The sequence below is a fragment of the Erpetoichthys calabaricus genome, chromosome 10 (genome assembly GCF_900747795.2).
Source record: "Erpetoichthys calabaricus chromosome 10, fErpCal1.3, whole genome shotgun sequence".
NCBI classification, from domain to species: domain Eukaryota; kingdom Metazoa; phylum Chordata; class Cladistia; order Polypteriformes; family Polypteridae; genus Erpetoichthys; species Erpetoichthys calabaricus.
In genome coordinates, this window is record NC_041403.2 from 1484669 (window position 1) to 1556757 (window position 72089).

The 72089-nt window shown below is 41.3% G+C and overlaps 2 protein-coding genes across 2 annotated transcripts in view; both read right to left on the bottom strand.

The window, feature by feature from the left end:
- Positions 1–4054: 4054 nt before the first annotated feature.
- LOC114658713 (interferon-induced protein 44-like) lies at positions 4055–53983 on the bottom strand. Its single transcript, XM_028810753.2, has 8 exons — positions 53881–53983; positions 44747–44803; positions 42509–42536; positions 38469–38664; positions 28355–28507; positions 22580–22748; positions 17654–17754; positions 4055–7391 (listed from the first exon to the last, which is right to left on the bottom strand). Exons 2-8 carry the CDS (start codon positions 44766–44768, stop codon positions 7155–7157), a joined length of 906 nt encoding a protein of 301 aa, XP_028666586.1. The 5' UTR covers positions 44769–44803; positions 53881–53983; the 3' UTR covers positions 4055–7154.
- Positions 53984–63769: 9786 nt separating this feature from the next.
- Positions 63770–72089, bottom strand: part of LOC114658639 (interferon-induced protein 44-like) — a 636217-nt gene continuing 627897 nt past the window's right edge. Inside the window, exon 6 of the mRNA XM_051932770.1 lies at positions 63770–64451. Within this exon, the coding sequence (XP_051788730.1) occupies positions 64257–64451 (195 nt within the window). The 3' untranslated portion in view covers positions 63770–64256. The remainder of the gene's footprint in view (positions 64452–72089) is intronic.

Here is a 72089-nt window from a genome sequence, read left to right on the forward strand (position 1 = left end):
ATGCCAAGATAAAAGAAGTGTCTTTGTTGGCCCCACAGATCCAAGAGGTGATGAAGGAGATTCACTCTGACGGCCTTCTGCAGGGTAAGTTTCTGGCCAACTACAAGGCACCAAACATATGTTGAACAGGTTGAAAGTCTGCTCCAGGCATACATGTCGATAAACTGCAGCATGTCACTGAAGATTTTCTTCATTCCCAGTTGGACTTCTGTCCGAACCAAACTTGGCACCATCAAGTGATGAACATAGTGAAAAGTTTCACCAAGAAATTGCCAATATGGAGAATCGCTACTAGGGGAGGGTGGAGTCCGTCTATGCTGGGAGGCTATTGTTGGACATTAATACGCAAAGCACTGGATAGTGCTTTCAAACAAAAATCGTGTGGCAAAACATTTTTAGTTTCTTTCTCTTGTGTTGCTTACATTGCAATACTGTAGCGTAGGCCTATGCCGCTGGAGACGTTACAATCTTAAATATGTAATTGAAGTTTTCTTGAAAACCCTGCTGGATACAGAAATTACAAATTTTATATTTGTATTCAACCATTTAAACATATTTTGGTTTCATCAAAAATTGCACAGGAAACAAAACTGAATAAAAATATAATTAACTAGCAAAATACCCGCTCTTTGCAGCGGAGAAGTAGTGTGGTTAAAGAGGTTATGAAAAAGAAAAGGAAACATTTTAAAAATACGTAACATGATTGTGACACTGTAATCTGTGTTGTCATTGTTATGAGTGTTGCTGTCATATACTGTATATATATACACACACACACCACATATACACATATATATATACATATATATATACATATCTACATATATACATATCTACATATACACATATCTACATATACACATCCACATATATATACATATATATATATACACATATCAACATATATATACACATACATATACACACATACATACATACACACACACATATACATATATACTGTACATATACACATACATACATATATATATATACACACATACATACATACATACACACACAGACACATATATCTACATATATATATTTACATATGTACATATATATATATACTGTACATATCTACATATATATACACATATATATATATATATACATATCTACATATATATATAATATATATATATATATATATATAGACATACATACATACATATATATATACCAGCTGAAATACCCAGCGTTGCCTGGGAGGAAAATAAAGTTTTTTTTTTTTAATTGTTTGAGAAAAATATAATTAGAAAAAACACAAGTTTAAAAATAAAAATAAATATGAGTCGGTTGTTGAAACCCAAAAAAGCGATCATAATATCAGACCCCAACTTATACGCCCGTTCAAAAATGCAACACTTACATTTTTTGCCTCCTCTAATCTTGCATCAATTTCTCAGATGCATTGAATTGTGTGGCAGCAGCGCAGTTACCAATTTCTTTTGCCACTTCAAAGACATTTAATTTAAAATCAGCTTCATATTTTCTTCTGATCGAATGCTCCATTGTAGATAAGGGATGGTCTTACGAAAAAAGTGTATGAGGGTGTGAGATACAAAAAACACAAAACAGTGCAAATGTTGCTTCGGAATAGTTCGGGTATTAGCATGTGGTCACGTAGGCATAATAGAGAAAGAGAGAGAGAGGTTAGGAGTACGCGCTGATACAGCGCATTGCCTCACCTACAAAAAAAGGCAGTGTGTTCTACAGTTACTCTCTCAGGTGGGCATTAGCATATCATAATCTGTTAGATCAATAGCGAGAGTTTTCCGCTTTCGACTTGGACAACAGACAGTATAAAATACCATAAATTATACAGTAAAATCCAGTCCTGACGGTATATACGGTAATAAAAACAAAAACACAACTTTAAAAATAAAAATAAATTAACAAACAATGAAGACTAACTAATGTGTTTGTCTTGCGGTCTTGTATGTATGAAACAGGACAATAGATGTTGGCACTGTATCTGATCGTGTTCAGTTCTTACGGGAAAGCGTTTCCCAGGTGGGGAGAAAAGCACATGCCCGTGATATCTGTGGCAATCAGCAGCTACCCTCTAAAACACACGTAGCTCTGATCTCTCTCTCAAAAACGTTAAACGTTACTCCTTAACAATCTGTAGATGATAATGTCTGTTGAACACACAGGTATCGCTAGCTAAGCGGAGGAAAGGTGCACTGCAACACGTGGCGAGACGTGGAGTAACTGGAACAGAGGCTGGCGAGTGAATGAGGAAGGCCCTGCCCCCATGCTCTGAGCCCACAGCCACTCTGTTGGATTTGTATAAATACATCGATACCGCCAGTGAACTATGGTACTTAGTGTGACTATTTGAGACTTACTTTTCTGTTCAGGTATCCATTTCCTTTATGTAATCCGCGGATTCTCCGGTAATTTTTTGTTCGTTTATTACGATTATAGTTATTTATTGATTCCCTTCTTTAGCTGACTGCCTGCTCATATAAGGCGCTCCGCTTTTTTTTTTTTTTTTGAACAGGTTTGATTCATCCAAGTGAATCATTCACTCGGGCTCCGTTCATTCACTTCACGTGAGCCGCTCTCTCGCTTCTTATTCTTTCGCTGCCTCCTCAATTGTGTAATGAATGTTTTCTTCAGCGCTCTTTCGCACTCTTCCTTGTTTTCTACGTACTGCCTTCACAGTCAGTTCACGTGATTACGTGGGAGGCGTGATGACGCGACATGCAACTCCGTCTCCTACGGCCATCTTGCTGCCTTCCATTACAGTATATGGACAAAAAAGAGGTTCCAGTTATGACCATTACGCGTAGAATTTCGAAATGAAACCTGCCTAACTTTTGTAAGTAAGCTGTAAGGAATGAGCCTGCCAAATTTCAGCCTTCTACCTACACGGGAAGTTGGAGAATTAGTGATGAGTGAGTGAGTGAGTGAGTGAGTGAGTGAGTGAGTGAGTGAGTGAGTGAGTGAGTCAGTCAGTCAGTCAGTCAGTCAGTCAGTCAGTGAGGGCTTTGCCTTTTATTAGTATAGATTACTCTTCCTGCCTCCTGCTTGTGCCATCTTATGTTTAAAGCTATCCTGGTCTGCTCTCTGAGGCCCTGTGGTTTATAGCAAACTTGAAATTAATAAATAAATATTAACATATGTATGTGTTCTTTGTTTTTCAGGGAAACATTCCTGTTGCTAGTGTAGTTGACTAAGTCTTCTTTAAGCTGTTTTACATTATTTCTTATCTAACTTGTCCATTGCTCATCACATGAACACCATCAACTCCAAAGGGCATCATTAGGACCAGCATTTGCAAGGGAGAGCTGAATACGGGCAGCTGGAACTTCATATAAGTAATGGAGGAAGTAATGTGTTTTGTTATAATGGCGACAGTACGCCAGCCATTTACAACGACAGCATGTTGCCTTCTAGTTCTAGTGATAGTAAAGAATATGAAGGGGATGATTTTGCATCACAAGAGCTTTGGGCAACTTTCAAAGCTGCCACTCACTGATCTCCAGGGTGCGAGATTGATGTATCAGATTGAGATGTTCCCTCACAGAATTATACTCTGTTTATACATAATCGCATGTTAGTTGTAATTGTGACTGAGCCCAACATACATACGCAGCAACTGATACAGAAACACTCGCTGAAGCCAAATTCCAAGTTGCACATGTGGTCTGATGTCAGTAATGACGAGCTGATGGCTTCCTTTGCACCTCTTGTATGGGTTAATCATGGCGTAATTCAAAGGCTTCAAGTTAAAATGTGCTTGAAACACCTTATGGGCAGCAGATTATGAGTGAAAAACACTTCAGCTATCAGCTGTTTTGATACACTGATAGAGACATTCACTTGATTCTTCATATCTGAACAGAATATTTTTTCTTATGAATCATTTATGCATTGGAAATTGTTTGATAATGAAGTGATACAAAGTGCACCTCTTTGTACAATGACACAGTCTACTGTATCTCAACTGAACTATTAAAAAAGTGCCATGTCTGGTGACTGGGGAGAAACTAAGGAAATCAAGAAATGTGATCAAATAGTTCATATTCAGTATCTGGTTTATTTTTAATGTGACATCCCGTTGTCTTTTACCAATATTAAACAAATATGATATCCTAACCAACTATGTCTACAGTTCTGTCTGTTTGAGCCACAAAATAACTATCTTAATATCTCTTTAACCGTACATAATTACTAAAACTGAAATCTTTCTGAAACAAAACACTAAAAGGAAAAATACATCATGAAGATTAACTAAAACTAAACAGAATTTCAAAATGATATCATAAATATTAAAACAAAAACTTTCTTTTTAAACATAAGAAATATGTTTCTTTCCTACTTTTCCCATAATTGTTCCAAATTTACAATCACCTCAATCATTATAGTTAATATGTACAATAGCTACAATCAGATGTCCTTGGTTTACATAAGAGATTTAAGAGTTAACATCTGAGCTAGAATGTTAAAGGTCTGAATCACGAATTAAAGAGAAAGAAAGTATTCTCTCACCTAGAATCAGTTTTGGCTACACAGAGACTGGACTGCCAAATATTCCATTCCAGGTTTCTAAAGAAAACTTTAGGTGTGGGAATTCTTATACATTAAACAGTCTCATTTGCAGTACCAGATGTAATATCTTATCCTGAAGGGAGATATGTGATTGTCATGGGTAATTTATTTAACTGTAAAGTGATTTTGATAAATGTTTTTGCCCGCAATGTGGACTTCATCCGAAATGTATTTTCATCCATTGCCAATATGAACACTCACAAAATTATAATGGCTGGGGACTTTACTTGTGTTTTAAATCCAGACCTAGATAGGCCTTCTGCCACAGGGGTGATGACATCTAACACTGCAAAGACAATTACACAGTTTGTAACTGATCACAACTTATCAGAGCCCTGGAGATTTCTAAACCCAAACTCAAAAACATATTCCTTCTACTCACCAGTGCATTATTGCTACTCAAGATTTGATTATTTCTTTGTAGATAAAAATTTCTTACCTACGATTAAATATTGTAAGTATGACGCTATTGTTATCTCTGACCACGCCCCTTTGATAATAGAGCTAAAATCATCACGCACCACATAGTCTTCTCACAGATGGCGTCTTAACCCACTTTTAATAGCACACGAGAACTGTGCAGAATTTACTTCCAAACAAATCGATTTTGTTTTAGAGACAAATACATCCGCAGAGGTCTCTGCAGGAATACTCTGGGAAACCCTGAAGGCTTTCTTAAGAGGACAGATTATCTCATATCTTTCCCACAGAAATAAATTGGAAACCAAGAAGGTATCCGAGCTAAGCAGTGAAATTACTAGAATAGATCAAGAACATGCCAGGTGTCCAAGTGTGGCGCTTCATAGGAAAAGGCTGGCTCTGCATTTACAACTCAACCTCTTAACATTACAATTACCAAAGCTTACGAAAAAACTCATAAACCCAGCCCACCTTAAATCCGTTTGCACCTCTCTGACAGCCTCTTTTGTCTTGTAAATGTGTTGATAAGCACAAGCAGGAATCAGCCTGCAATCCCATCTTCCCACCGCTGCTGAAACGGCAAAAAGGGGTGAGTGTGAAGACCACTGAGAGAATAAAACTGAATAAAAAAAAAAAACGCTAACCTTTACAAGAACCATAAATTTACACCGGCTGTTACAGACTCAAATCAAATGTATGTTTTTATTGTATACTAGTAACAATAAGAGCAGCTCACTACTCAAAACATTTATTTTGGGACATGGGAAGGCTCCAACTCACAACCTTTTGAATAGGAGTCAGCAGTTCTTACCGCTGTACTGTCAAAGAAGTCTCTACAACATGCCACACTAACCTGATTTCTTTTTCTTCGGTTGTAGTCTTGAATAAAAGCGCACTTGTTCTATTATATTTGTACCTTTTATGAAAGTGCTTATTTGATATTTGGACTTCAGTCTTCACACATTATACACTTCATGTCAAAATTTTGTCGTTAGTACTAAAAACATGAAAAAAGTTTGTCTTTTAGGTATGTGTTCAACATTTCTTGCATTTCCTGTCATCCTACGCTTACATAGATCTTTGTAGACATGGAACACACATGAAATGCATGTGTTCCAAATAATGATATATTTTTAGCCTATGAAGCTCTAGGTACTACTTCACTCCCTGATAAACAAGGCTTGAGCTGGGAGAGCTTTTTGCCGTTTCTGCAGTGGTGAGGGTGATGGGATTGTAGGCTGCTTGCTGCTTGTGCTTATCGACACTTTTACAACACAAAAGACGCTGAATGGAGAGGTGTGAATGGATTTAAGGTGGACCAGGTTTATGAGTTTTTTCGTAGGCTTTGGTGATTCTACTGTTAACAACTAAGGAAACTGAACAACTCATTTTTAAATCAAGACATCATTACTATGGACATGGAGAGAAAGCTAATAAAATCTTAGCTCAACAAATCCACAAGCAGGAAGTTTGCAATGCAATCCCAGCAATTACCAACACAGACGGAGACAAAATCATTCACCATAAAAATATAATGCACACATTTAGAAAGTACTATAAGTCCTTATATTCTACTGAGTTTAAAGAAGACAAGACACAATCTAATGCATTTCTGGATTCATTACAGATACCACAAATAGATACTCTCAGTGCAAAGGAATTGGTAAACTTTTGGTACTATCAGAATTACTAGATGCTATTGCGAATGTTTCAATCAAGTTCTAGCTTCGCTGGGCCACATGTTTTGGGCGTGCACCAAGTTAACATCATTGCCTTTACTACTCTATTGGCAATTAGACTTATTCTGCTCAACTGGAAGAATCCTAACTCTCCAATTTTAAGTCAGTGGGTAACTGATGTTATATACTATTTGAAATTGGAAAAAATCTAATTCTCACTTAGAGGATCTATTGAAAACTTTTTGAGAACCTGGCCGGATTAATCAATAACATTTCAGAATAAGCATTTTAATTGAGGAAGCAGATTCTCTCCCCTCTTTTTTTACACCATATATATTTTTATTCACCTATTAATTTATCTATTTACTAGCTTAAAATTTTCCTCTGTAGGCCTAGCTCTCTTTCTCATGGGTGGGGGTTGACTTGTTTCAAACCTAGTTTTGTAAAACTTGACTTATTTGTATGGAATGTTATTTGATTTTAATAAAATCAATAAAATAAAAAAAAATAAACAAGCAAAGAAAAAACAAAAAACCAAAAAAAACCAAAAAAAGAGTTGACTGTTCTCATTCCTTCCAGGTATTCATCTGCCGCCCTCAGCATCTGTCGCAGAGCTGTCAGAATCAGGATGTCCTTGTCCAAAGTAAGCTCAAATTCTGAATTGTAATTCTGAACAAGTAAAAATCGAGATTTGTCAAAACCCAGAATCTGGGAGAGCTTATCCACCTGTAGAAAAGAAAATGGGAGAAAGATTGAGATAAAGAGAATAAAGAGAAAGTTAGAAAGGGATCTGCAAAAATGGCAATGTGTAAGGAATTGGCCAGTCAGGATAGTCAGCTAAACTGAAAGTGAAGTTCTTAACTAACGAGCTCACAGCAGATACCTCTGTGCAGGAGAGTTCATGACCCACAACAGGTACACTCTGCTATTTCTGATAACCTCAAAAGGATAAAATATGTAACTTGAAATGTACTACTTCCAAAACATGGGATCAATCAATAATGGTAGAATGAAATGAATATGCCTTACTTAATTAGAACATTATAACAGTCTAGACAGGAACAGGCCATACAGCCCAATAAAGTTCACTAGTCCTGTCCACTTAATTCTTCCAAAGCATCAAGTCAAGTTTTGAAATTTCCTAAAGTCCTGCTGTCTACCACACCCCTATCTATCTATCTATCTATCTATCTATCTATCTATCTATCTATCTATCTATCTATCTATCTATCTATCTATCTATCTATCTATCTATCTATCTATCTATCGACAGATAGAAGCTTTCTTAATCCCAAAGTAAATTGAAAGGTTACAGCAGCAGATAAAAAAGGCACAAATACACTGTCACACAAGTGCATCACAGGATTCCCTCACAGGCTCAGTCCAGGTATACAGAAACACACCAAGATGAGAGAGGGTGCTGACGCTAACCCTTTCTTCTCCTTCTTTCCCCACAGTGCTGAAAAGTTGCCTGGAGACAGTGATTAAGTCCTCCCCTTTTGGTCCAGCTTTCATAAAGTCCTGGGGCCTCATGTATAAACGGTGCATACGCACAAAAATGTTGCGTTTCCACCCTCATATCGCGATGTATAAAACTTGACGTCAAGCCACGCACATTTTCAAACCAGCTTGATCCCTTGCATACACAAGTTCTCTGCTCGGTTTGCAAACTGGCAGCACCCTGCGTCAAAGTAGTTCTTTTGTTCCAGTGTGGTTTTCCTTTATTTTTTAGATCCACATCCCTGAAATGCCTTTATCAAATACACTGGAATTAACCGCATATTGTTTATTAGTTTAAGGCATCTGATTGCAATTAACCTGTAACAATATAATGGTCCATGGAATGGCCAAACTATTCCAAATACCATAACTGTTTTAGCGTTTTTACTCTCACTACACCACTTGGAGTATTTATCCCACTGTATCTGAGTGTCAAATCACAGATCTACAGCAGCTGATCAGAAAGAGAATTATCGGTTTACAGCATCAAGCACACACTGCCTCAGCCATGCGCACAGTCTGTTTGAAATTCTTCTATACAGCTTCAGAGCCTTTCTTCTAGGGTGTAGTGAGTGGCCGGGACTCTTGCCCGGCTGGGACTCCTCCACTCTGAGTGGACCAGGGGAGCAAGTGTGGCCAGAGCGTTACCTCCCCCGGGATGCCAGATGGCCATTTTAGTCCACGGGGACTCCTGTCTAATTTCGTCTGTCAACTTGTCCATCACAATTGCAAATAACAAAGGGCCCTGATGTAATTCCACCTCCGTCACTCCTAACGTAAACCTAACCACTGTCACACTTCCCTCGTACATATTCTGTACAACTCTTACATACTTCTCTGCCACCCCCAACTTCCTCATACAATACCACAGCTCCTCTCGAGGCACCCTGTCATATTCTTTCTCCAGGTCCACAAAGACACAATGCATCTCCTTCTGGCCTTCTCTATACTTCTTCATCAACATCCTCTGAGCAAACATCACATCTGTGGTGCTCGTTCTTGGCATGAAACCATACTGCTGATCACTATCCATCACCTCACTTCTTAACATAGCTTCCACTACTCTTTCCCATAACTTCATGCTGTGGCTCATCAATTTTATCCCCCTGTAGTTACTACAGTCCTGCACATCCCCCTTATTCTTAAATATTGGCACCAGTACACTTCTCCACTCCTCAGGCATCCTTTCACTTTCCAAGATTCCATTAAACCAGTGGTCCCCAACCTTTTTGACAGCAAGGACCACTTTATTAGATGCAAATTTTTCCACGGACCGGTCTTGGGGTATGGGGGGGCAATTTTATACACAATTTACATAACATTTCTTTTATTATTAAGTTATTAAGCAGTTCGCATACGTTTGCAACCTGAGATTTTTCTTCTTTTTTTGCATATAACAAAGACATATGCTTTACATTTGCCATTCCAACAGATTGCACATCACAAACATTAACACTGTTATCATTTTTTTCGTGTCTGCCGTTTCTATAGGGGGGTGACAATGAGTTAAATTCCAATGGATGTTTTTCAAATGTTGACAAGCAATAAGCAAAAGGTATCACTGAAAACCACAGACAACAAAAACAGCAAAAAAAAAAAAAACAGTACGAGGAAAGTTCGAAGAAAGAATTTTTTTTACAATGTTTCTGTTTGGGGATCGTTGTGCAAACATGCACATCTGAGCTGTGACCACAGATCTAACTGCTCTGTGGATGATTCATTCAGGCATTTCAAGGTCACTTCGTTGTAATGAAAGCATCTGCTGAATGTACTTCGTAGTAACACGATTTCTATAGACTCGTGTCATATGGGGAAACTGTCGGGACCATAACAATACTTTGTTGTAATACTCTCTCACCTCGGTCTCTCTCCTCTCTCTGCACCGCTGCAAAGCCCCGCCCGCCAAGCGTTCTGAAAAGTCTGAGTGAGTCTCCGTTGCCGGCAGTTCTCTAGCGGCCCAGCTGTCAGACGGCTGCGGCCCGGTAGTGGGTCGCGGACCGGTGGTTGGGGACCCCTGCATTAAACAATCTGGTTAAAAACAGCATTGCCATCTCTCCTAAACGCCTCTATGTTTCCACAGGTATGTCATCTGCACCAACAGCCTTTCCATTTTTTATCCTCTTCGTAGCTTTTCTTACTTCCTCCTTGCTAATCCGTTGCTCTTCCTGATTCACTATCTCCAAATCATCCAACCTTCTCTCTCTCTCATTCTCTTCATTCATCAACCTCTCAAAGTACTCTTTCCATCTGCTCAACACACTCTCCTCGCTTGTGAGTACATTTCCATCTTTATCCTTTATCACCCTAACCTGCTGCACATCTTTCTCAGCTCAGCCCCTCTCTGTAGTCCACTGGTCCTTTTCTCCCTCCTTAGTGTCCAACCTCTCATACAACTCATCATACGCCTTTTCTTTAGCCTTCACCACTTCTCTCTTCACCTTGCACCTTATATCCTTGTACTCTTGTCTACTTTCTGCATCTCTCTTACTATACCACTTCTTCTTCACCATCCTCTTCCTCTGTATACTCTCCTGTATTTCCTCATTCCACCACCAGGTTTCCTTTTCCTGCTTTCTCTGTCCAGATGTCACGCCAAGCACCTTTCTTGCTGTCACCCTTACTACATCTGCTGTAGTTTCCCAGCTGTCTGGTAATTCTTCACTGCCACCCAGTGCCTGTCTCACCTCCTCCCTAAACTCAACCTTGCAGTCTTCCTTTTTCAACTTCCACCATTTGATCCTTGGCTCTGCCCTCACTCTCCTCCTCTTCTTCTTGATCTCCAGTGTCATCCTACAGACCACCATCCTATGCTGCTTAACTACACTTTCCCCTGCCACCACTTTGCAGTCTTCAGTCTCCTTCAGATTGACCTTCCTGCATAGGATGTAATCTACCTGTGTGCATCTTCCTCCACTCTTGTACGTCACCCTATGTTCCTCCCTCTTCTTTAAATACGTATTTACCACCTCCATGTCCATCATTTTGGCAAAATCCACTATCCTCTGACCTTCTTCATTCCTCTCCTTGACACCATACCTACCCATCACCTCCTCGTCTCCACTGTTCCCTTTCGCCAACATGTCCATTGAAATCCGCTCCAATCACCACTTTCTGTCCCTTTGGTACACTGTTCATCACTTCATCCAACTCACTCCAAAAATCTTCTTTCTCATCCATTGCACACCCAACTTGCGGCGCATATGCACTAACAACATTCATCATCACACCTCCAATTTCCAGCTTCATAATCATTACTCTCTCTGGCACTCTTTTCACCTCCAAAACATTCTTGACATGCTGTTCCTTCAGAATAACACCTACTCCATTTCTCCTCCTATCCACACCATGATAGAACAATTTGAATCCCCCTCCGATCCACCAGGCCTTACTCCCCTTCCATTTAGTCTCTTACATGTACAATATATCAACCTTCTTTCTCCCCATCATATCTGCTAACTCTCTCCCCCTTTCCAGTCATACGGCCAACATTCAAAGTTCCTACCCTCAGTTCCATTCTCTTTATCTTCCTCCTCTCCTCCTGCCTTCAGACATATCTCCCCCCTCTGCTTCTCTTTCTTTGGCCAACAGTCACCCAATTTCTGCCAGCACCCTGTTGGCTAACAGTACTGGTGGCAGTCGTTGTTAACCCAGGGCTCGACTGATCCGGTATGGAAATTTATATTGTTGTCCGTATATTGATTTGGTAAAATTTTACACCGGATGCCCTTTCTGATGTATCCCTCCCCATTTATCCGGGCTTGGGACCGGCACAAAGAAACATCCCCTGTGGCTGGGTTGTGTCTTAGTCTGTTACTGAAGGTGCTTTTCTGTTGAACAAAAATCTCATAGAGGGGTGAGAGTCATTATCCAGAATAGTAAGCAGCTTCCTTAGCAACTTCTCTCCTACCATTCCATCTGTGAGTCCAGCTTGACTCAGAAGATTCAGCCATCCTTTTGAATCAGTGTGTTTAGTCTGTTGGCATCACCTGCACTAATGCCATTTTCTAAGCAATCAACCACATAGAAAAATACACTGGTCACTTCAAGCTGGTAGAAAATTAAAGGGCTCTTACATTCCAGTCTCAGTAAACAGCCTCATTTCATCTTATTTTATCTCATCCCATTTTCTGAACTGTTTTTCCTTGTGAGGGTTGCAGTGAAAAAAGGGCCAAGCATGTCACCCCAGACTTTCGTTTCTCCAGCTTCAGATTTCGGCTCTTCCTCTAGAACCCCAGGCATACCCAAGCCAGACAAGAGACATAATCCCTCCAGTGCATCCTCGTGCATGCCATAGGGTCTCTGCCCAGTAGGATGTGCCAGGAACAGATCTAGTGGGAGTTGCCCAGGGATCATCCCTACGACATGCCCAAACCACCTCAACTGGCTCCTCTTGATCTGGAGAAGCAGATTCTACTCAAAGGCTCCCTTGAATTGCTGAGCTTCTCACCCTATCATTGAATGTGAGCCCATTGATTCTGTAATGAAACTTAATTTCTTTCACATTTACTCGCAATCTCATTCTTTAGGTCATTATCCACAGCTCATGACCATAAGTGAAGACAGGAAAGTAGATTGACCAGTAAACAGAGAGTTTTAGTCTTTAGACTTAGCTCCTGCTTCACCATCATGGCCCAGTACAGCACCCGCAGAATAGATGCTGGCACTCCAATCCACTTGTCAATCTCATGTGCATTGATAACCCTGTCCAAGCAAACCACATACAAGTGTGGCGACAAGACACCAACTTTATGGAGTCAGACACCCACATTGAACAAATTCAACTTAATTCCCAATATTCTGACACATGTCTCACTGCATTCATATAGGGAATAAATAACATGCAAGAGTGGCCCTGTTACACCTTATACTTGCAGCACCTCTTCATGTGCAACCATTCATGGATTGAATGAAAACATCAGGTACAGTCTACAGCAGAACTTCTGATGAAGGAATTGGTCTTATCATGCCTTGACTACTGCAACTCTTTATTGTATGGACACCTGGATGAGCTGTGTGATTCCAAATACGAGACATGTCATGTATTCAGCCAGCCCAGATGAAGACATGTCACTTCTCTTTACAGGTCACTATAGGTCACTACATGTCCCTACGTTGACTACATGTCACTTCGACTAAGAGTGCTGAGAGGATGTGTTGATGTGCTGACATCAACTTTGCGAATGAGAGAGGCAGCTGAGAGTTACTGAGAGTTTTTGTGCTTTCTGTTTTATGAGAGTTAATTAAAAATACATTTACCTCCTATAAACTTGTGTTGGGGTTGCTGCTAAGGAACTCAGCAGGAATTTTAAAGTTTTTTTTCCATGTAGAAGGGTTTTTTTGCTTTTTTGGCAGCAAAGGAGCAAAAGTAGCTGGGTGTTTGGGGGTGCACTTGGAAAAGTTACTTGTTACGTGTTACATGTCTTAATATTTGTATTGAACTAGCATCAAAGAAACAGATCAGAAAGCAGCAGTAACTCACAACGGCATCTATAAGTAAATAATCAGTGTGGTAGCAATAAATAGGTAATAAGTAACAGAAACAAGGACATGGTTGACTTTAAAGCAAGAAAGGGGAAGCCTCAGCAGTGTGTAGGTAAGCGCTAACGTTAAGACTACAGATCAGGCACAAGGATTACTTGCCTTTTATTGGTATAGACTAGCAAAATACCCGCGCTTCGCAGCGGAGAAGTAGTATGTTAAAGAGGTTATGAAAAAGAAAAGGAAACACTTTAAAAATAACATAACATGATTGTCAATGTAATTGTGTTGTCATTGTTATGAGTGTTGCTGTCATATATATATATATATATACACATATATATACATATGTACATACACAGACACATAAACATATATATACATATACATATACACACATACATACACACACATATACATATATACATATACACATACATACATGCACATACATATATATATACACACATACATACATACATACATACACACATATATATACACAGACACATATATATACATACATATATATTTACATATCTACATATATATATACATATCTACATATATATACACATATATATATATATATATACATATCTACACATATATATATATATAGCTGATTACCCAGTGGCTTCGCTCACTGAGTGCAAGAGAAAAAAATAAAATGTAGTATGTATAAAATAAGTTTGTTAATTGCCAAATTTATTTTTCCACAAATAAAGAGCACTTACAATAACATAGAAATCAATATAAACAACATTAACATCATTATCATATGACAATATGAAGTAATATATAACAAGCACATTGAATATAAATATAAATTATTAAACAGTAAAATCTTCTTGTATAATACGCTACCGTGGCTATTCGTTTGTCTGTCCAGGATTTTAAATCACCTGTAGCTCGCAAACCGTTTCACCTATTGACTTGAAATTTGGTACACATATACTATGTTACGTCTACTATTCGTTTTTGGGGTGATGATTTTATTACTCTTTTTATCTTTATTTTATTTTATTGTAGAATCAACTCACAGCTGTGCGCACCAGTGCGGCCGTGGCGGATGCGTACGGGTGCCGTTTTCATTCCCTACCACCTTCGCTAATCATTCTTGAGGCAGATTGAAGACTTAAGTGCCAGCTTAACTGAAAAATTAAAGAAAACATACTAAGTTATCGCAACACAAAAACTAACTTAATCAGTTTTAACGGGAAAAGATGCCGACGAAAGAAGAGAAGCAGCGGGACGCTAGGGTGAAGAGCTGCTCATTAAGCAGCAAGCGCATCAACCTCTGAGCAAACGAATGGTAAACGTACAGAGAAAGAGGATAAATAACATGGATGCTCATGTCAAGTGTATTCACTCCATGTTATCGTGCAGTGCGCTGTTACTGGTATTTTGATAAAAGAATTTGAACAACATATAAGAAGCGTATAAATTATTAAACAGTAAAACATTAACATTTAAGAAGTAAAGATACATTGAGTACTACTGCAGTGCTTTCGGGTATAGTACATTTTTTGTTTGCCCATTACATGCATAAATGTATACATTTTTTGGTGTACCTACCCGTTAAAAGTTTCTCGCTCCAGCAATTTTAACTCGTCATCCAAAGTCTTGTTTATACCTCGTGTCTTCTCATTAAACTTGTATCTCGCGAATATGGTATTGCAAACGGCAGCAGGAGCGTTTCTATAAACTCAATTTAAACTTACGGTTTACACCGTGCTTTGAAGATGCATAGTACGCGACACGTGTTTCGCCGTAATTGTGGGCTCATCAGGCGTACACACTCACTGCACTCCCTTACGGGAATCGAACCTCGGACATCAGCGCTAGAGGCGAAGCCCCTAACGTTGTGCCATGGCGTGTGGTTCGTTCATTTGACAGCATGTATATCGGGGTAATTACATTGCAGGCATTCGTAGTCTGATTCACAATCTGATTGTATGGGTGGTTACCTACCAGGTAACGCTTGTGGTTGGTCAGCAAGTCAGCTAACTTCTGCCACGGTGCCCTCTTTCAGTTGCGAGAAGCAGATCATAGAATGGTTGAAATAGTTTAATATATATAGCAAAATCCCCGCGCTTCGCAGGGGCGAATACTGTATTGCAAACGGCAGCGGGAGCGTTTCTATAAACTTAATTTAAAGTTACGGTTTATACCGTGCTTTGTTTCATATTCTTTTCCTACCTTATCAATTGTGTAATGTGTTTTTTGAACAGGTTTGATTCATCGAAGTGATCACTCCTGCTGCGTTCAGTCACTTCACGTGAGCCGCTCTCTTGTGTGATGTTGTGATGTCCACGGGTTTATTTAATGTTAGCTAAGACCCAGAAGTTAAAAGTTTCTCGCTACAGCAATTTTAACTCTGTTACAAAGTGATCCAAACTCTCATTTATACCTCGTGTCTTCTCATTAAACTTGTATCTCGCGAATATGGCATTGCAAACGGCAGCGGAAGCGTTTCTATAAAGTTAATTTAAGGTTACGGTTTACATCGTGCTTTTTTATACCTCGTGTCTTATGAAGATGCTTGTATGTGTCACTCGCTCACTTCTTTGGGGCTCCTCCTTCTTTTCTACGTACTGAGTTAACAGTCAGTTCACGTGCTTATGTGGGAGGCGTGATGACGCGACACGCAACTCCGCCTCTCATGGCCATCAAGCTGCACTCCATTCCAGTATATGGACAAAAAAGAGGTTCCGGTTATGACCATTACGCATAGATTTTCGAAATGAAACCTGCCTAACTTTTGTAAGTAAGCTGTAAGGAATGAGCCTGCCAAATTTCAGCCTTCCACCTACACGGGAAGTTGGACAGTTAGTGATGAGTGAGTGAGTCAGTCAGTCAGTCAGTCAGTGAGTGAGTCAGTGAGGGCTTTGCCTTTTATTAGTACAGTAATCCCTCGCTACTTCGCGGTTCACTTTTCGCGGATTCATGACTTCGCGGATTTTATATGTAAGCATATCTAAATATATAACGCAGATTTTTCGCTGCTTCGCGAGTTTCTCTGGACAATGGGTCTTTTTACTTCTGGTATTTGCTTCCTCAGTTGGTTTGCCCAGTTGATTTCATACAAGAGATGCTATTGGCGGATGGCTGAGAAGCTACCCAATCAGAGCACGCAGTTAAGTTCCTGTGTGCTGCTGATTGGCTCAGCGACGGAGTGCTGCATTAACCAGGAAGTCTCATCTCACTCATTCAGCATTAACGTGCTCTTGCTACTGCATTCAGGGGCTATCACCTTCATCGTCATCATTTTTACTGCGCAGCATATTCATCACCATCATCACGTCATATATAGCTACGTGTACTTCGCTATACAGTAAGTGTAAACTTATTTACCGATTTCATATTGCTTAGCAGTTGTCCCTGTTATTAATAGAGTAAAGGGTGGGTTGTAAACAATACAGGGAGGGTTTAAAAACCTCCAAATACACGTTAAATAATTAAATAAATATGGTGTCCCTACTTCGCGGAAATTCAGTTATCGCGGTCGGCCTTGGAACCTATCTCCCGCGATAAGTGAGGGATTACTGTATACATTCATTTCTTGCCCTTATTACTAGCAAGAGTTTTACAGTGATATCCCCCTCTATTGGGCATTATTGGAAGTGCTTTGGAACTCTTTAGTCCTTGGGACTCCTAGTTCACAACACTCCTGACATGCACAACGTGTGACTTTTTTGTTCTGTGAATATCTGTCTAATTAATAATGGCTTTGATGATAAATTATTAGTAGATGAGAAAAGAGTAACTTGTCTTGTGTTGTTCTGTTTGGTTTAAAGCTTTTCACTTGTGATGGTCAGTTTTGCAACCTTGTCCTGTAGCCCTTGTTTGAAAACAGTACCCAAATTGATCTTTACTTGATTACTTTACTACTTTTGTAAGTCACCTTGGGTAAAAGGCTTTTGCTGAGTGAATTAATGTAAATGTCATTGTAAATTCAGGTCCCATTTCAAAGACAAACAAAATGGCCAGTGAAAAGGGCAGGTTACCTGTTCTTCAATGTACTTGCTGTTGTATACTTTTTGCAAATCCTTCTTCACTATCATACAGGCCTCATCTATCTTGGTCATCAGAACGAGCATGGGGATACCTGTGTGTGAAGAGGTGACACAGAGAGTCAGGAGGATATTTGCTCTCACTTATTGTGTTACTTTATCACATTTTTTTACATAAGGAATAGAAAAATCAGAACATGATGTGGAGGACTATAGTAACTATAGGAGGATAAAACTGATGAGTCACAGCATGAAGTTATGGAAAAGAGTAGTGGAAGCTCAATTAAGAAGTGAGGTGATGGTCAGCGAGCAGCAAGATGGTTTCATGCCAAGAAAGAGCACTACAGATGTTCTCTGAAGATGTTGATGGAGAAGTTTAGAGAAGGCCAGAAGGAGTTGCATTGCGTCTTTGTAAACCTGGAGAAAGCATATGACAGGGTGCCTCGAGAGGAGCTGTGGTATTGTATGGGGACGTCAGGAGAGGCAGAGAAGTACGTAAGAGTTGTACAGGATATGTACGAGGGAAGTGTGACAGTGGTGAGGTCTGTGTTAGGAGTGACGGCGGTGGGATTACATCAGGGATTGGCTCTGAGCCCTTTCTTATTTACAATGGTGATGGACAGGGTGACAGACGAGATTAGATAGGAGTCCCTGTGGACTGTGATGTTTGCTGATGACATTGTGATCTGTAGAGAGAGTAGGGAGCAGGTTGAGGAGACCCTGGAGAGGTGGAGATATGAGAGGAGAGGAATGAAGGTCAGTAGGACCACCAAGACAGAATACATGTATGTGAATGAGAGGGAGGTCAGTAGAATGGTGAGGATGAGGGAGTAGAGTTGGCGAAGGTGGATGAGTTTAAATACTTGGGATCAACAGTACAGAGTAATGGGGAGTGTGGAAGAGAGGTGAAAAAGAGAGTGCAGGCAGGGTGGAATGGGTGGAGAAGAGAGTCAGGAGTGATTGGTGACAGACAGGTATCAGCAAGAGTGAAAGAGAAGATCTACAGTACGGTAGTGAGACCAGCTATGTTATATGGGCTGGAGACGGTGGCACAGGAGACAGAGCTGGAGGTGGCAGAGTTAAAGATGCTAAGATTTGCATTGGGTGTGACGAGGATGGACAGGATTAGAAATGAGGACATTAGAGGGTCAGCTCAAGTTGGACGGTTGGGAGATGGAGCTCAAAAATAAAAAAAAAACAAAAAAATGATCACTATTATTATACAATAGCTACCAAATACTTCAATCTTCTTGAGGAAATAAAATTGAAAGTGGAGCTACTTACTATGTGCCCATTTTCACTTCTGTGTTTCGCGGACTGTATGCCACCTGGCGGCACCCAAAGCAACTGCCATCTCTCTCCAGTCTGTGCTAATAGCAGCACGCCTTGTTCCAAAGGCTGAAAACATACCTCTGCTTTACAAAAACGGCTGCATATACTAGTAAAAGGATGTCAGGGCCAAAAGGGTTAAATACACATCAGTGGCTGAACCTCCAGCTCACGCCTGTACACCCACAATGGCATTAGGGTGTAATACAACAGACACACTCTGTATATTCAGAAATTTAGAGAAAGTAATAAAAAGGTCACTAGTGTAACAGAAAGCATTAAAAAATGCATCATCTGCTTAACATGATTGTGTGCTTTTGTCCACCTAAACTCAATTCTTTCTCTCTACCTCCTTCCAAATATGACCTTCTAGCTGCTCAGCATTACAATATTAGTTTTTAATATTGACTTTTTAAAATTGCCAAAAAGATATGCATTGAAATAACTCTCTGCATTGGGCAGTCTGTAATGCACTCCTAAAATAAGACCTCTTTCTCAAATGCTTTCCAGATGAAGCCACATGTCCTCACTAAGATGGGGCTCATCATCAAACTGAAGAGGACTTGCATTAAAATTTTGTTTGATATAAACAGCAACCCCACCTCCTTTTCTGTTCTGTCTCTCCTTCCTGAAAATGTGTCTCCCTCTATGTTATACTTACCCCCACCTTTGTTATTTAGCCAGATTTCCGTTATTGCTATAATATCATGATTATGCTCTGCTACATATAACTCTAACTCACTTACCTTATTTTTGATGCTTCTAGCATTAAGGCAAGCTATTTTTAATGTGTTACTCCTTCTACATTTAAGTGTTGGGTTAGTATTTACATTACTATGCATTTTTATTTCTACACTCTTGTTTGTTCCTCCATGTATAGATCTAAACTTGGCCTGCCCTAAACTCCCTGCCCACCATTCCCTAGCTTTAACAATCCTCAACTCGCCTACTCATATGCCTCCCCAATACATTGGTGCCCCTCCAGTTCAGATGTAACCCATCATGGCGGAACATGTTCTATTTGTTCCAAAAGGAGTCCCAGTGCCCCATAAGCCTACACCCTTCTACCCTGCACCAAGATTTGAGCCACACGTTAAGCCTTCTGATCTCCTCAGTCTTAACTGAATCGGCACATGGCACAGGCAGAACTTCAGAGAAGACCACCATGTCAGTTCTGCTCCTCAGCTTGGCACCTAACTCTTTGAGTCTGAGAACTGACAGACTACCATTATGTGTTTCATTTGTTTCAACATGGACAATGACAACTAGATCCACGTCCACTCTGGCCAAGAATCTATCTGCCCTTGCAAGGAGGTCTCCCACTTGTGCACAGGGACAGTAAAACATTGTGAGAAACTCTGTGTCTCTGGAGCAAATCTGCACTTCAATCCCCCTTAATGACTGAGTCCCCATCTATCACTAAATATTTCTGGGAACTGTTTTTGAGGTGGTCCACTGGGGCTCCTCATGCCTGCCTACCACTGCAGACTCTGTAGAGATACTGTCCAGCTCTGCGAGAACCTGAAAATGGTTTGACACTTGCAATTCCTGAGGTTGAATCCCCCTAGACAGTCTTCCCCCTATGCCTTGTGCTTTGTGACTGTGTCTTCCTGTCTACCTGTCTGGTCTGGGGTCTCCTCCCGAGCCTCCTTAGAGGTGCAAACTATCATTCTAAAGGACACCTGGGCCAGGTCTGCCAATTCTCTACTACAACGCAGGACAGCCAACTACTCCTCCTCCTCCTCCTCCACCTCCAGTTCAGTGACCCTGAGCTCGAGGTGCTGGGTCAGCTGGCATCTCCTGCAGATGTAGCCCTTATAGACGACTGGCTCCACCAAACCATTATCTAAAAAGTCCAACACCCAACAGGACTTGCATTGCACTGGCCTCATTATTAAAATTTTAGTTAGGATTACTAAAACTACCTTAACTTTTTATATTTTATTGAAATTAAATGATTTAACTTAAATGGTAAAACTAAAAAAAAATGTTAAGCCAAAGAAATTAAACTGCGGCTACAGTTATTTTACACTTTTGGGCTCGTTAAACTCCTGTAATCTTCTCTCCCTCAACTGCCTATCATTCTTCTATTAAGTATACTTTACTTTTCTCTGTCTGTTCTCCTATCTTTGCGTCCCTCTTATTCTTTACTTAAAAGCTCTCCACTCGCAGAGTGTGTATTCCTTCATATAAATGAACCCTTACACTGCCGCCCTCTTAACTGCTCTGCTTTCCTGACTGCTAAGAACTGCTCAATCTAGAAGAACTTTTTAGTGAATATTCTCTACCAGTTCCCTTCTTACTGTCTTGTCTGCTCCTACAGCCACTTGTGCCTCATTGGCATCTTAATGCTAACTGTCAGCCTACATACAGCTGATTCTTTCTCTATTCCTCTTTGAAGTCAGCTGCTGTTTTTTTTTAATCCCAATAACAAATTGTTTCTGTTATTTTTAATTATTAGTCACTACAATGACAGTTATGTACTTAAAGAGATGTCGGTGTCAGCCACTGCTGCTTACTGCCATTTCACTAATGCCAGTTTGAATACAAATAACAAGTAACTTTTCCAAATGCTCCCCCAAACACTCAGTTGCATTTGCTCCTGTGTAGGTGAAAAAAAAGCACAAAAAAAAACCTTCTAAAGGGAAAAAAGCTTTAAAAATTCCCACATGGCTCCTTACTGCCAACAAAAACACAGAGTTTTTAGGAGAAAAATGTATTTTTTAATTAACTCTCACGCCTCAAAATTCAAAACTCTCAGCAGTTCTTCTTCCACTCACAAGATGATGTCAGTAAGTCAAAGTCTCCAGTCAGCCAACATAAGAATACTAGAACAATCTGGATGAAAACAGGCCATTCTGGCCAACAAAGCTCACCAGTCCTATACACTTAGTTCTTCAAAAATAAAATCAAGTTGGGTTTTGAAGGTCCATAAAGTCCTATTGTTCACCACACCATTGAGTCACTTATTCCAAGCGTCTATTAGTTCTTTGGGTAAAGAAAAGCTTCTTCATGTTTCTGTGAAATTTACACTTAACAACTTTCCAACTGTGTCCCCATGTTCTTGATGGACTCATTTTAAAGTCACAATCTTGATCCACTGGACTATTTCCCTTCATAATTTTAAACACTTTAGTCATGTCTCATCTTAATCTCCCTTTGTTTAAGATGAAAAGACTCAGTTCTTTTAATCTTTCTTCATAACTCCTCCCTTGCAGTCCTGGAATCAGCCTAGTCGCTATTCTATGGACTTTTTCTAGTGTTACTATGTTATTTTTGTAGTGTGGAGACCAAAACTACATACAGTACACCACTGCATTATACACCTGCGGCATAAGCTCCTTGGTCTTGTACTCCACACATGAAGGCGCTATAGAACCTGATATTTTGTTGGCCTTCATAGTGGCTTCTGAACATTGTTTCGCAGTTGATAGTGATAAGTTCACTACAACTCTTAAATCCTTCCAAACCTAAACAACTTCCAAAAACTCTGGTAGTGTGCAATATGGATAAGTAAAGAATATCTGAATACCCTTAAAATATAAAATAGTCTCAGTTTCCCTGGAAGACTATGGACTCAGATTGGCTCACCTAGTTGAATGGCTTTTGGTCGGATGTCATCAGTTATCTTCTTAACCACTGTGTCACTAATGCAGGAGGTTGTATCTACCACAAAGACGATGCAGTGCACCTTCTCAGACAGACTTGGTGATGTGTTGAAGCAAGGGTTGCGTTTTTCTAAAGGCGCCGTAGGATTAAACTAATGCACAGAAGAACAAAGAAAAATTACTGGTAAGAGGATGCTACTCAATCTATGGGGATCTGCATCAGGTCATTTGACTCAAGATACCAATTATGGATGATGTAGCGCAATGAAAGTACCATCTGTTGACAAAGATTACCATGTGAATACTGGAAGCAAACATGTCAGCAAGCCATTTCAAATTGGACACCTTCACATATCTACAGTATTAAAGGACAGGTGATAATATACAGTAAGGCAATAAGGAGATGATGTTAAATAAATAGAGTATATAAATAAGAGTGGTAGAAAATAAATAAGAAGACTAAATAATAAAATGTAGATGGCAGTCCAGATGCAATGGACAGTAGAATTACACATAAACCAGCAGGTATGTACAGTACCGGGCAGGTAGGATCAGGTAACTGGGAGTTCAGTGACCTAATGTCCTGGGAGGAGAAGCTGTCCCTTAAGTGAGTGGAGTGACTGATGAGGCTTTCTGAAAGGCAGAAGTAAAAACAGGGGATGAACTGGGTGGCTGTTGTTAGAGATGATGGATTCAGCTCTCTTCAGATGTCTGGTTGAGTGGATGCTATAAAGTTGTGGAAGGTCATCTGCAATGATTTTAAAAGCTGTGCGGTCAGTCCTTTGGCTGCGTTTGCGTTTGCAACCCTAGCAAGTCAGGTTACCAAACCACACTGAGACACGTCTGGTCAAGATACTTTCAATAGTGCGCAGTAAAAGTTCACTTGTTTTTTGGTTCCCACGCCAAAGCTATTTATCTTCCTCAGGCCTTTGCTGAGCTTTTTTGAGTAAGCGAGTAGTGCTGACAGACCATGAAAGGTAGTTGGTGATGACGCTGCTAACTGTCTGCACAGGTGAGCCGTTGATGTGGAGTGGAGTGTGACTGCCTTTGTTCTTCCCAAAGTCAACAATGGTTTCCTTTGTTTTGCCAACATTCAGGGAGATGCTGTTGTTATGGCTTTCCTGTACGCCGACAGGTCATTTACCTCCCATCTGTAGGCAGCCGCATCATTTTCGCTGATGAGGCCAACTACAGTGATGTCATCCATGTACTTGATGATTCTCTTGCCCACATGCTTTGCTACTCAGGTCTCTGTGAATATTTTGTTTAGCAGGGGGCTGAGGCAGCAGCTTTGTGGAATGCTGATATTGGTGAACAGTGTGGAGGAGCCAAAATTCACTGGCTAGGGTCTGTTTATCAGGAGGTCAAACACATAGCCATAGATGGAGCTGCTCTGACCAAGGTTTCTGAGATTTAGCACCAGGCTGGAGGGCAGAGCTCTATTCAGTGAACAGCTTCCTAACAGAGATGTTTCTCCTGTGTAGATGTCCCAGACCAGTATGCAAGGCGAGGGCAATAGCGTCATCCACAGATCTGTTACTCTCGTATGCAAATTGTAGCTGATGTAGGGTAGCAAGGATGTTGTGGCTAATGTGGATCATGGCCAGTTTCTCCAGACACTTTATCACCATGGAGGTTAATATGAAGGGCTAATAATTACTCAGGCAGGAAACAGAAGATTTCGTTAGCATAGGCTTGATTTTGGTTTTCTTAAAATGCTGTGGAACCGTATATAAAGACAGGGACAAGATGAAGTCAGTTTACAACCTTGACAGCTGGGTGGCACATGCCCTGAGGACACAGGACTGGGTGTTGTCTGGTCAGCAGCTTTCGCAGGGTTTAACCAGTTTAAAACTTTTACACATGATGGCCTCAGTCACTCACAGGATGGCTCTGCTTGCCAATAGCACTAGAAACATCTCAACACTCAGCAGCTCTGAGCTGCAAGGCTCAAAAGGAGCAAAGAAGTTATTAAGCTCATCAAGGAAGATCTATGGACACAGCTGGCAATGCTTTGTAGTCCATGGTTGCCCACAGGCCTTCATTTGGCATATGAGATTGTGTTCTATAATTGTGTTATAAATTCTGAAAAAGATACCATGTCTGTTCTTTCAGATTAAAATGGGTTCAAGTGGCACCAGTCAAACTGAGAAAACAAAAGCCTTCAAATTTACCAGATAACAGACACAAATAGCAGACCCTGAGGCAGCAGGAAAACCAGTTCAAAAAGACTTGGATGAGCTTCAGAACCAGGTAAACACTTGGAAAATAGAGTTTAATGTAAAAAAGTGCAAAGTGCTGTACATGGGCAACAGATAAATCAACTATAAATACAAGATGGGAAACACTTAGCTACAGGAAGCAACCTCTGAAAAAGATTTAGGGGTTTATGTGGTGTGCCGGATGGCTGGGGCCTTTACCCAGCTGAGACATCTCGACAATGGAATGGCCAAGGTGAGAAAGCATATCTAGGACATTATCTCCCCTGAATGACAGAGGACAGCCCCTCAGCTTACAGCATGCTACAGGTTTTGGAAGCTCAACCCTTCTGAGGCCTGTGGTCACTGCCAGGGGGCGTCTGGACGTTTACTGAGCCCTGTTTGGCAGCACTTCCACCACACCTGGAAGTGATGCCGGAAGAAGGTCATTGGACACCTAAGCAATGTGCAGAAGTTGTTAAAAGGCAAATAAAATGTTAGGTTACACCATAAAAACTGTGAAATATGAATTAAGAGATGTGATGCTCAGAGACTATATAACACAATTATGTACAATTCTATTATTATTACATTATTTTGTATTAGATAGATAGATAGATAGATAGATAGATAGATAGATAGATAGATAGATAGATAGATAGATAGATAGATAGATAGATAGATACTTTATTAATCCCAAGGGGAAATTCACATACTCCAGCAGCAGCATACTGATAAAGAAACAATATTAAATTAAAGAGTAATAAAAATGCAGGTAAAACAGACAATAACTTTGAATAATGTTAACGTTTACCAATGTGTGGAATTGAAGAGTTGCATAGTGTGGGAAGGAACGATCTCCTCAGTTTGTCAGTGGAGCAGGACAGTGACAGCAGTCTGTCACTGAAGCTGCTCCTCTTTCTGGAGATGATCCTGTTCAGTGGATGCAGTGGATTCTCCATAATTGACAGGAGTCTGCTCAGCGCCTGTCGCTCCACCACAGATGTTAAACTGTCCAGCTCCATGCCAACAATAGAGCCTGCCTTCCTCACCAGTTTGTCCAGGCGTGAGGCGTCCCTCTTCTTTATGCTGCCTCCCCAGCACACCGCTGCGTAGAAGAGGGCGCTCGCCACAACCGTCTGATAGAACATCTGCAGCATCTTATTGCAGATGTTGAAGGACGCCAGCCTTCTAATGAAGTATAGTCGGCTCTGTCCTTTCTTACACAGAGCATCAGTATTGGCAGTCGAGTCTAATTTATCGTCCAGCTGCACTCCCAGGTATTTATAGGTCTGTACCCTCTGCACACAGTCACCTCTGATGATCATGGGGTCCATGAGGGGTCTGGGCCTCCTAAAATCCACCACCAGCTCCTTTGTTTTGCTGGTGTTCAGGTGTAGGTGGTTTGAGTCGCACCATTTAACAAAGTCCTTGATTAGGTTCCTATACTCCTCCTCCTGCCCACTCTTGATGCAGCCCACAAAAGCAGTGTCGTCAGAGAACTTTTGAACGTGGTAGGACTCCAGGTTGTATTGGAAGTCCGATGTATATAGGCTGAACAGGACCGGAGAAAGTACAGTCCCCTGTGGCTCCACCCCCTGCTTGCTTCGCTCGCCCACCCCCGGGTTTGGTTTACCAGATATACAACTTAAAGAGATTGTTATTTTCATGGGAATTGTTACATATGCATTATTTTCAATATCTATAATATTTCTCCTTTATTTCCGGCCCCGGGCATGGTTAAATCTCTTTCTCGTGGGACATATAACGCTGCTCGCGTTGTGAAGGGGGGGGCTGGACGCATGCTAAGGAGATGCAGTTTGATCAGCTGCTGTCTTGCTGCTGCTGCTGGTGAGCTGCATGTCCTGCTTGTCGCTTGTCGTTTTAAGAGCTGGGAGCACATGAAGTGTGTCTGCCAAAAGCATTCCAACAACTGCGAGGTCAGATGTCCGTGAACTTGTTTTAAATTGTTTGTAAGTAAGGCATGATGTGCAAAAGTTACCGTCTCACGGGTCTTGCTTCCTAAGGTTATAATATCTAGTCTCACGTGACATCAAAGTGTCTCTCCAAGATGATCACGTCTCAATCGCTTTGCTCAACCCCTCTGGAGGCACACTACGCTCCAGCCACATCATGTCTTTGCCACTTGCTAAGGAGATGCGGAAGGATCAACTGCTGGCTTTGTGCTGCTGCTGCCGAGGTGCGTGTTCTGCTTGTCGCACTGCGTGTCGATCATTTAAAAGCCTGTACCGCAGCTGTCCTTTTGTCTCACTGCCTTGTCTCGCAGGATGTCAAATTGTCTTCCGAGAAGATCACGTCTCGTCTCCCTCATCTCCCTACCATGATTTATTTTATAATAGAGAGATGTACAATTCTGGTCATCACACTATAAGAAAGACACTTGAAGCTGTGCAGAGGAGAGCAACCAGGTGCATTATGGGAATAAAGGACATGACCTACTGTGGCAGACTTAGAGAACTAAACCTGTTTAGTGATGAGTGGAGGTCTTCAAAATCCTCAAAGGCATCAATGAAGCAGATTCAGCAGAATTCTTCCAACTTAACAGTGAATAGAAGACACCAATGGAAATTAAGGGGACATGCACTTAGGACTAAAGCCAGGAAACACTTATTTACGCAAAGACTTGTAGGAATTTGGAACAAACTACCTTGACATGGAGAAACCTTGGAAATCTTTAAGATGGATCTGGAGCATCTTGGAGATGTTAGGACAGCTTAACTTTTAGCTAAACAAACGGGTTTGATGGTCTGAATGGTCTCATTTGTCAAATTTGTTATGTTCTATGTTCTGTTGCTTCTGTTTTCAATCCATGATTCATATTTAGTATTGATTTGCTTCTTGAAGAAATATCAGAAAAGAGCATATTCATGTCATTTTTGACAAACATAATGTTCTTCTGAGATTCAGCCATTTTGAAAGAAGAGAACTGCTTATATTTCTGGATGACAACCTTTCACCACGTAGGAAATGTTTTTTTCTCGTTTTGTGAATGCTACACATGCCATTTTTGTTTTGAGAATGATTCAGCTGCTTACAGGTACAATTTTTTAGGGTATAGACAAATAAGCTGTCATCTTTAGACAGCTATGTACCTGACTATGAACATGAGGATACATTTAGCACAACTGCCAAATCATATTTGCATGAGAGAGCATATACTGATGAAGATCTGAAACAGATTGAAGACAAAAGAAAAAAAAACATAAAGAGAATTGGAGAGACAAAGCTGGAAGCATGTCTAATAAATGAAACTCCACATGTCATCCTTATTTGGAACAAAACACTCAAGGGAGAGATGAACAATTGGATAACTCAAAGTTTCAAGTTAGCACAAAACACATTTTTCAGCCCCACTTAGTCTTGTTCAATGAATAGGTACAAAGATAGCTGAAAGAAATCATCAGTGTGACATGAATAAAGCAAACATCTTCTGCTGTGTATGTGAGCCATTTGTCTTCATTTGAGGACTGATCCTAGACTCACTCACAATACGTTTGTCACACATCGCCTTCACTCCACAAAGAGACAACAGCTGTTACCTTGTATTGCTGAGGAACATGTCCTTTAATCACACTGATGAGGTCTTTCAGTTGAATGCCTTTGTCTTGTTCAGTCTCCATACCCATGGTGTCACAGAATATGAAGGGCAGTTCCTTCCCACCTTTTCCATAAGTCACTGGGTAAGACCGGTACTGTTGGCAGAAACGGAAAGAGACGTCTGCTTAGTCCTGCTAATATAATGAAGACTGTCATTAGTTCACATCATTTTCAGTACAACAATTTATCTTCTAAACTTCCTTATCTGGTTCTTAATCATGAAGTACTCCAGCCTGTTCCACCAGTGCTGGATACAACAAAAGGAATGCTGTCTGCCACAATGCAAACTCACACACACATTAAAATTTAGTTTTAAGCAAAAGGAGATTAAAAGGAGACCTGATTGAAGTGTTTACATTTACTGTATAGAGGAAGTTAATCCAGTTTATTGCAACGGTGACTTCAAAATGAGTTAATCAAGAACACAGAGACACCTTTAGAAACTTGTTAAGGGTGAATTTCACACAAACATTAGGAAGGGAAACACAGACACATGGAATAAGTGACCAAGTAGTGTGTTGGACAGTAGGATTATGGAGGGCTTCAGAACTCGACTTGATGTTATTTTGGAAGAATTACGTGAAGAGGACCGGCGAGCTTTGCTGAGCTGAATGGCCTTTTCTTGTCTGGACTCTTCAAATGTTCTAATGTTCAAATTACATTTTCTGGTCTCATCATGAACAACGATGAGACTGCATACCATCAGAAGATCAATAATCTGGCTAACTGGTGTCACATCAACAACCTTACCTTGAACATAAACTCAACTAAAGATATGATTCCTGGACTTCAGGAGGGGACCAGTGAATCACTCACCAGTCTGCATTGAGGGGTCAGTGGTGGAGAGAGTTTCAGATCTCTCGGTCTCCACATCTCAGAGAAACTAAAATGGCCACAAAACACTACTGCCATCATTAGAAAAGCACAGCAGCCCCTTCACTTCCTCAGATACATCAGGAGGGATCACATTCATGTACTGGAACATCACAGCCTACAGAAGAGATCCTTATAAAGGGTGGTGAAGCAGGGACAGCACATCGCAGGCTGTGTTCTTCCCACAAAAGAATCAAGAGTCATCAAGAACACGGAGACACAATTGGAAACTTGTGAAGAGTATATTTCAGATAAACACTAGGAAGAGAATCACAGACACATGTAATAAGTGACCAAGAAAGGACTTTCAAAACTCACCTGTTCTTGTCTAGATTGTTCAAATGTTCTAATGTTCTAATTACATTTTCTGGTCTCATCATGAACAACGATAAGACTGCATACCATCAGAAGATCAATAAGCTGGCTAACTGGTGTCATATCAACAACCTTACCTTCATTCAGGAGGGGACCAATGAATCACTCACCAGTCTGCATTGAGGGGTCCGTGGTGGAGAGATTTTCAGATCTCTTGGTCTCCACATCTCAGAGAACTAAAATGGTCACAAAACACTACTACCATCATTAGAAAAGCACAGCATGTGCCCCTTCAACTTCCTCAGATACTTCAGGAGGGATCACAGTCTGGTGCTGGAGCACCAGAGCCTACAGGAGAAGAGATCCCTCTAAAGGGTGGTGAAGCAGGGATAGCACATTACTAGCTGTGTTCTTCCCACAAAAGAGTCCATATACAGTAAATGCGACATGATATAGGCAATATTGCTGAAGAAGCTATTTCCAGTTCAGCATATGTATTGCGCTGTGCATACACTGGAACCAGCAATAAGAGATGGGTTGAACGATCATCACACAGCTACTCTTATTCTACAGAGGCGTGCTGGAATCTGAGCCATTTTGGATCAAGAAGCACTTACTGTATTTGATGATCAAGCATTTGCTTGAACTCAAAATCTTTCTTGAAGATCTGGATAACGAAAATGTTTCACTAATAAGTGACACAATTAGAAAGTCTGTTTTCTCACCCTTTTACTGTCATGAAGACATTGCAATCTGAAGATTTAACACCTGGTAGATTGTTGTCGGAGTGGAGACATGTGATATATCTCCTGAACAAAAGTGGAAGAGTAAATTCAATTCAATTTTATTTGTCATTCAGCAGAACATCCAAGATGTGCTGCAGAACGAAAATACGATGCACAAGACATTAATAAAAACACAAAGTTAAAATCAGCCTACAATAAAATACTAGAATGCTTCATTTAAAAGACGAACGGCAGTAGGAAAAAAACTGTTTTTAAACCTGGTAGTTCTACATTTCAGGCTGTGGTACCTTCTGCTTGAGGGCATGAGGGAAAAGAGTTCAGAGGCAGGATAAGTAGGGTCTCTAGAAATCCGCACAGCTCTGGCCAGACAGCATTGTTTTGCCAAATTAGGGTAAATGCTGATGGCATTGTGTCTTTGGTGTAGAAAAAAAGAGAGGGTCTCTTGCTGGATAATTAAATCCTGTTAGCTGCTATTTACGCTGATCCCATGAGCCGAATTTAGTTGAACACCGACTAATTGTTAAAGGAAGGGAGGAAAGGGTCACAGGTACTACCTATAACTCCTGAACCACAGGACCAAGGAGCCTTGGTAGCTCAGAATCATCCTTTGAAGAGTACAGTAATCCCTCCTCCATCGCGGGGGTTGCGTTCCAGAGCCACCCGCGAAATAAGGAAATCCGCGAAGTAGAAACCATATGTTTATATGGTTATTTTTATATATTTTAAGCCCTTATAAACTCTCCCACACTATTATAAACATTTCACGCACAATTATACAGCATAAACCCTTTGTATTCTCTTATATATTAGGTAAGATTCGTTGAAATTATGTATGTAAACACAGTTCACATACAGTAAAACCTAAATATTATTTTAAAGATATCGAGCATCTCCGATATCACATATGTTACAGCCATTACGACAGACAGGCCACCAGCAATAAATACGTACAATGCAAGAAAAATTGTATACAGTGACACTAAACTATGTACATGTAATAAGTACTGTATGTAAATCATTAATTATGGTTACTCACCAACAATGACACGACGACTTGTCCGATAACGATGAGTTTAATTTTACTGCACAACAAAGGATAGCATTACAGCTCTTCTAAAGGAGCCTCTTCAGGCGACTGTTTAGCACCGCCGTTGTTCTTCTTCCAGCACTCTTCAATCCAAATCCCTAAAGCAGATTCCATCCAGACTACTGCCTTAAAACGTCTACTTGCAACTCATTTTGTGCCCTGGTTAAAAGACACTGCGGCCGTAGATCTTTTATGCTTTTCCTCTTTTTAAATAAAAAGAATCGTGGACTCATTTATGCTGTAATGGTGTCCTGCAGCGGTGTAGCTGTTTCCTTCCTTCAACATATCCAAAACTTTTACCTTTTCTGCAATCATTTGCATCTTCTGTTGGCGCTTGTGCACGTTAATGCAACATGAGTGAGATTAGTACTTCCTGGTCAATGCAGCACTCCGTCGCTGAGCCAATCAGCAGCACACAGGAACTTAACCGCGTGCTCTGATTGGGTAGCTTCTCAGCCATCCGCCAATAGTGTCCCTTGTTTCAATTCAAATGCGTCCCTTGTTTGAATTCAAATGGGCAAATCAACTGAGGAAGCACACGTACTGTAGATCGCAGACATCCGCGAAGCAGTGAAAAATCTGCGATATATATTCACATATGCTTACATTTAAAATCCGCGATGGAGTGAAGCTGCGAAAGATGAAGCGCGATATAGCGAGGGATCACTGTAATGCCGCTTAAGCAAAACAACCATTAGATGTGCAAATTTAGACATTTTAACAAGACTTTTTAAACAAATATAAAGAAGTGGAAAAGTATGGCCACTAATTAAAAGTGACAGTAGAAGAAGTCATCCCAGCTCACCAAGAGATTATTGGCGATGTGGCTTGACCTGTGACAGAAGTGCTGCCCACCCATGTCAGTATTGGGAGGTTGTGCTCTGCACTGAAGTAAATCAAACCAGATTTAAGGATTTCTACTGTATAAAGGAGGACTTGACAGAAGAAATTCTGTTTTTAAGAACAAGGTGTTAGGACATTTTGCATTTGGATTTTTATAATCTTCTACAAAATATTTTTATTTCATTTAATGCAATCTTTCTTATTACATTAACTTACATTTTACATTAAAATGATGCTTTACTCTTGAAAAGGAATGTTTATGTCCTCACAGGTGGTACAGTGGTAGTGCTGCTGCTTTGTAGTAAGGAGACTGTGGAAGATTGTGGGTTCGCTTCCCGGTTCCTCCCTGTGTGGATAGCGCTTTGAGTACTGAGAAAAGCGCTATATAAATGTAATGAATTATTAATGGAATTTATTTCTTTTAAAATGATTGTAAAAGTTGTAGCAGCACTGGAGATGGTGGCACCATAAATTGAGGAGTCAGAGTTTGAGTCCAAGGTTTTGTGCACCAACTCCACAGCACTTCTTCTTTTTTTTCTTTTTTTTAATTTTATTGATTTTATTGTAATCATTCCATACAAATACATCAATTTTTACAAAAAATAGGATTGAAAACAAATGGAACATTTGGCCAGTCCAGTCTTTTTGCAGCCGGAACTGATCCTTGCTTTGGAAGTGGGTTAGGTGAGAGAATATTTTCTTTCTCTTAAATTCATGATTCAGGCCTTTAACATTCCAGCTCACAACGTTAACTGTCTCGCCATGGAGACATTGATTCTGAATTTTTGATGTCATTTTGTAGTCTTAATTGGAAGTGAGACAGCTTTAACCTTAATTTCCAATTTTCCCACAAGATATTGACATGCAGCCTATTGTTTAGTTGGTAATTATAATTATAAGGATTAAAAGGATAGATTAGATATAGCTTGCTGTCTTTATCTCCCCCCCTTATCCCCCCATTTTGCCTCCCCATGTGAGACTGGACCCCACTTCACAAAGTCCCAGTCATTTGACATACCTAGAGACAAAGCACATCCAAAACAAAACAAGCACCCCAGCATCGGCGTTTGAGGATTAAAAAGTAGAGATATCTATTGCCAATAAAGTCTAAATACTCCATCCATCCATCCATTGTCTCCCGCTTATCCGAGGTCGGGTCGCGGGGGCAGCAGCTTGAGCAGAGATGCCCAGACTTCCCTCTCCCCGGCCACTTCTTCTAGCTCTTCCGGGAGAATCCCGAGGCATTCCCAGGCCAGCCGGGAGACATAGTCCCTCCAGCGTGTCCTGGGTCTTCCCCGGGGCCTCCTCCCGGTTGGACGTGCCCGGAACACCTCACCAGGGAGGCGTCCAGGAGGCATCCTGATCAGATGCCCGAGCCACCTCATCTGACTCCTCTCGATGCGGAGGAGCAGCGGCTCTACTTTGAGCCCCTCCCGGATGACTGAGCTTCTCACCCTATCTTTAAGGGAGAGCCCAGACACCCTGCGGAGGAAACTCATTTCAGCCGCTTGTATTCGCGATCTCGTTCTTTCGGTCACTACCCATAGCTCATGACCATAGGTGAGGGTAGGAACATAGATCGACCGGTAAATTGAGAGCTTTGCCTTATGGCTCAGCTCCTTTTTCACCACGACAGACCAATGCAGAGCCCGCATCACACCGATCCGCCTGTCGATCTCACGCTCCATTCTTCCCTCACTCGTGAACAAGACCCCGAGATACTTGAACTCCTCCACTTGAGGCAGGATCTCGCTCCCAACCCTGAGAGGGCACTCCACCCTTCTCCGGCTGAGGACCATGGTCTCGGATTTGGAGGTGCTGATTCCCATCCCAGCCGCTTCACACTCAGCTGCGAACCGATCCAGAGAGAGCTGAAGATCACGGCCTGATGAAGCAAACAGGACAACATCATCTGCAAAAAGCAGTGACCCAATCCTGAGTCCACCAAACCGGACCCCCTCAACACCCTGGCTGCGCCTAGAAATTCTGTCCATAAAAGTTATGAACAGAATCGGTGACAAAGGGCAGCCCTGGCGGAGTCCAACTCTCACTGGAAACGGGTTCGACTTACTGCCAGCAATGCGGACCAAGCTCTGACACCGGTTGTACAGGGACTGAACCGCCCTTATCAGGGGGTCCGGTACTCCATACTCCCGGAGCACCCCCCACAGGATCCCCCGAGGAACACGGTCGAACGCCTTTTCCAAGTCCACAAAGCACATGTAGACCGGTTGGGCGAACTCCCATGCACCCTCCAGGACCCTGCCAAGGGTGTAGAGCTGGTCCACTGTTCCGCGACCAGGACGAAAACCACACTGTTCCTCCTGAATCCAAGGTCCGACTATCCGATGGACCCTCCTCTCCAGGACCCCCGAATAGACTTTTCCAGGGAGGCTGAGGAGTGTGATCCCTCTGTAGTTGGAACACACCCTCCGGTCCCCCTTCTTAAAAAGGGGGACCACCATCCCGGTCTGCCAATCCAGAGGCACTGTCCCTGATGTCCATGCGATGTTGTAGAGACGTGTCAACCAAGACAGCCCTACAACATCCAGAGCCTTGAGGAACTCCGGGCGTATCTCATCCACCCCCGGGGCCCTGCCACCAAGGAGTTTTTTGACCACCTCGGTGACCTCAGTCCCAGAGATGGGGAAGCCCACCTCCGAGTCCCCAGGCTCTGCTTCCTCATTGGAAGGCATGTTATTGGGATTGAGGAGGTCTTCGAAGTACTCCCCCCACCGACCCACAACGTCCCAAGTCGAGGTCAGCAGCGCACCATCACCACCATATACAGTGTTGACACTGCACTGCTTCCCCCTCCTGAGACGCCGGACAATGGACCAGAATCTCCCCGAAGCCGTCCGAAAGTCGTTCTCCATGGCCTCCCCAAACTCCTCCCATGCCCGAGTTTTTGCCTCAGCAACCACCGAAGCTGCATTCCGCTTGGCCTGCCGGTACCTATTAGCTGCCTCCAGAGTTCCACAGGACAAAAGGGACCGGTAGGACTCCTTCTTCAGCTTGACGGCATCCCTCACCGCCGGTGTCCACCAATGGGTTCGGGGATTGCCGCCACGACAGGCACCGACCACCTTACGGCCACAGCTCCGGTCAGCCGCCTCAACAATAGAGGCACGGAACATGGCCCATTCGGACTCAATGTCCCCCACCTCCCTCGGGATATGGTCGAAGTTCTGCCAGAGGTGGGAGTTGAAGCTACTTCTGACAGGGGGCTCTGCCAGACGTTCCCAGCAGACCCTCACAACACGTTTGGGCCTACCAGGCCTGACCGGCATCCTCCCCCACCATCGAAGCCAACTCACCACCAGGTGGTGATCAGTTGATAGCTCCGCCCCTCTCTTCACCTGAGTGTCCAAGACATGTGGCCGCAAGTCCGACGACACGACCACAAAGTCGATCATCAAACTGAGGCCTAGGGTGTCCTGGTGCCAAGTGCACATATGAACACCCCTATGCTTGAACATGGTGTTCGTTATGGACAATCAGTGACGAGCACAGAAGTCCAATAACAAAACACCACTCGGGTTCAGATCAGGGGGGCCATTCCTCCCAATCACGCCCTTCCAGGTCTCACTGTCATTGCCCACGTGAGCATTGAAGTCTCCCAGCAGAACGAGGGAGTCCCCAGAAGGTATGCCTTCTAGCACACCCTCTAGGGACTCCAAAAAGGGTGGGTACTCTGAACTGCTGTTCGGGGCATACGCACAAACAACAGTTAGGACCCGTCCCCCCACCCGAAGGCGGAGGGAGGCTACCCTCTCTTCTACCGGGGTAAACCCCAATGTACAGGCTCCAAGTCGGGGGGCAATAAGTATACCCACACCCGCTCGGCACCTCTCACCGGGGGCAACTCCAGAGTGGTAGAGAGTCCAGCCCCTCTCAAGGAGATTGGTTCCAGAGTCCAAGCTGTGCGTTGAGGTGAGCCCGACTATATCTAGCCGGAACCTCTCAACCTCACGCACAAGCTCAGGCTCCTTACCCTTCAGAGAGGTGACATTCCACGTCCAAAGAGCCAGCTTCTGTAGCCGAGGATCGGACCGCCAAGGTCCCCGCCTTCGGCCACCACCCAACTCACACTGCACCCGACCTCCTTGGCCCCTCCCATAGGTGGTGAGCCCATGGGAAGAGTCTAAATACTATAAGCACAAAATATAATCTTCAACAGTCTTGAAATATTAAGACAGTAAACCCAGGGAGTGGTGTTAAAAAGTGGCCCTGGATAAGCATAGTAAACCCTAATGCAATAATAACAATAACAATAAACCAAAGGCATTATGTTAAACAGTCTCCTTTAGAGTAGTGAAAAAAAAAAAAAAAACTATTTTAATTTCTTCCACACATATGCCTATAATTGTAATTAAAACATGAACAGAAAGTGGCCGAGAAGAGAAAAGGATGTATAACTACGGTACCAGTATCATTGCAAGCAGATCAGAAAGCAGGTAATATCTTCTTTTCATGCCATGAGAGGATGCGACTCTTGATCGTATTTCAAAAAAGTGTTGGGATCAGTTTTCTTAACTCATTTTCTGCTTCCTCCATAGTGGTGAAGACGTAATATTTGTCTTGAATATCCACTTCAGTTTGGCAGGATACAAGAGGCTGTATCCGATATCAGCTTTCCGTAACAGCTGTTTAATGTTGTAGAAGGCTGAACGTTTAGCAGCTGTTGAGGGTGAGAAATCAGGGAAAATACGAATGTGGTTATTTTCAAATATAATCTCTTGCTTCTGTCTGAGAAGTGCCATTACATTAAGCTTAAATTGTAATCTCTTGAAGCAAACAACTTGAGTCCTAGGTTTAGAGGTATTTGATCCACGTATGCGATAAGCTGCTGCTATCTCGGTATCTGATTTAAAGTCCTCTCCAATTATTTTTGAGAATAGTTCAGCTACGAATTTCACTGGGTTTGGACTTTCATGATTCTCAGGTAGACCTTCGATTGCAATATTATTCCTTCTGCATCCATCTTCCAGAGCAGCAAGTCTGTCTCTGAGATTTTTACATTCGGAAATCGCAGCTGCAGCTTTTCCATCAGTGATAGATGCCAAATATTCAGCTGTTTCAATTCGAGTTGTGAATGTCTGCTTAACTTCTTCCAGCTGATTGGCAAGTGCTCTCAGTTTGGATGCATTTTCCTGAATGTGTTCCTCAATTTTTCCAAGCATACCTTTAAAGGCTGCATCAAAGCGATTACATTTTTCCAAGTCTGTATTATCCTACCACATCTCCTGCATCTCCAGCCACAGCTTCTCATAGGTCTTCTCGCTTTCTTTCTTCATATTTTTCTGAATGTCTTTCTTGATCTCATTTATGGCCGTGGCTATTGTTGTGATCATTACCTTCGGTTCGGACAGATCATTTTGGCTTTTGTGCTCCGCTGGTGAAGAGGCAATCTCCGTTACAGCTGATGCTTCCGGTTCGCGAGGAGTAGATGAAAGTGCAGATTCAAGTAATTTTCTGGAATCAGTGAGCTATTGTGACCTGCATCACTTGCACATTCGCTCCCATTTTCACTCTTGACAGGAGACAATGCAGCGAAGCAGGGTCCTGGGGAGTCTGTGCTTTCGCCTGTCTGTTCCAGGTCAGTCTCTGAAAGGCCGTACCTTGCACTTGGACTTAATGCCTGTCTAGACTTGGATGTAGCTTTAGATTTCTTTTCCATTTCTTTCTGACCCCCTTTCTTGTTGCTTATGTTTATAAACTGTAGTAGAAACTCCTCGGGTTGGGTAAATACAGGATAATAAGAAACAAGAGAAAAAATAAAGCCGCTGCTAATGGAGCTCCGCTTCAGATGTCCATCTCCCGTAACGGACGAGACCAACCTGGAGTTGGAGTCCAAGGTTTTGTGCATCACCTCCACAGCACTTCTTGCTTTTACTCATTTTCATTTGTGAGAAGACCTGCTCACATCTGATGTCATAACAAATAATGTTGATATGCACACAGCATGTTGTGGACACACTTAATGTAGCTAAAGTGACCGCAGATATGGAGAAAGGACAGGAGGCTTCAGTTGAGCAATTCTGACCATCATCTCTACCTACCGACATTCCTTGTTCTCACAGTGGTTTCATAATAGCTCATTGCCATCAATTCTGTGACACAACCATCTGCCCATAAATAAGTTAAAGCAGGAGAATATGATCTTTTACAAAGCAACGAATGGATTCTTACCTTCTTGGTGACACTGGTGCTACGTGGTCCCGCATCGGCCTGAGAGAAGGTGTATCCTCTGAAAACAGAATTCACTGAGTTGAAGAAGCTCGACTTTCCAGCTCCAACCTGTCCTACCAGTAAGATCCTTGGCTTCTGCACAGAGGATAAACCTGTCTTGTAATTCCTGATTTCAAAGAGGAGCTTGCTCTTGGTGCTGTTATGGAAGCGAGAAGCAAAGTTGGTGAGGAATGTTCACTGCCATTTGCAGGAAAGCCCAAGCCACACTAACCACAATTAATCTTGTCTGTTTCAACAAAGTCTCAAAAACTTTAATGTCTCCAAGCTGTTCATAAATTAGAAGATTAAAACCAAAGCTAGAAATGGGGACATTTACAAGAGAGCATTAAATGCTCAAAGTCTCAAGCAGAGACAGACATTCATACATGCTCATGCATGATAGAACTACATGGAATAACCAACTTGTCTCATTCAGTTCAGGGCTGTACAAAGTCAGAGCCCATCTTGGTAACATCAGGCCAGTTTCAGTTTAGAGTCACCAATTGACCTAACCTGATGTGGGGTGGTGAGTGGAAAACCGGGGGGGAGAAATTCTTACAGATGTGTGAAGACTCTACTCAGACGATGATTAAGCATGGAATTTAAACCCAGGATTCCACCATAGACCAAAGGAAGTTAGACTTAAATTAATCTTCTGATAAAACTGATAGTCTACGAAACTTTGAAAGGCATTGTGCAACTTGTCAAATAAATGAATAACTGAGCATCATTACAGTTTAGTTAAAAGACTGCAAGCATGCCAGTGGAGAAGATCCAAACAGGCAAGTGCTTGAGGAGTGCAATGGTCAAAGGTCACAGCCATAACAAGGGTACAAAATAATACAATGGGCTGAGCCAGAATGAGGTGGATCCCGCTGCTAGGTACTGTAAGAGGTCCCTCATAGGTTAGTAGCCAACTGGCTGGGGGGCCAAAAAAGTCTGTCATGAGCTCCTTTGGCTGAAAGGGGTTTTCTGAAATCCAAAGGCCTAGAGTTTGAGTTCATCACTGCTATCTTGTGAAGAATGAGCTGCTGAGGGAAGGGGTTCCACCATGAGTAGATTCAAAAACAGAGATACCCAATTAATAAAAGGGCAGGCAACAGGAGCCTTGAGTACAAAATGGAGTTACAATAAAGCCAAAAAAATGTGATAAAAACCCATTCGTTATTTATTGAAACCTGTAGAGCAGAAACAAATGGTGAAGGTTTGTACAGATGGCTCATGAATATTAACTTTTGCACTGGCATACTTTTACTTTGCTTAACTAGAGATTGTTTTCCACACATTTGGCAAATGTCTGTTGCATTTGCCATTCAAAACCACTGGTAACTAAAGTTCAACCCTCCTGAGAGATGAGTGGTAGCCTGAGATGGAACGTGAGATGCAAAGATAACTCACAGAGTGCAGTGTGGATGGAATACCTAGAGGAAGGTATCAGGAGTATCAAGGCAAAGGTTAAAGGTTAGATTTTTAAGATGGTGGTAAGACCAGCAGTGATGCATAGAGCTGAGACTTGGGCAGTAGAGGCAGCTGTGGCGGTCGGCTGGGGGCTTATCCCCAGCCAGGACGCCTGGAAGGACCGGGAGAGGGATTATACCTTCCCTAGGCCACGAAAGGGCAGCCACCCTGGTCTATATGGGAGCCACGGGAACCGAGAATGGAAGCTCAACCCTATTGGGGCCCGTGGCCACCACAAGGGGGCACCCGGAGGATTGAGAAGCCCTGGATCTCAGCACTTCTGCCACACCCGGAAGTGCTGCCAGAAGGATTACCAGGGACACCCGGAGTGCTTCTGAATGCTCATGCAACACTTCCGCCACACCAGGAAGTGCCACAGGAAGATCGTCATAGGGCACCTGGAGCACATCCGGGTGGATATAAAAGAGGCTGCCTTCCTTCAGTCATTAGCCGGAGTCGGGAGGAAGAGGACAAAGCTCGGGAGTGAGGAGCAGAGGTGGTGAAAGGAAGGACTATTGAGAGGCCCGGACTTTAGAGAGGTGTTTGGTGCAGGGGGCACTGTGTTGTGTGCAGAAATGTAAATATTGTAAATACGGTGATTAAAAGTGTGTGTTTGGGACTTCCTGTGTCTGTTTGTGTTGGTGTCCGGGCTTGTTTCCACACATCACAGGAGAAGACTGGATGTGGTCCAAATGAGAATGTTGACATGGATGTGTGGAGTTACCAAATAGAACAGAATAAGAAATGAGACCAACAGATGTACAACAAAAGTGGGAAACATATCTGAGAAAGTATAGGAATATAGATTGAAGTGGTATGGACATGTGATAAGGAGAGACAATGAATGTGTGGGAAAAAGAGTGATAGGAATGGAAGTCCTGGGGCCTCATGTATATAAACGGTGCGTACGCACAAAAATGTTGCGTACCCCTATTTCCACACTCACATCACAATGTATAAAAACTAAACTTGGCGTAAAGCCATGCACATTTTCACGCCAGCTCAATACCTTGAGTACGCAAGTTCACTATTTGGTTTTGCAAACTGGCGGCACCCGGCGTCAAAGCAGTGCTACTGTTTCTGGGTGGCTTCCCTTACTTTTTTTAGATTCACATTAATGCCATGACTTTATCAAATACACTGAAATTTACTTCATATCATATTTTAGTTTAAGGCATCTGATTGTAATCAAACTGTAATCATATAATGGTGCATGGAATGGCCAAACTATTCCAAATACCACAGCTACTTTAACGTTGTTAACTTTCAGTTCACCACTCAGAGTATTTTAACCCACTGTATCGGAGAGTGGAATCACAGCTCTACAGCAGCTGATCACAGAGCTCTACCGCAGATTGTGTCAACAGCAGGAAGAAATATTAGGGTACAGCTTCTAGCACATGCTGCCTCAGCCATGTGCACAGTCTATTTGAACTTCTCCAATTCGGCAAATGCTTCAGAGCCATTTCTTCACAAACCTCACGGTTCAGAAACAGTTTCATCCCAAGAACTATAAATGCACTCAATCAGTCCATCAAGTGCTCCTTGTAGAACTGTTTGTACTTATAAGTACAATTACCTCACTGTAAACTTGCATTACAGTTGTAATATTGCACAACCTGAGCCACTTTTGCTTTCATATTGTATATTTTTCATTGTTTTTTATCATCTTATTATTATTATTATTTTTATTGTTGTTGTTATTTTACCATTTTATAGGAAAATATGTTTATGGAGGATTTGTATATTGAATCTCATTGTACCATACAATAACAATAAAGGAATTCAATTCAATTCAATAGAAGAGAGAGCGTATTTACAGATGATGACAACTGGCTTCTAAGTCGATTTAGATTTCCAGGCGCTATCTTATTGGAGCTCTTGATATCATTTTTCAGATGAAATGCAGTAAAGTATGTACAACGTATATTACACTATACAGGTAAATATTTAACTTCATTTAAATAATGTATACTGTTATTAAACGTGTGGACATGGTGGACAGCGGTAGCAATGAACTGGTGCCTCATTCAGGGATTGTTTCTGCCTCGTGCTGTGTGCTTGCTGGGACTGACGCAGCCCTGGATGGATTGATGTATGCAATAATTAAACATGTACTATGAAGTTATTTCAATGTTCATTAAAAGTTTTGAAGAATCGGATGATCAAGCACGTCAACCCAACATAGAAGTGGGAAAACATGAAGAGATAGAAGAATAAGACAACCCTCTTGTGACAGCAGGCAGTTAACCTTGACATGACAGGCTGCAGCTAAATGGCAAACCCTCACAGGATAAAAGAACTCACCTACATTAATAGCCAGGGTGTTCCTGCCCTTTTGGAGGTGAGACATTGAGTTTGACCATTAGTACTGTCCTACCACTGTTCTCATCTATAGGTGCTTAACTTTAAATCTGTGCAGCCATCAACCACCCTGACCCAGGACTTTGTGTGCACCTCTCATTTTTGACAAGCAGGCAGCCGTCTGGTGTCCATCTGTTCCTTAACAAAGGCCCCTCCCCACCAGCCCCACAGACACTTGCCTTTGACTCCAGTTCACTTTTCTCCAGTCTTCATGCAGCACAGGCAAGCCAGATAGGCAGATTTCATGTTTAAGAATGACAAAAAGAAATTTGCATTAGTAATGCAATAGATCTCAATATTTTGGGTTCTGATAGATCAGTGCTTCATCTCTCGCCCATTAGGGGACCTGAGTAAAATTCCAGGGTGGCCACAAGGTCACTGAAAATAATTATAAAATAGCAGCAAAATACATAAATCACTAAATATCCAAATACATTAGGGTTGTCAAAATAACTTTCTTAAAGTGGACCACTTCATCAATATTCAAAACATGTTACACATGGCACACAATGACTGTGAGTTTTCTCAAAGACCCTCTTTAAAGTGCGCCTCATACTGTTGCCCATTGATTACAGTACCACACATGCCATGTACATGGTCCATGCAGTTCACCACAGAGGCGAGACTTGGCTTCGGGATTTACTGGGTGCATAAATAATGACAGCCAACAGGAGAGAAGCACGGGGTGTGTGAAGATTAGCATTAACTTACGATGAGAACACATAAGTGAACGGAGGTGGTCTTCGAAACAGAAAAAGAAAGGGCATCAGGTGTGGTGGATGAGAAAGCTGTGAGCTGGAAGGAGAAAAGGACATACGATCAAAAGGAATATAGTGAAGTGTGACAGTGGTTACCTGGCAGAGGAAAATGGCATTTCTCTTTTGTTAAGTATACGGAATGCCTCACAACCTTAGAAGATCATTCAGTAGGTTGGCAGGTTATCATTGTCCGAAATTCCTCAGGACATGGTGGTTTAGGTTCATTAATTTTTTTGTCAAGGAAAGAAGTCTTCAGAGGATGAGATCAAAAAGAATGGCATTGAAGGTGGAAAGAAAGCATGTGGCCCACTTTCAGTTGGTGCAAGAGGTGAAGATGCATCAAATCACCTTCATTTCCATTGACACTCTTGAAGAACCTTGGTTTCTCAGCGCAAAAGGTATAGTGGATTTTTGCTTTCCACAATAGACTTCTGAGGTTATCTTCACTAAGGGCATATCCCATGAGAAACTCAAAACTGATTCGGAAAAGAAGATACCAGTGCAGCCCTTGTCTCAGAGGTCTGTCAACATCATAATGTTCTCAGAACAAATTCTGTAATGGAGGGAAAGGTTGTGTATTGTCCAGATAAGTAGCATAGAAGGAGATGTGTTTATATTTTTTTAGTAAAGCTACTCTGAATGAGATGGGGGAATTAAAACATCTTCCCCCTACCTTACAGATAGGAAGAACAAGGGGACTGATACATTATAGTGGGCAGCCAAAGGTGTGCTGGACATGTGAGCAGGACAGGAATGTAGGATTGCAATGGAGGATGGAGAAATGTAGGAATTGTGGGGAGGATGGACTAGATCGGTGGTCTCAAACTCCAGTCCTGGAGGGCCGCAGTGACTGCTGGTTTTCATTCTGACCCTTTTCTTAATTAGTGTCCCGTTTGCTGTTAACATCTTTTGCATTAATTTTAATTGACTTATTCTTGAAGACTCAGCCCCCTTAATTGTTTCTTTTCCCTTAATTAGCCGCCAGACAATAATGAGATACAAAATGAGCCAAAACATGACCAGCAAACTGCGTCTATCATACAATATCTGAAAATAAAGAAAGATGAAGATCTCAGGAATGTTGCTCTGCTCATGTCCTCAAAACATTTGAACAGAGCTCTTAGAAAAGAGAAAATCAACAATTTTGGAAATGTCTGCTATTGAACAATGAGAGCATCAACAAGCCATGGAATTAAAGAACGGGTTTAATTAACAAAAAAAATTGGCGCCTAATTAAGCAAACGGTTGGAAAGAAATTGGTTGATGTTTGAGACCCTGACTTAGTTTGTCTTCTGTTGTCTCCCTCACTTCACATTTCATTTCTGTTTGGGTGCCAATTAAGGAAAGAAACAAAGCAATTCAGAGGAACGAAGATAAAATTCATGGAAAGAAATCTTAAAAAACATTAAAAATGCTTGTAGTTCTGGGAATAAAAGACTAATTGAATCTTCACCCTCAGGAACAGAAATCTGCAGCATGATGGCAATAAAAAATGAAGCTTAGGAAAAACATGCTTTCTGTGCTGTTGTTTGAGACCAGCCGTGGAGTCGTGTTGGTCGCCCATTTCTCATGTTTGCTGCTGCTGCCGCAGTGGTGGTGGTAGTCGATCATTTCTGTGCCTTTTATTTAGTTACTCTAACACACATTAATTTTACTTACCTTTGGGTTCAGAGTTGTCCATGTTCACTTGAGGCTAACTGAGAGCTGAAGGCACCTCTGTAAACAAAGAACATGTCAGTTCATGAATCCCACGTACTTTTGTCCAAAATAAACACACTGGATTGGTAAGAACACAAAAGAACTGTAAATCTAGAGCCATTCTGAAACAGACACTGAAAGGTCACCTAACATGAAATGGATTTGTTTTAGATGTCAGAAGTCAGGATCGCCTCCAGAAGGTGGACAGATGGCAGCAGCTGGTGTACTGGTAAAGGAACTCAAAGACAGTGATGGCACTTTGTAGTCTGGAGAACTAAACTGCACAAGTCTGACTACTGCACCCTGCCACTGTGGCGTCAGGCAGAATCCACACATGATGTGATTGTGGACTTGAGGGTGGCAGGTGATCTTCTATTAATAAGGACATTAATCATTTGAACTGTCATAAAGTAAGCAATCTCAGAAAGGGTTTTATGGGTTTATGCTGAAACAACATTTTCATCGAGTAAGCAATGTACAGAAGCAATTGAAAAGGCAATGTTAAGAGGTTAGGATATATCATAAAAGCTATTGAATACAAATCAAGGGACGTTACGCTAAACTATATAATGCTCTAGTAAGACCATATCTGTGAGCATGAAAGACATAGCAGCACTTAAAGCTGTGCAGAAGAGAGCAACCAAGTTCATCATGGAACTTAAGGACACAACCTACTGTGACAGACTCAGAGTATTAAACCTGTGTAATCTTGAGCAGAGGACACTGCATGGGGACCTCATCCAGGTATTTAAAATCTTCAAAGGCATTAATAAAGGAGATCCCTCAACATTCTTTTGGCTTAAGGGTGAATTACAGTCTGGAGGACATCAGTGGAAATGAAGGGGAAATTGCATTTAGGACTGAAGCTTGGGGGCACTTCATTACACAAAGAGTTGTGGGACTCAGAAACAAACCACCAAGACATGGAGTTGAAGCAGAAACCTGGACAACGTTTAAGAAGAATCTGGAGGAGATATGGGCAGAGCTTAGCTGTTAGCTAAACAAACTGGCTTGGTGGACTGAATGGTCTCCTCTCGTTTGTCAAATTTCTTATGTTCTTATGTTTCTCATGTAACTGATTTTATATGCAGATTGTGACAGCCTGCATTGCTGCTTGTTTGTTATTGTGCTATATTTTCTTTTTTTGGTTCTCAAAACCAGGGACGTTAAGTTCTTACAAAGACATATATTACCAAAAACTTAGGCAAAGATGACCGATAAACTAGTGTCGCACTTTATTTTAAATCATCAGTCATTTGCTTTGATATGTGGGATAGCAGCACAATGGTTACCCTTTCTGCCTTATGTCTCTACTGTCCGCTCAGGTTTACACTCTTTCCTCAAGTCCACATGACTTCCTCATACATCCAAAAAAAAATTGGAGTCTTAAGATTAGCCCCCTAAGACTGTGTGCGTGTGTGTGTGTGTGTGTGTGTATGTGCGTGTGTGTGCGCGCGCGTGTGTGTGTGTGTGAGAGAGTGTGTGCTGTGCCAGACTTTGCTCATGTTCTAGGCCTGGCTCTGATCCATACTGAGTCATAAAACAGACTGGTAAAGTAACCTTTGACTGGAAATATTAATTACAAAGAAAATATGCTGTACTGTAACAGTAGAATAAGAATGACAAATAAACTTAGTGCTAAGTGAGTTATAATATAAGGAACAATTAATAATAACAGAAAAAGCACACAAAATAATGAACAAACTTGGCATCAGTATGTCTAAACTCTGTACAGTACTGTATATACAGTGACGACCCCCACTGAAATTTTCACATTTTATTGTTATACAACTTACAATCCAAGTGGATTTAATTTAGGTTTTATAACACTGATCAGCAGAAAAAAAGACTCTTTAATGGCAAAGTGGAAACACATCTCTGTGAAATGACCAGTATAAAATAAATAATAATGAAGGTCATGTAATATAGGATATAATAACAATCACAATAGGGGGTCTGAAAATCGAGAGTCCATCTTATGAGGATTTAGTAGTCTTAGTGGACTCGTCACCATAAACTGCTCAGAATCCATTAAGAAGGCTAACAGACTGTCAGGTTATATAGCGCCTTGATGTGTGGAGTACAAGTCACAGGAGGTTCTGCTCAAGCTTTATAACACACTGGTGAGGCCTCATCTGGAGTACGGTGGGCAGTTTTGGTCTCCAGGCTACAAAAAGGACATAGTAGCGCTAGTGAATGTCCAGAGAAGAGCGACTAGGCTGATTCTGGGCTACAGGGGTTGAATTATGACGAAAGATTAAAAGAGCTGAGCCTTTACAGTTTAAGCAAAAGAAGATTAAGAGGAGACCTGACTGAAGTGTTTAAAATTATGAAGGGAATTAGTACAGTGGATCGAGACTGTTCATCAAGAACACGGGGACACAGGTATAAACTTGTTAAGGGTAAATAAACATTAGGAAGTTTTTCTTCACACAGAGAGTCACAGACACATGGAATAAGCGACCAAGTAATGTGGTAGTCAAGAAGAAATACTGTAAGTGGATCGAGACTTTAAAATCAATTACTCAAAAACACTCTGACACAGTTGGAAACTTGTGAAGGGTAAATTTCACACAAACATTAGGAGGTTTGTCTTCAGCACAAGAACCTCCAGGCACATGGACTAAGTGACCAAGCAGTGTGGTGGCAGCAGGACTTTAGGGACTTTCAAAACTCAATGTGATGTTATTTTAGAAGAATTAAGTGGACAGGACTGGGAAGCTTTTTGTCGAGTCCACTATGACTCCTAAAACCTTCTCATAAAGGAGTACTTTGGATTTTCAGACCCCCATTGTGTATTCAAACCTAACATTTTTACTTCCTATGTGTAATACTTTACATTTACTGACATTAAATGTCATCAGCCACAAATCTGCCCAAGCCTGTCTGCTATCCAAGTCCCTCTGTGATGATTCAATGGATTCTCAATTACCTGCCAATCCACCTTTCTTGGTATCATCTGTGAACTTAACCAGCTTCTTTTTTTTTTGCTTACTTTGCCTTGTACTCCTGTGTGGTGCGTGTGCCACTTTACTCATTAAGTGTTTTTTCCATCTGTCATTGTGTTTCTGTTTAAATACAGTAGCTGTCTCAGATGAGGTGGGGTGGTGTTTTCATGTTTGTTCTTATATAGCCCAAAGATCAGTTATTATTGTTGGTTTTCTTTTGCTGCATTCCTTTTTCATTTTATCAATACAAATTTGATTACCAAAAAAAAAAAAAAAAATTGGAGTGTAATCACTCTGAGTGTGTAAAGTCATCACCAACACATGGCAAAGGTTCTTGAATTAGAGGTCTTAAATTATGCTGTCGCCATTTTTGGTCACACCAAGTTGTGATTCACAGTAAATTCTTCACGTAAAGTTTACAGAGTATTTTGTGATTTTTTGAGATAGGTCGTTGTTGGAAGATTCATCGGTGATTCTCCAAGGAGTGTACTGTTATTTCTATTAAACACAACTTCATTTTACTATGATGTTTAATGGGCACTATACAGAGTAGAATGGCAAAGGGCCACCCAAATTTGTACTGTTTTAAAGAACACACATATTTCTTTGTTACATTTCAGTTGAGTTTTACCCAGCTCAATGTGGGTACCTGGGTCAAATGGACTAGCAAACTTGGGACACTCTGCTATCTAATAAATTAGATTTACTGTGATGTTTAATGGGCACTGTAAAGTGTTAAATGCCATAATTTCCACACCTTTATAGAAAGACAGACACCTTTGTTAAGATGCCGTTGAGTGTTTCCCTGCCCAGGGCCATTGTATCCTTTAACCTGCTAATTAAACATCACATTAAATCCCACTCATTAGATATGGGAGTGTGCCAACTATCCCAGTCCATTTCACTCAGGTACCTGCACTGGGCCAGGCAAAACTCTCCTACGAAGGCAGCTGTCTTTCTGTTAACACTGAATAAGAGTCTGGCTGCAATCGGATATGGAGCCGCAAACAAGCAGGCAACTTCAGCCTTGTCAATAAAACTTCCTTAGATGGCAGTTTGTTATATTTCAGTTATTTCTCAGTTCATTGGCACGCATGGTCAAACTGGTACATCTGGTCACCCTGGGCAGTATTCATTTTAGGCTTTGATGCCATTGCAGAGTTTAGATTTCTAGCAGTTTTTAGCTTTGAACTTGAAATCACCTTCATAACATCACATACAGAACATCGGTGTCTGTGATGTCCAGGAGTCCTGTGGCCATCTCTTTCACATCACCATCATAGATACTTTTCATGATCCATGATTATCATATCAGTTCCGTCCTAATGTCACATCCTACTTACGTATGTCTGAATCATCCATCCATCCATCCATTTTCCAACCCGCTGAATCCAAACACAGGGTTACGGGGGTCTGCTGGAGCCAATCCCAGCCAACACAGGGCACAAGGCAGGAACCAATCCCAGGCAGGGTGCCAACCCACCGCAGGACACACACAAACGCACACACACACCAAGCACACACTAGGGCCAATTTAGAATCGCCAATCCACCTAACCTGCATGTCTTTGGACTGTGGGAGGAAACCGGAGCACCCGGAGGAAACCCACGCAGACACGGGGAGAACATGCAAACTCCACACAGGGAGGACCCGGGAAGCGAACCCAGGTCCCCAGGTCTCTCAACTGCGAGGCAGCAGCGCTACCCACTGCGCCACCGTGCCGCTCATGTCTGAATCACATCATCACAAATGATCACATACAGCACTTTCCTTCCATATAAATTGGTAACGTTTTATTGTTTAGTAATCAGTTCAGTAACTGGCAGCCTATGATGTTAGCAGAGTGGTTGCCCTCCGCCATGACTGGATCGGCTCTTCTTCAGTACAGTTCTCTTCTGGTTGAGCGAACGCTGGTGGGACTGGTTGCTGCTGCTCACCGGTAACTATTTTACTTTTTTACGATTAGCTTACGATCTAATGGAATAAACAACTGTTTTCATTTGGGCAGACTTATTCTTCGAGCATTATTTTTCAGTCATTTATAGCTAGACTGATGATTTTGTTGACACTTCAGTGTGGCTGTGTATGGACTATTTTTCAGCCTATCCCCCCTTTGAAACTTACTTGACTTTGTTCTCCGGACATCTGAGGTGTCTGCATCTTCGCTTAACATGTGAACCAGTAGGATATTTATTTGGTTTGTGTTTGTCTGGTCCCTCCTGTCACTTGCTATTCAACCTGTGATGGGCCTGCTTCAGTACTCAGCTGCCGAGCTCCTCCGACTGCATTTCCACCTGTCCGAGACTCCACTGACTGGGCTGTATCTCCACCCAGACATCGTATTCCTCCCCCGTCAGAGATATATCCACCACGGGTCCCACTGGAGTCTCTAGGCTGACAGTTTGAAAATAATAAACCCCATGTGGTCCAGTTCTTGACTTCCTCCACTTAACTTAGGCAGTGTCACTGACCACAGTGTGTTAGCCAGCCTAACTCGGTCAGCTAACACCATTGCTAAATGTGATAACGCCATTGTCAACTTTGGTCTGTTGAACATCCACTCACTCACAAGTAAGGGGCCTCTCATCCACAATCTCCTCACTGATTGTAAGTTTGACTTTTTCTGTCTAACCGAGACATAGCAACAACATCATGACTTTTCCCAACTTTACGAATATCACTCCCCTGGGGTGAGTTTACATCTGTCAATATCGTGGCTGTGGCTGAGGTGGAGGTCTCGCGTTAATGTATCGTGAGAAGTGGAAAGTCCTGCCGTTGTCCGTTCCTGCACTCAGTTCATTTGAATCCATTGTGTGTCAATTAACTGGACCTATTCCTACGATTATTGCAACTGTTTACTGGCCCCCTAAATCAAATAATGACTTTCTGAACGACTTTGCTGTTTTTCTTAAATACTTATCTACTGTTTCATCAAACATAACACTTCTGGGGGATTTCAATATACATTTGGATAATATCAATGTCCCTATTACTAGAGACTTTACATCCTGCCTTGAGAGTTTTGTATTTCAACAGCATTCTGATGTTCCCACTCATTCCAAAGGATTTATCTTGGACTTGATTTGCTGTTCTGGAGTTACCCCGCTTGATTGTACTGCAGATGAACTCCCCATAACTGATCACTTTTGTATTTCATTCAATGTTAATCTTGCACTTTCCAATACTAAGCTTTCCCATCTCATGTCTTTCCGTAATATTAAGAATATTAACTTAGACTCTCTTTCCTCTAGTATTGATTCCCTTATGGACATTCCTGAAGAACTGGTCTCACACTATAACACTCGACTTAATGGTATTCTTAACTTTGTTGCTCCATTAAATACTAGATCTGTTTTTTTCTTCTTTTCTGCTCCCTGGTTCACACCTGAACTTCAGCTTTTGAATGCCAAAGGCCGGCAACTTGAACAGTTGTATAAAAAAACTGGACTCTTTGTTCACAAAGAGATGTACAAAAACCATATACTTTATTACAAGGACTGTATTGCCCAAACTAAATCTAACTATTACACTGTACTCTCATTATTTCTTCCAATGAAGGCAACACCAAGTCATTGTTTTCACTACTAAACACTATCACACAACCCCCAGATTCTTCACCTTCTCACCTTTACTCACCTGATTTTTACAATTCCTTTATGTCCTTTTTTAATGAAAAAATCCAGAAGATTCACCAGTCTCTCTGTACGGATTCCTCCAGCACTTCATTTGAATTTCACCCACCTACTCACTCATTTTCCTCTTTTCAGCTTCCTACTTTCTCAGAAATCTCAGATCTCGTCTGTAAGTCTAAGCCACCAACCTGTCAGCTGGACTCCCTCCCTACAGCTCTGGTCACAGCCTGCCTCCCCTCTCTGGTCTCCCTTATCTCTGCTATAATCCACTCTTCTCTCACTACTGGTACTGTTCCTTCATCTTTTAAAACTGCTGCAATAACCCCAATACTGAAACAACCTGCTGCTGATCCAATTAATTTCAGTCATTTTCATCCTATTTATAATCTACCCTTCATTTCCAAAATTCTTGAAAAAATAGTGAGCATTGAACTTCATTCTCATTTATCTTATAATGATCTGTGTGAACCGTTCCAGTCTGGTTTTCGTTCCCTCCACAATACAGAAACAGCACTTATAAAAATGACTAACGACCTCCTTATGGCAGCTGATTCTGGTTTAATTCCTATTCTCATCCTCCTTGATTTGAGCGCAGCCTTTGACACTATTTGTCACACGACTCTTCTCAATAGATTATCTTCGATTAGCATTACCCAGACTCCACTAGACTGGTTCAGATCCTACCTCTCAGTCCACACTCAGTTTGTTCAGCTTAAATCCCAACCCACTGCTGTTACTTCAGGTGGGCTCTGTCCTGGGGCCCCTCCTTTTCATTGTTTACCTCCTTCCCCTCTGTAATATCTTTCATAAATATAACATTAACTTCCACTGTTATGCTGATGACCCCCAGCTCTATCTCACTAGCAAACCTACTGCTTCCTTTCCACCCTCCTCACTTATTGATTGCATAGCAGAAATTAAATCCTGGTTTTCTGCAAATTTTCTTAAATTGAATAACAAGTGACAAAGCTGAGGTTCTCCTCATTGGTACAAAATCAACATTATCTAAAACTGATCATTTTTCCTTTGTTATTGATAATTCCTCTGTCTCCCGTTCCCCACAGGTGTTATCCTTGGAAGTACTTTATCCTTTCAGTCCCACATCAATAACATCTCCCGGTCTGCGTATTTCCACTTGCATAACGTTAATCGTATTGCCCCAACAACCCCCCACCCCCACCACCCCAATCCCCGCACCACTGATATCCTCGTTCATAGCCTTCATCACTCTCATCTCAATTATTGCAATTCCCTTTTCTTTGGTCTTTCACGCAAATCTCTTTATAAGCTTCAACTGGTCCAGAATTCAGCTGCCTGCATCATTACTAGAACCCCCCTCTATTCACCGTATCACTCCCGTCTTGCAGCAGCTTCATTGGCTTCCAGTTCAGTTCTGCATTCAATTCAAAATTCTCCTACTAACTTTTAAGGCTCTCCACACCCTCACCCCTCCATATCTGTATGATCTCCTCCATGTTGCCATTCCGTCCCGTACTCTCAGATCCTCTTCCTCTGTCCACTTCACTGTCCCCTTCACCCGTCTTACCATTCAGTTGCTCTGCTCCTCAGCTCTGGAACTCACTACCACCTGAGCTTAGAAATATTGAATCATTTTCACTTTTCAAGTCTAAACTTAAAACTCATTTGTTTTAAGGCTGCTTTTTCTCTTTAATTACAATTGCTATGTCTGATTTTAAAATTTTGTATTTTTAGTTTTGTTTATAATCTGTATTTCATCTATTGTTCGAACAAATAAAATGTATTATAATTATTATAATTATTATTATTATTATTATTTACAGTTAAAAAACGGTTTCCTGATCTACATGTATGCGTTATCAGTAGCAAATCCCCAGGCCTCATCCCTTCTGGTTACCTTTCTAATGCCTTTGAGTTATTCAAATAGCACTGGGTGTGCTTCTAATAAAATAACTCCGAGCTCCATAAACTTTAAAAAAATGTAAATATTTGATTTGTATCTGCGCTGAAAAAGCTGGAAAAGAGATCATTTAGGGAGCAGCTTTCTCGGCTGACGGAGAGGTAACTTTCCTCCGCTGTCTCCTTCAAATCCACCGTTTCCGTTCACTTTTTGCCGCGCGTCGCATACCGCGAGTAAAAGGCAGAAGAGCCGGGTGCACGTCGTGAACATTGGCGACTGGCATATGGGCGCTGGGCACGAGCACACGTGGAATCGAAAGGACACGAAATCACGAAGACATCAATTTCGATTATGCCTAACTGCTCATGCGCAACACCAAACTATACACTGAATTTCACGGGAAGTCTATTTCAATACCGGGACAAAAGAATCAAACCTCGGACCGAATTCCGCTCGATTCCAGGACAGAAAATCTAGTCACCCATGAATGCGGGAGAAAAATCTAATAACGAGCACACACAGAGAAGCTGTCGAATCCCGTTCTCCGGCAGCTGTACAGCAACTGCAGCGCTAATCACTGCGCCACGTCTCCCGTGAAATGAACGAACTCGCAACAAGCCGAGAAGACAGACTCACCTGTGTGAATGGACACCACCAGCTTCTCTCTTGGACTGGCACCACTGCGAACAGAAAGTGAAACTGCTGTTCAGCTGGAGGAGGACTTTCACCCTGGTTTCACGACACTTTCACTTTAAGGTGTGCAGGAAAGTCCCTACTCACACACGTCAGCTCGCCCCGCTTCTCCCCATCACGTTCATCTGTTTTTGCGTGGCGAGACATATATGACAACATCAAGTCAGCCCTGGACCTAAAGATGAGAGTTAGTGGCGCCCTGCGGTTTACCTGCTGTACGTCGGGGGTTTGGGGGGCACTTTTCCATTTCACACAGACTGCCCAAAGTTCGGCTTCGTTCATTCATTTGTTCGGTCACTTCACAGCCAAGGAAGCTGCAGCTTCTCTTTTGTGTAACGCAGGAGCAAGTCCTGGATGGGCGGATGGTTCCTTACAAAGCACACGATCTCTGTCTGTGTCTGATCATCTTGTCTGCTTTCACATCCTGACACAGCTCCTTCAATGAAATAACACAATAAGTAAATACTAAGATGGCAAACAAAATCAGAAAACTGTTGCTCCCTGTCCCCATTTGTCTTGATATATTTTTAAATCCTTTTTTTATGTTTATCTTATTTTTTTCTTTTCCAGTTGTTCTGAATGTCCCCACTACCTGAACCTGTGCAGCTGCCTACGATGTTTGAAAGTCTGAATGAAAGCAAATAACCTGCCATGAGACCCACTGCCTCAAATCTTCCAAGTCAAAACCTTAAGAAACAAAAAAACTCAACTTTAGCACCTCCATGTTAGGCAGAAGGCCTGTTGGGGGCTGCCTAGTCTTTAGCCCCCCTTGAACCCATGCAAAATTTTTTTTCCACATTGGCCAACTGACCTTATCATCAGACTGTCATTTAGAGACTTAAAAATAAATAATTCAATATCTATATTTAAGGACTCTGTTTCTCTTTACTGTGGTGGGCTGGCACCCTGCCCGGGGTTTGTTTCCTGCCTTGCGCCCTGTGCTGACTGGGATTGGCTCCAGCAGAGCCCCGTGACCCTGTAGTTAGGATATAGCAGGTTGGATAATGGATGGATGTTTGTCTTTACTATGTATCTGTCACATGTAAATGTGCATTATTTATTCTTGTATACTATATTTATGCATTGTTTTTCATATCTAATTTTAATTTGTTTTTTCTTTTCTTGTAATTTTGCCTTTGACGTCTTGTAAAGCACTTTGAGCTGCAGCCTGTGTATGAACTAGAATGTTGTTCTTATCCTACTTATTCTACATGACATATCAGTTATGAGGTGGTGCTGTGCGCCACATACTCTATTCGTGGAGTCTGCATGTCCTTCTTGTGTCCAGTTGGGTTTCATCTGGGTGCTCTGGTACCCTCTCAGAGTCCAAAGACTCACAGGTTAGGAGGACTGACATTGCTAAACTGGTCCTTGATGAGTGTGTGTGTGTTTTCACCCTGTGATGGACTGGCACCCTGCCCAAGGATTGCTCCTGCCTTGTGTCTGATGCTTTCTAGGATAGGCCCGGCTTCTCTACATCCCTGCCACAGATTAGCAGGTTTGGAAAATGGATGGGATAGATGGATGTCAGAGATATCCAGAATTCATAAAATATTCAATATGAAATTAAACTGAGAGGAAATCAAACAGGGGGTGGCACGGTGGCACAGTGGGTAGCATTGCTACCTCACAGTAAGGAGACCCATCTGGGTTCACTTCCCGGGTCCTCCCTGTGTGGAGTGTGCATGTTCTCCCCGTGTCTGCATGGGTTTCATCCCACAGTCCAAAGACATGCCGGTTAGGTGCATTGGTGATCCTAAATTGTCCCTGGTGTGTGGGTATGTGTGTGTGCCCTGCAGTGGGCTAGCGCCCTGCCCGGGGTTTCTTTCCTGCCTTGCACCCTGTGTTGGCTGGGATTGGCCTCACCAGACCCCCGTGACCCTGTAGTTAGGATATAGCAGGTTGGATAATGAATGGATAGATGGAAATCAAACAGGAGTTCATCTGCCTGCACAGCTCTTACACACTCTTAAAAATGAAGGTGCCAGAGCAGATCTTCAGAGCAGTGCCATAGAGGAGTCATTTCTGATCTCCAGTAAACCCATAAACCTGAAGGATCCAGAAAGAAGCTTTGATTTATTTGAATCCATAACAGACTCCATATTGTGAATAACCACAAATAGATGGTCACAGATGTGGCTCCTGGTTTTAAAAAGGACTCTCGCTGCCTACAATCACACAGACTCATTTCAGGTGTTCTTAATGTGTCACTGTCCTACTAGGTAGCTGACTATACATTCAAGATTTCTGTTTTTTCCTACATATTAGAAAGATTTTCAAAACTTCATATGCTAAGAGCCCTTTCCAGAATTTAATGGTGTGTCAAGCAATGGTTCTTCAAGGAACCACACAACCCAGTAAAGAAACCATAAAATGCCTTTAAAGAACCAGCATTTTTAAGAGTGCCCTCATGAAGAATGACTCCATTTCAAGGGCCCAAAGGAAAAGAAGGTGACATGGGGACAAAGTGCAAACTGCATGTTGTCTTTGGCCAGGCCAGGTTCAGCCTCATTTAGTCCAATTTGGGGTCACAGGAAGCTCCAGCCCATCCTGCACTCCTAAAAGTCCTGACTCTTTAATGGCACTTTACTGGGTTGTGTGGTTCCACATTGCTTGACCCATTTCTTTCTGGGACGTGTTCTCTGAATACTAAATTGGTTCCTTGGACTGTGAAGAGGCCCCTAACTTGTGGACAGAACAGAAAGTGTAATCTACCTAACAGGCTGCTAACAGATCGAGTGTTAGTTGGTGTTGTTGTATGCAGTGAGAGTCTTTTTAAAAATTGTAAGCCCACTGGCATTTCATAAAGTTGTTGTCATCTATTTTATTATCCAAGGTTCTTTCTGGAAACTTCATATGGATGGTTCTTTGAAACAGTTCTCCTGTAGAACTACTTTGGCACCTTTATATTTAGGAGTGTGGCAGTGCTGGGCATAAGCCAAATGCTAACCATCCTTAGGGTGCCAATCCATCATTGGGCACACTCACTCACAATGGAACAGTTTAAAATCAGTCTGCAGGAGAAGAACATCCTCTGGAAAAGACCCCAGGCCAGTATTTGAACCAGTCTACTGGAACTGTCAGGTGGCAGCACTAACCACCGAGCCAGTTGAGTTCAATTTATTTTTATATAGCACATGCATGATCTCTAAATGGAACAAACCAGTGCAAACAATGAATGAAGCGCCTCAGGAGAAGCTCAGAGCAGAGCAGACATTTATAAATGCACCATCATTAAACTGAAACAGAACAACTCACAGATGGGCAGATTTCTCAAGCAGGTCCACATGTGGCCAACTGGCAAACAGGAAGGTTTTTGTGTTCAAAGGATGGCCACCTGCCTCTTTTCTATATGCCAACCTTTCCCTCTCAGTGAGTATTGGGTGTGAAAAATCTCAAAAAGGAAACATGGGTTCTGTAGGTAAGGGGGCTGTGCCAGTACCACAAGTGGGCCTCCTTAAAATTAGCAGGAAGTTAAAGCCCACTTTGTGCCCTCTGCGTGAGGCATCTTCTGCTTCTCAACTCCTTAAACTTTGATTTGAGGCCTCCATAATCTCTTCTTTTCACCTAATGGAGAGCTGGACAGACACACAGGGCTCAATGGTTTATATACCTGGGATGAACCTGGAGAGTGACCCTCTGACACGCAAGCATAACTACAGTATATGCACATATATCTCTCTATTAAAATTTAAAAAAAATCTTGGGTCGAGACATGATCTTCTCGGAAGACACTTTGAAGTCCCGTGAGACATCACACCCCACTTACAAACAATTTAAAACAAGATCACGGACATCTAATCTCTCAGTTGTTGGACTGCTTTTGTCAGACACACTTCATGTGCTCCAAGCTTTTAAAAATTTCATACGTCCTAGATGGCATGTCAACAACTAAGCGAAGAAGAAAGAGCAGAGAGTCGTAAAGAAACACAAAAGCGTTGGAGAGAAAATAAGGCAAAAAAGAACAATAATAATCTAAGTGCAAATTCTGAAAATAAGGAAAGTAATAATCAGCCCGGACCATGTGGAATTGAAAACCTTAATCGGGGTCAGAAATTAAAGACTTAATAAAGATGTTCAAAAACGTTGGCGTGATACACATGCAGAGCAAGTTAAAGAATATGAAAGTTGTAAAATTGAAAAGAATCAAAAAAGATAGCAAAGATCGCATTAGCTCAAACAAACAGAAATTACTACTCGGTGAAATAACGGAACAGCAAAACGAGATTGAATATATGGACATAGGTGATATGGCAAAAGTATGTAGATATTGTAAGGCTTTAAAGTTTATGTCGGAGACTTGTAGATCATCTAATTCGTGTCACCATCAGGGAAAAGTAGAGTTTCTTCCCAACGAAGAGGCGTATCCATGAGAATTAAAAGAATTGTTGGTTGGTGATAGTGAAATGCACAAACATTACAGGCAAAATATCTGAGTCTACAATAATCTTTTCACGTTCACATCATTCAATGCTCAAAACGTAGATTTACACAATAATGGACCACACACTATGAGAATCTGTGGTCCTGCAACAATTAAAGCTACGACAAGTTTAATTTCGAAGAAACCACAATTCGGTCAATGTATATTTATGATCATGGAGAAGCGATGCAACATAGAATCGAAACGGTGTTCGGTCAAATCAGAGCATACATTGACACGATCGAATTTCAGAAACGGGGTTTACCTCACATGCATTTATTGGTTACTTTGCAAAATAAATTATGAACTGCTGATGATGTAGATGTTTGTCAGTGCTGAAATACAAAACAGAGAAACCAATCCTGAATTATGGTACAAAGTCATTAAACACATGTCTCACAGACCTCATTAAAAAGATTCAGTTCAAAATAAGCCATTAATTTTGTATTTCTATTTTTCGCTACCTTCAAAGCTTCTGCTTCTTTGCCCTCTTTAAACTGAATCATATTCTGACCTGGTAAATGAATCAGTAATAATTCAACAGAATGACTTCGACCGTGCATTGGCAATTCCATTAAATGTCACCCGCTTTCCACTGAACTGACATACCGAGTATCTAAATATGCTTGAACTTCGTCCTGAGGCTGTTCTTTCCATAAAGTTATGTGAACTCTATTGTGCCATTTATGAATGTACTTGAAGATGTAATTAATACTCGTTTCCAATGCACAATACTCAACATTAATATGAAATTGAATCGTTTGAGCAAATACGGGTTATATGGTACAATCATCGAATTATTGAGCATCACAATTTTACCATCTTTCTTTCCTTGATAAGTGTGCTGTTCATGACGATGATCTCTTCGGTGATAATCAGGAAAGCCAGCCATAGTCATATCTGTTGATTGAACACATGCTTTAGGAAATTTCTTTTAACACTTTTTCTGTTTTGAGTCCCAACATACTGAATCTTTTAAATGTGGCCTGTGAGACATGTGTTTAATGACTTTGTACCATAATTCAGGATTGGTTTCTCTGTTTGGAATTTCAGCACAGACAAACCGATCTACATCATCAGCAGTTCATAATTTATTTTGCAAAGTAATCAATAAATGCATGTGAGGTAAACCCCGTTTCCAAAATTCAATCGTGTCAATGTGTGCTCTGATTTGACCGAACACCATTTCGATTCTATGTTGCATTGCTTCTCCGTGATCATAAATATACACCTGAAAGAATCGTGGTTTCTTCGAAATTAAACTTGTCATAGCTTTAATTGTTGCGGGACCACAGATTCTCATAGCATATGGTCCATTATTGTGTAAATGTACATTTTGAGCATTGAATGATGTGAATGCGAAAGGATTATTGTACCCTGTAATGTTTGTGGATTTCACTTTCACCAAACAACAAATCTTTTAATTCTCGTGGATACGTCTCTTCGTTGGGAAGAAACACTACTTTTCCCTGATGGTGACACAAATTAGACGATCTACAAGTCCCCAACTTAAACTTTAAAGCCTTACAATATCACATACTTCTGCCATATCACCTATGTCCATATATTCAATCTCTTTTTGCTGTTCCGTTATTTCACCAAGTAATAATTTCCATTTGTTTGTGCTAATGCGATCTTTACTATCTTTTTTTGATACTTTTGAATTTTACAACTTTCATAATCTTTAACCTGCTCTGCATGTGTATCGCCAACGTGTTTTTGAGCCCTTCGGATTCCACTGCTTTCATAATCTCTAACTCGCTTTTGAACGTCTTTATTAAGTCTTTTATTTCTGACCCCGATTGAGGTTTTCAATTCCACTTGGTCCAAGCTGATTATTACTTTCCTTATTTTCAGAATTTGCACTTAGATTATTATTGTTCTTTTTTGCCTTCATTTTCTCTCCAACGCTTTTGTGTCTCTTTTCAATGCGCTGCTCTTTCTTCTTCGCTTAGACATGCCATTTAGAACGTATAACATTTTTAAGAGTTGGGAACACATGAAGTGTGTCTGCCAAAAGCATTCCAACAACTGAGAGATTAGATGTCCGTGATCTTAGTTTTAAATTGTTTGTAAGTAGGGTGTGATGTCTCGCGAGAAATCAAAATGTCAGATCACGTCTCGACCCAAGATTTTTTTATTATAATAGAATGTGACGGTTGGCCGGGGTCCATGCCTGGCCAGGATGCCCCTTCACCACATCTGCCAGGGGGACAAGGGTGGGAAGTCCAGTATCTCCCCCTGGACGCTAGATGGCAGCTTCCCTGGGTTGCAGCAGTGCCTCGGACTCCCCTAGGGCTTCATGGGGGTTGGAGTTCTGTGCAGCTCTGTGGGGTTCCCAGAGGGTGACCCGGCTTGCAGGATCCTCATTGCTGAGGACCCAAGTGGCTGGATAAGGCCAAGGGGAAGCCCTCATAACAGCTGGCTGTTTCTGGAGGGTGGCACTGGATTGCATGTTTGTCTGGGGGGTGCCAACCAGGATCCCAAGCTGTTTTGTCATGTGGTGGGGACAGGAACATGCTGTACCATTGCATGCTCCCCAACCTGTTCTGATCTGACATACCCAGTTTTAAAAATGGTATTAGATAGATAGATAGATAGATAGATAGATAGATAGATAGATAGATAGATAGATAGATAGATAGATAGATAGATAGATAGATAGATAGATAGATAGATAGATAGATAGATAGATAGATAGATAGATAGATAGATAGATAGAATACTAGCATTATGCAAAATTCCGTAAAATTACTAGTAGAAAATGTGATTGAAATCACTTGATCCTTTCTTTATTGAAAAATAAGCACTGTGTCTTTAAGAAACACAAGGACGGCACCAAACAATGCTGCACCTGTGTGTTGAGCAGAAAACCAAGTCACACTCCCCGACCTTTGCTACACACTCATCGATTCAGTTACAAACAGACAGATGGCAGCAGTTGATAACACTACTCGTCCCCAACCTGTTAGTACAAAGGACAATCACAGTGAACTATGACAGTAATTTACTTATTGCACAAATTAAAAAAGTGAACCTGAAGATGTTAAAGCGCCTGTTTACTTTAAATTCATGCCTCTGTACCCTGGAGGCTGTCAGAGAGGTAATGGTCAGCAGTGCTAGTGAGCTATTCAATGGCTCTGTGTTCAGACTGACCTCTCAATCTTTGTCATCCATCCTCAGTGAAACGGCTCCTGCGTTTGGACTGATGCTGAGGTGACCTGGCAGATGTTGTTGCTTTTAATTTCTTTTCAAATAGAAGAGTATGGGTGAGCCTGGCATCTGAACGGCTTTGTCCCAACGTGTCACTTGTTGTGCAACATCAGTGCTTATTACATTATAAGCTTTTCAGTGTGTGTAAGAGCCAATTTTAGAAAGTTAAAGTTTTGAATTAAACTCATATTAATATTTGCTTTATTTGAATGGAACATAATTTCTTCTATAGTCATAGACAATGGTATAGTCTTTTTCCCCCTATAAGTTAGTAAGAGTTAGAATCTTCTTGCTATAACTGAGAAACTGTGAGTTAATAAGCTCAGTTGTGTTTAGAACAGGTCCCAGTAAAGAGGGACTTGATAAACCCATTTTAAGTTTAGAAATGGGATAAGCATACAGTTTTCTGACCATTTTGAAATGGTTCAGAAATTATAAGAAATTAATAACGATTTAAGTTGTAACAAGATTAAGCTCAGAACTACATTTTTCTAAATACAGTTTTCTCCTTTTTTTGCTATTTTAATTTTTCTTATTTTTTTTTTGTGTGAACTGTTTTACTTTAAAATTTAACTAAACTTTTTAAAAACGAAGATATTTTGTCTGTGGAATCATTTCTGCGCGTCAGGCCTTTGCTGAATCTCATTTTTTTGAGTTAGAGCTGCAGAATTTTGGAAACTTTGGGAAAAGCAGCTACAGTGTGGATGATTTTTTGATTTATACAATCAAAGTGTCTGACTTTAGGTTGTGATGAAAACAACCAGTCTGCTGTACAGACCTAAGCAGACGTCAGTATACACAGGCAATTGTCCATGTTTGTCCTGTCGTGGCTAAAAATAGTCACCAGAGGGCTTGAAATGAAAGGCTATTAGGAGTCTCAGGATAGGCAGAGTATAATTTTATTGCAATAAAATAACAATAAAAATAACACAGAATCAACCCAATACGGCCAAATTGAGCTGAGCCCCGAACAGTTTCAAACCCAAAACTTATATATCATTTCTTATCACTTTGTCCTTGTTCAATTAGCTCATTCTGCACCTGGCTTTACTGTCCATTGTTTCTCTCTAGTTTCTGTTTTGCTTATTTTTGATTGATCTAAGGCTGGGCAGATGGCTTCCTCTTACCATCTTTGGGCTTTCTTATGTCATTTCCTTTCCTAAGCCTTCCAAACTTTTTTATAATGGTGGCCTGAAGCTTAAGCTTTGATTTAAAAGAAATATGGCATGTGCCTCTATTTAATCATTTGCTTGGCATGCTTGATTTACATTTAATTTCTGTACTTAGGTTAAATGCTAGTATTACTAATTTTCTAAACTTATTTATGTTAGAACATATTTTGTCATTTTCCTTGCATTACATCACCTGACCTTGGCAGCAATGCCTTCTTGCCATCTTTGCTGATTCAATATTTCAGCTGGCTTCGTACGTGCCTTACTAAAACCATGTTTTCTGGCCTCCATGAGAACAAATGTTCTCATGCCTTCTTATCTTGTCCTCGGCTAGTTTCTGTGCGTTAATTTTGTCCTATTTTATTTTTGCTTTCTTAATACTGGTAATTTTCCTTCAAGCTTAAAAAATAATGCAATATGACTGATTTTTTAGTTAACCATTTGCTTGACCTATCTTATTTGCTTAACATTCTAACTTCTGCTTAATCTTAATGTTTTAGAAGCTATTAATTACTTTTATGCCTATTTATGCTAATATGCTATTTATACCTAATATATATAAAATTTTCCCTTCTATAGTCCCACCTGCACTTTGTATCCCGCACTTATCCCAATAACTTCATGGATGTGGGGGGTCAAAGCCCATGTTCTTCTTCGTGCTGTAATGGTGTGTATCAGTCTGTTCTGCGAGTATAAAAATCACATAGCTGTGAATACCTGAGAACAGTTTGCTTTGCACTGACATGTGTCTGTCTGTCACCCTTGTATCCCATTTGCCATGTTTCACAAGTGTCAGTGAGTCACACACAGAGCAGTCAGAGGATGTCATTCTTCTTGTTCCTATTATGTAATTGGCCTCTGCAATTTGCCTCATGCTCAGCAGATGTCACTGCTCTTCCTTTTCTACTGCCATATCACTTTATTGATCAGTTAACTGTACACAAACTGGACGCCATTCTGAAGCACAAGAAAACTGTGAAGAAAGCCACTCGGACACGGGAAGAACATGCAAATTCTAGAAATATCAGTTTAAGGTAATATTTATTTAAACAGTTTGTTCTACAATTAACTCTAATACAAGATGCTTTATTAGTTAATTACCAAGATCACAAGATAAGCATAATGCTACATATCTGTGTTAAACAAGGTGAAATGGGAAAGATAACAAAGTAAGGCAATAAATGTGTCAAATATTTAGAGAACTAACATCAAACAGTTCCCTACATCTTTACATTACAACTTCACTCGATCGAAACAGCTGGTACTTTGGTGTACAGATTAGTGTTGCTCCCTCATGACTGTAAAGGCATGGGTGGACTTTACTTGACTTCTCCAGGTCTCTGTGGACTTTTTTCAGGTCATCCCATATTCTTGGATTAATGGGTGCAACTCAAAGTGCATGTGGACTGGGGTTCGCATTAACCAACCCTCTAATGGATTAAAAAGTTGTAAAAAAATATATTTTTATTTGAATGGAATCAAGTTATTGAAGAATAGCAAAACAAAACATATCAGGAACTTCTTTGCTGAATGAGGCCTTTCAGCTGTGTATCATCAAAGTAGGCATCAGCAGCTCTTAGCATCTGCTGCAGGGCCTTCAGGATCAAAACGTCCGCATGAAGGTTGATCTCCGTCTCTGTTGAGTAGTTCTTAACTGGGGAGATGGAGGAGACGGGAACTCCCAGCATCTGTCCAAGCTGAGTCACCTGGAATCAAAATGGAAAAAAAGGGTGAAGTCGAGGAAAACTCAAGTGAGACCTGATTTATGATGGATGGAAACATCTGAGCTGCTGCTGGTTGAGTTTCCTGATTATTTTCATCTTCAAGTGTTTAAACTTGCCTAACTAAGATGGAAGCTTTCAAACCTTGAAGATGATCCCACTGCTGACACTCTGACAGTACAAGTTGGTTAAATGACTTAATCATGGAGACACAATGTGTAAATACTGAATGAACAAACCAAAGTTTGTCTTGTAAGTCAATCAAATTTGACTGAAGAAATGTTTGTTCAACCTGGATGTCTGTTTCAATGTGAAGGAAGAGAATTGGTCTGAACTGAGAAAAGCGAGTGCAGAAGGACACAAATGTGTAAGGTGTAAGGACCAGAACTGCTTTATATGCATTGTAGAAATGCAGAAGGCAGGCCCAGCTAGTGAGACTTGATGATCCCTGTGACAATGACACTAATTCAGGATGATCTGGACAAATTGAATTCAGCGGCAGACAGGGAGCCCATCTTCAATTTTTGTGTTCGTCACTTAACACTGAGTAAGGGACATATTGGGAGATCTTCTAAAGAAACACATGCATACGGTACATCAAGCTGTAGTTGAACCCGTTATATGCATGCATTTTTGACTGATAACACAGAGACAGGTGGGCCAAACAAATCTTCAGCAGCGACTCTCTTCTGTCTCTGAATGGTCTAAAGTACATTCCCTTCACACTGTCTCACTGCCTCTGCACTGTTAACACTAAAGAACTGACACATGATAGTCACATGGCGTCAGACACAAGAGACCGCCTGTCAGCCAGCATTAGGTCTGGTCTCCTGGAGGGTACTTGAATAAGCGTAGAGACTTTACTATTTAAAAGACTTTAATTTAATAATATCACACAACAAAGAAGAGCTGATTATAACCAATGAACACTTTATCAGTTTCAGATAATTAATTGTCATGATGAGTAGCAAAGAAGAAAATTGGCAACATGACAGAGAATCTCTGGATGCTACTTGTTTGGTGGGCTGAGTTTGCACGTTCTACTACTTTACTTCTTATGATCACATCACACTTATGACTACCAGCGCCCCAGTCGGTCCCTTTAACTCACCTTCTCATAAAGGTAGCGGCTCCTATACACTGTGGCCAGATCGTTTGTAACTTTAAGGCAGGCTTCATCTATCTTAGTGACCAACACGAGCAGAGGAATCCCTGCAAGAAAAGAGACAAGAGTCTGTGTGTGTTTTTCTTTGGTAGAGTAATATATCCCTGTACTTTCCCCTTTTCTATTATTAATGTGTAGCCTTTGTCAGAATGCCTCAAATCTCACAGACTTACCACTCTTTATCAGGTATTGTACTTTATAACTTCTCCCCACCTTCCCTGCTACATTTATAACTTCAGGCAATTAGGTGTAGTAAAAGACCAGCAGGAGTTGAGTTACAATTTTAATAAAGCATTATTGATAATATTCATAAACAATAACAATATGCAAAGTACAAGTGAACACTGGCAACCATACAACCTGATAAATGTTGACGTGTAGTTTCAGGTGGCACACAGACTTGTTAGTTACTTTAAATGTCTCCAGTTAAGTCCTCATTTGTGGTCAGCTTTCTTCAGAGCAGGCCGCATGCCTGTCTCAATATGGCTGCCGAGCTGTGCTCCTCATTGTGTTGTCCTTTTCAGTTCATGGTGTGTGAGATGCTCCTTCATCAGTTGGTAAGAGAGAGTGAGGGGTGAAGCAAGCAAATTTATAGATTTCCTGTCCAAACCCTTTAGCAAATAGGGCATCATGGCACTTGATGGCTTCAGGCAACTTTAGACCTACAGAATTCTGGTGCGACACAATGGTTTCACACCTGCCCTCCAAAACAGTGTGTTAAGGTGAAGCTTGTCAGCTAGGCAGTCTGGATTTCCTGTGGGGTGTGATTGAGAGAGTCCTGCAGAGAATCACTGGTCAAACTGGTTTGATGCACTTCCCACAACTCTGTCATAAAATTACAAATAGACTCAGTCCTAAAAGTGTGTGTGTGGGGGGTTCTTAACCAAGTAACCATTGCTGTTCTTATCAATGACAGACATTAGTGTTATAAGTTACAAATAAATAAACAGCAGTCTGTAAGTAATCTGGATTTTTTTCTCCCCTTTCTTATATTCTTGTCTAACAGGATGATGACAACACTGTTGAACCATTGAAGGGGTCTCAGAAAGACTTTATTTTCAAACTAACACTATTAAATTATTATATTTTGCTAGATTATTCATTATTATTCCATAAGATTATTATCATTGCCATTTCTTCAGTAGTTCGATTAATCTCAGTGGCCTCTGATGTCAAGGCCTATGGCAGATCTTCTTCACTGATGTGGATTTCTTACCACCATTTGTTCTGCAGAACCTCACAACTGATCTGACATTGTCAACACTAAAATCACTTTCACCCAGGATTATGGTTAAGGATAACCTTTTATTTTATAACTCAAATAAAAGCAGACACCATCAGCAGTCAAATAAGAAGGGCGAGTATGTCCTTTGTGCTACTGGGCCAAGTAAACTGAGCTCATTCTGTACAAAGTGATCTGGAGAGACTTGTAGATTTTTCTGACATTTTGGGACACCTTTACTGTCAAATTTCTAAAATATGTGTTTTCTTTATTCACAACTACAGTATGACATAGGACTAAGTATTGTGAATATTGAGTTTCCAGTTTGTTAATTGCTGAGGTGTTGGGTTTGCAGCTGTTATTTTGCTTTTATTACTTACTTGAAACACTCAAATTGAAGAAGAAAGGTGGGACATGAGCCTCTCACGAGACACAGCACCACAGATCACTCCTGCAAGCTTACTGCAATGTCCTTCACTGCCAACCAATGTCATTGTGACTGTTTACATACATACAAACTGCTCTGAAGACCCTTTCTATTGCACTTGCAGTGTACAACTGGTGTTTGCAACAAACAGTCGGCCTGTGCAATATGCTTCACTTTCACCACAGCTCCCTGTGGTTGTTTTCCAGTAAGCTACAGTTTGTGTCTGCATTGCTGCTTGCCATGAGGCTCTCTGCTATGTAGATAGATAGATAGATAGATAGATAGATAGATAGATAGATAGATAGATAGATAGATAGATAGATAGATAGATAGATAGATAGATAGATAGATAGATAGATAGATAGATAGATAGATAGATAGATAGATAGATAGATAGATAGATAGATAGATAGATACTTTATTAATCCCAGGGGGAAATTCACATATTCCAGCAGCAAAAATATTAAATTAAAGAGTAATAAAAAATGCAGGTAAAAAACAGACAATAACTTGAATAATGTTCAACGTTTACCCCCTCTGGTGGAATTGAAGAGTCGCATAGTTTGGGGGAGGAATGATCTTCTAAGGAAGTACCGGCGGCTCTGTCCTTTCTTGCACAAAGAATCAGTATGTAGCTGCCTGTAGTGAGAAGGACCAGAAGGCACATTTCATGGCCACTTCATGGGTAGTGTTATGCTTGGCATAAGCTGTCACTGAGATCAAGATGAAGTTTTTGCAAGCCAGACAGATAACACTATCTGTGGGAATGGCCATGGCACTTGATAGACTAGAGGAGGGTTTCTTTTTAAATAAATGTAATTTTGGTATGACCATTTATACCTGCACAATAAACAGACACAATCCCGGTGCAATCAAATTATTTATTGCACAAGTACCTTTCAATACAGACTTTGTTGTTGAACACATTGTACAATAAATGCTTCTCTTCTTGCTTTCATTTTACTTTCCTACCCTTCACTCCTCCTCGGTGAGCTTTGTCCACTGACACCCAACTCCGACTACTTCTTTTATACCATACCTAGAAGTACTTCCTGTGCTAACACATTACATGCACTTCCTGGTCAGGCAAACCTCCATAAAACAAGGAAGCCTTCTCCCCACAGCTCCCTCTGGCGGCTCCCATGAAACTTAGCAGGACTGCCCATTGGAACTGCAATTCCCATGCAGCCCTTTGGGTGTAGTAAAGGCAATGACAGTTTGTTTGTCCTTCTCCACTTGAAGCCCCTCTGTGAGCCCACCACGCACAGCTGTTAGTGGATTAGGAGGGATAGTGACAGCAAGGCTGTCTGAAAGGCACTTAAAGATTTTGGTCCAGAATGATGTTAATTTGGTGCAGGCCCAAAACATGTGGCCCAGTGAGGCTGGAACTTGATTGCAATGTTCACAGGTGGGATCTTGCCGTGGAAACATTTTGGACAATTTTAAAACTAGACAGATGTGCTTGATAGATGATTTTAAGTTGAATAATTGTATGCTTTGCACATATGGAGCTTGAGTGGATTCTGTGCATTGCTACTTTCCACTCCTTTACTGAGATGTTAAGTGAGAGATCCTTTTCCCACTGTACTCTGTGATTTTTGAAAGGGAGGGACTGTAAAATGGTTTTATATATTACATAAATGTTATCTGAGTCCTCAAGAGCAGAATTAGGTGGGAGGTGAGGAAAATTGGGCAGGTTTTGTTTAACAAAGTTTCTAATTTGAAGGTAGTGAAAGAAATGTGTTGCTGGAAAGTTAACTTTGGAGTGTAATTGTTCGTAAAATGCAAAGACGTTGTCTATGTACAGATCTCTAAGTGATTTAAACCTGAATATTTTCCAGATATTAAAAACTGTGTACGTTTGAGAGGGTGGACAAAGGTGGTTCTCGTGCAGAGGTGCCACATATAAAAGCTTCTCTATCTTAAAATGCTTCCCATATTGGTTCCATATTGGTTTGTTAGTATATTGGCGATAACTTGTATTTACTGGAATCTAAGCAAGGAGTATAAAGAAGTACTGCAGGATTTTATTTCTATTGCGGACCAAACCTGTGTATGTTGATCTATTTGTGTCCATGTCCATGTTTTTATAGTTTGTATATTTGCTGCCCAGTAATTAAATTGAAAGTTAGGTAGAGCCATGCCACCTTCTGATTTAGGTCCCTGTAGGGTCGCCCTTTGGATATGTGGATATTTGAATTCCAAATAAATGAGGTTATTGTTGAATCTAACTTCAACCTTTGTTTCTCTGACAATAAAAATACTTTGTTACTAAGCTTGTTTTGAGAATGTTTCAACTTTACTCGAGTATAAAATTTTTTGTCTTCTTCTAGTTTTACTTCATTACGTTTTCAAATGCAAGTGACTACTTTTACTCTACCACATGTTGTTGAACACGTTCATTACTTCAGCATCCATATTACTAACCGAGAATGCTAAACCGGATGGACGCAGGGACATCCGGCCATGGGCCGTAGCTGCAAAAAGACGTACTGCGCAGGCGCCCCAAGAAATGAGGGGCCGCGAGAGGCGGACAAGACCACAGAAAAAAGGAGTCAAAGAAATGAGGCGCCGCGAGCACAGAAAAAATGAAAAGGCACAGAAAAAAGTAGTCAAACGCAGGCGCCGCACAAAGCCGCACGAAACCCATTGCACACGAAACTAGCACACAAAAAAAAAGAAGACGCTCGCGCACAACAGCAAGGCACCCCCCCTACAGGCACCGGACGGGACACACACCAAGAGGGGGATTTAACAAGCCCCTGGAACACAAAAAAAAAGAACACAAAACCACCCCACACACCCTACAAGCAACGGACGGGACACACACAAAGAGGGGGATTCAACAAGCCCCTGGAACACAAAAAGAAAGAAGACGCTCGCGCAACAACAATCCTCACCCACCCCCCTCCCCCCCACACATCAATAAGAAGTGACACCCAAAGCCACATTTCTAAAGGAAACGGCCATATTAAACATACGTCATCTCAACACCTTCACACTAGGCAGCATAGGTGGATCTCCTTACAATAAAGCACTATTAACCGTTCAACTGCAGAAAAGGCTCCATATTAACAGTGAGTGCGATCCTCCTTATTACTTATCCATATTTCGCATGCTGAGGAACAAACAAGTCATGAATACACGGTCACGGGTAAAAAACGATTCGGCTCGGATAACGGGACCAAACACATGAACCCGAATGAAACAACAAAATACACGGCGGCGCATACAACGCGCTTCGGAAACTCCGGGTGAAAAAATGTCTAGGATCAAAAAACGCAAAGCTCAAGTAACCCCGTTACAGAGACGTGCCCAAATGGACAGACACAATGAACGTAGACGCATACAGCGCGCGTCTCAAAGTGCTGCATCGAAACAAGCACGATTTCAAACCGAAAGAGCTCGCGTCTCAGAGATACAAAAAGGGAGCGAAGAGACAGAATAAATGAACGCAGATGTCTACAATGCGCATATGAACTGCCAGAAAACAAGCAAGCAAGACTCCAAAAGCAGAAAGCTCAACTGACCGACATACAAAAACGGACAAGGCTCGATACAAACAATGCACAACGTAGACTGAAACGGACTTTTCGCAAAGCGGAGGCGAATCAATTAAAACTCAAAAATAGCGCGTCACAAATAATGGACATGCAACAACGCGGCACTCAAACGCCACAAGCAAAACATGCCCGTTGCGGACATCAACACAAGACACCTGCTAAACACTTACGCCAGTTGGCTGACAACGCCTTCAATAATGAGTCCACTATTGAGGAAAATTCATTGGGATTAATGAATGTCATTTGCAATCATTGTCATTCACTTAACTTCCCAGAAGAAACAACTAGCAATACAAATAATGAATTTACACGTTGTTGTCAAAAGGGGCAGATTAGACTGCCTCCTTTACATTCATATCCTGAATATCTACAGAAGCTTCTAACTAACGATGTGCCTGAAAGTAAAAACTTTATGAACTGCATTAGATCCTACAATAGTTCATTTGCTTTTGCATCTACCGGAGTACATATCATGCCACCAAAAGGCAATGGCCCATACTGCAAACGCATATGTGGACAAATATTGCATCACATTGGAACAGTGCACCCTGAAACAAATCAAGTTAATCACATTAATAACCAGGTCATTTCATTACTTCCTGGAGAGACACGGCTCTTTATAAGCTCTGACAAAGTTGACTCTGATGACGACAATGAACATATAAATTTCCCCTTAGAATATTTGAAAACTATTAACCCAGCTGGATTACCACAACACAACCTTACCTTTAAAAACGGAACAATAATCATGCTATTAAGAAACCTTAACACTAAACAGGGTTTATGCAATGGCACACGGTTAGTCGTCAACACCATGACACACAATGTTATTCAAGCAACAGTTCTTACAGGATCACATGCTAACAATACTGTTCTCATTCCTAGAATTGACCTTACGAGTTCTGACCTAGAATTACCTTTTACATTGAAACGCTGACAGTTCCCCATTAAACCTGCATTTGCCATGACCATCAACAAATCACAAGAACAAACCATGGACAAGGTTGGCATCTACCTCTCTGAACCCGTTTTTGGACATGGACAACTTTATGTTGCCTTCTCACGTGTTCGACGTTCATCTGACGTTAGAGTTAAAGTTATAAATGATCCATGCCAAGGAAGACTCATTCAAGGACAAGACACCATCTTTACTACTAATGTTGTATACAAAGAAATATTCCAATAAAACATTACTCTATGCCAAACACTCTATTTTTAATTTCTATAGGCATCATCCAAACCTGCA

What these genes read in the sequence shown, in the direction of transcription:
- LOC114658713 (XM_028810753.2), bottom strand. Translation starts at nt 44,768, where the DNA reads ATGGACAACTCTGAACCCAAAG. An exon ending in GCACCAGTGTCACCAAGAAG is followed by an intron (nt 28,508 to 38,468) that starts GTAAGAATCCAT and finishes TTCTGCCAACAG; the next exon opens with TACCGGTCTTACCCAGTGAC. An exon ending in ACCAAAAGCCATTCAACTAG is followed by an intron (nt 17,755 to 22,579) that starts GTGAGCCAATCT and finishes CTTCACACACAG; the next exon opens with GTATCCCCATGCTCGTTCTG.